Source organism: Pantherophis guttatus, chromosome 1, assembly GCF_059756535.1.
Source record: "Pantherophis guttatus breed Tessera chromosome 1, ASM5975653v1, whole genome shotgun sequence".
In the NCBI taxonomy this organism is placed as follows: domain Eukaryota; kingdom Metazoa; phylum Chordata; class Lepidosauria; order Squamata; family Colubridae; genus Pantherophis; species Pantherophis guttatus.
Window position 1 is genome coordinate 58,542,386 of NC_142063.1, and position 72,089 is coordinate 58,614,474.

The following is a 72,089-nucleotide window of genomic DNA, read 5'->3' on the forward strand; positions in this document are numbered from 1 at the left end:
AACAGCAGAATTTTCTGAAGTGCAGAAATGATGTCTTTCTTCCAAGCTAGGAATTTTGGCCATATCACAGAGAACTAACTATTATGTGAGAGCATCAGACTTTTCATTAAGTAGATTCAATGCTGCTTAATTTCAAAACCAACACTTTTGTCATTTGAACCCAGTGAATTCCTTTTATGTGATTAGTAAGGTTAGCTGCTCATATTAACAACCATTAGTATCCATATTGATACCCATTTACAATAGATGGGGGGAAATGTAACAGCCTAATGTGCAGGCAACTGTCTGAAATCTGGTCTCCATCTATCAGAATGAAGGGATTGCATGCTGAGGTAGGAAAATAGACCGCATTGCTTCAACCAGTATGCCCATGCATTTGATTGGTAATGTTCTCTTGGGTTTAAAAAAATGCATGAATAAAATTGGCCAATAAATCAGGCAATAAGAAATGAGTAAGCAAAAGACTACTTTTGAACTTCTATTCTTGATTTGGCAGTTTTCTGTTTGTAGAGAGCTTTTTATTTATTTATTTATTTAATTTATTTAATTTATTTAATTTATTTATTTATTTAATGCAATTTATATGCTGCCCTATCTCCAAGGACTCAGGGCGGCTCACAACAGTAAAATGCATAATTCCTATTAAAACGATATAGAGCTAAAACCCAGTTTAAAACAGTTTAAAATTCATTAACCCAACCCCCCCATCAGTCCAGGCTATGGAACAACTAGGTCTTCAACTTGCAGCGGAACGAGCGAAGGTCAGGGGCCATCCGGAGCTCCAACGATAGTTGGTTCCAGAGGGTGGATGTGCCCACAGAGAAAGCTCTCCCCCTGGGGGTCACCAGCCGACACTGTCTGGCCGACGGCACCCTGAGGAGGCCCTGTCTGTGGGAACACACCGGGCGATTGGGGATTGTTGCTGGCTGCAGGGGGTACGACAGGTATCCCAGGCCTAGGCCATGAAGGGCTTTATAGGTGATAACCAGCACCTTGAACCTCACCCGAAGGGCAACCGGTAACCAATGCAAGCCGTGCAGGAGGGGTGTAACATGGGAGTGTCGGGACGCTCCTATCACAACCTGCGCAGACGCATTTTGCACCAGCTGAAGCCTTCGAGTGGTCTTCAAGGGCAGCCCTAGGTAGAGAGCATTGCAGTAGTCAAGACGGGAGGTGACCAGCGCATGAGTAATGGTGCGTAGGGCATCTTGGTCCAAGTAAGGGCGCAACTGTCGCACAAGGCGAACCTGGGCAAATGCCCCCTGGGTCACGGTCGTCACATGGTCTTCCAGAGACAACCATGAATCCAGGAGGACTCCCAGGTTGCAGGCCTTATCCACAGGGGGTAACACCTCACCCTCAATGGTCAACAATGGAACATCTCGATCGGAACAAGATGCCAGTACCCACAGGCACTCAGTCTTGGCAGGGTTGAGTCGAAGCCTGTTCCTCCCCATCCAGGTCCATACCGCTTCCAGGCAATGGGACATCACATCGAGGGCATCACTGGGCTGGTTTGGGGTGGATATAAAAAGCTGGGTATCATCAGCGTACTGATGATACCGCACCCCAAAACCACAGATGATCTTCCCAAGCGGCTTCATATAGATGTTGAACAGGAGAGGCGACAGAACTGACCCCTGGGGCACCCTACAAGTGAGGGGCCTCATAGCCGACCTCTGCCCCCCTGCCAACACCGCTTACATATGGCCCGAGAGATAGGAGAACCACCATAGAATGGTGCCTCCCACTCCCAACCCCTCGAGACGTCGTAGCAAGATATCATGGTCGATGGTATCAAACGCCGCCGAAAGATCCAAGAGGACCAGAACAGAGGAGTATCCCCTGTCACGAGCCCTCCAAAGATCATCCACTAGTGCGACCAATGCCGCCTCCGTGCTATACCCCGGCCTGAAACCCGATTGGTACGGATCCAGGTAGTCTGTATCCTCCAGGGCCACACACATTTATATGTGTGTAGGTATTCTCAGATGCCCTTTTATTTTTCTGTCGCCCACTTATATTTATTTCCACCACTGTTTTAATTTTAAATTAAAATTAAATAGCTCCCAACGACCGGTAAGAGCCCACAGAGTTGGCCTCCTCTGGGTCCCGTCAGCTAAACAATGTTGGTTGGCGGGTCCACGGGGGAGAGCCTTCTCTGTGGCTGCCCCGGCTCTCTGGAATCAGCTACCTCCTGAGGCCCGGACCGCTCCCACCCTACTGGCCTTCCGGAAAATGGTGAAAACCTGGCTTTTCCGGCAGGCTTGGGGCCGTTGATCTCACCACTGTGATCTTGCGAGTTCCGGCCATGAGCAGGGTGTATGGGGTTTTTTTTAATGTTTTTTATTGTATATTGTTCACATTGTTCTTGTTGTAAGCCGCCCAGAGTCCTCGGAGAGTTGGGTGGCATAGAAATATGAATAATAAATAAATAAATAAATAAATAAATAAATAAATAAATAAATAAATAAATAAATAAATTCTGCACCCCACCCAGAACTGTTTGGGCAAGACAAACAGCCATGCAACTTGAAAGAAAGAAATTGAAGTATTCAGAATTAAATAGTATCCCCCTATCTCTCTCTGTTTACATCTTTTTTAACACCTTAAGTGGCAATCCTATAAATGTATCTGAGGCTATATGACTAGATATTTACAGAATTGTTTTATTAATTGGTTTCACAAATATAAATTCATCTTGAAGACAACCTAGTTCTTTGCTGAAAAGGATACATGATTAAATATCAGCCATGATAGTACACCAACTTCATATGATTTGAATTTCTACTGCCATCAGCTCCAGTAATTATAGGACCGAAGGATGGGAGATACAGTTAATATATCTAGAGGACACCTAATTGGCTTACAATGTTAATTTAGGACTGGGAGATCTCAGTTCAGATCAGCACTCAGCATCAAACCCCAGATGACTTTGGGTTACTAATCAGTATCTTTAATCTTACTTACATACTTGTTAGGAGAGTAAAATGCGGAGGGAATAATCATGAATACAAAAATAAAGGTAGGATTTTAATGTAAATGATAAACCATATCTTTACGGGTGTTTAGATCTATCCACAAAAATATTTACATCGCTTAAAAGATAACAATATATTCTGTCCAATATCACAACAATCCTGTGATAATAAATTTCACCCTGTCTAAAAGAATATTTTACGAGCTCTGCAATTGTCCCAAGAGAAAAGGAGAAGCTCTTAACTTTTTATGACCTTTTTGCTAGCAGTTCTGACTCCATTCTTGAAAAAAAAAGTGAAGAAACCACAGAATTTTTTTAACCAACGGTGGAGGAAGTATTTACGACACATTTTTCCCTTTCTCAGAACTTTATGTGTGCAGAGAAGCACGTATTCGAATGGTCACACCGTGCCGTTAATTATTATGATAAAACATGTAGCAGATCCATTGGGCACACTGGGGTTACAAGGCCAACTGCAGGCCACTGCAGAATCTGTCATAGCAGGGCTTCACCAAATTTCTCTCAGAATAAAATTTGGATAAAATTACTGTCAGAGTTAGTTCTTATAAAAGAACTAACTGTTTGGGTTAATTCTTATAAAAGTATTTACTATGGATTTGGGAAATTGTTTTTTTCCTCCTGAAATACAGAGCTACGTAATTTTTTGAAAAAGAAATGGAGAGAGACACTGCCATTTGGCCAGACTCAAAACTCTTTGTTGCATTGCGGGTTGGTTTCTGCATCTAACATGCCCTCGCCAGTGCTGCAAAGCAGTGACCAACATCTCCAAAAAATACTGACCTGTAATTTATATTCTGAATTTTTGAGTCAAACAAATGGTTGTTGAATTCAGGACTATCTGTACAATTAATTGGGGCTTGCCAAATCCTATTGTTACAGGCTCTTTAAAAAGTCCCAAAGGGTAATTTTCCATTTTAAATAAAGTAAATATTGGGTTATTGGCAACTGCTTATAGAAATGGAAGTAAAGAAAGGATGTTTAAAGTTTCTCTATACCATTTTCCTTATTGTTATCATCCCCACAGTTGAAATTTATTTGGGGAAGTGGGATTCAGGAATGATGTAGGCATTTTAAGGAAGAAACAACAGTGATAAAGGCAATCAGGGTGTGAGATCGGCAGAGGATTTACTTAATTTAATCAATAAAAACTCTATTTAGTTAACAAAGAAAAAAAAGGGAATTTACTATGGATTTCCCAGAGGAACATATAGATTTTTCTTTATATTTATATTATTACAATGTGACACCTAATTAATGATTATAATCCTGCATCTTTTAGTATTATTATTATTATTGCCTTATTTCTTGCTTGGAGAATTTCAAATGCACTTCTGGACTTAGCATCCTCTCTATGTGTGAAAAATAAACAGAGTCACACAATTCTTATAATCTTCAGGGAGGCTAGGATTCATTCCTTGCCTCAGAAGCTGAAAAATTGATGGTTAACAATGCATACTTACTTACTTTTCACCATACTCCTTTTTCAACGGCCAAAGGAATGGTTTATTTATATTTATATTATTTATTTATCATATATAGGAATTACCCATCTCCCTCATAGAGCAACTCTGCACAGTATCTTTCCTATAGCGTCCAATTATCTGTGTCCTGCATCACCACCACTATCACTACCTCCTGCTCCACCTCCTTTTTTTTGGGGGGGGAGGCACATTCCTCTTGAAATGGGGGGTGAGCAGTGGTGGGTTTCCAATATTCTTACGACCGATTCACTGTGCACGCTCGCTTCGTGCGCGCCTTCGGTGCATGCGCTTTGCTTGCTCATGCGCCTTCTGTGCATGCATCCGGCCTCGAAAATGTGCCTAAATAGGACGGAATAGAGCCGGGGCAGGGGGGCAGGCCCACCCGTGATTTCTGCTATAGGTTCACCCGGACTGGTACGAACTCGCTGAATACCACCCTGGGGATGGGATATCTCCAGGTTTGGTTTCAATTGGAGTTGACAAAACAACTTCTTCTTCTTCTTCTTCTTCTTCTTCTTCTTCTTCTTCTTCTTCTTCTTCTTCTTCTTCTTCTTCTTCTTCTTCTTCTTCTTCTTCTTCTTCTTCTCCTCCTCCTCCTCCTCCTCCTCCTTCTCCTCCTCTTCCTCCTCCTCCTCCTCCTCCTCCTCACTGTATCCTTTTCAGGTAAATATTTCTCCAATACTGAGATGGATTTACATTTGCAGCCTTCCCACTGCAGTCACTCCAAGTGCGAAAACAGACCAATGTTCTACGTATAGAGGAAGTGGTTTCAACATACATTCTTTTCAGTGGGGGAAAAAAGGCACTGGAATGTAGGGAACATGTTTTAAAACAACATCTATTGCCTTCCTTATACGACTGCACCATGAGCACCCCAATACATTTGTACGATACTTGCTGATCTTGGAATGTTGCTTTAATTATCAAGATAGTACCTGAGTTAGTAGTACTAAAGTACATTAATATACCAGTAGTCAGGAGGCCCATATAAATTTAGCTTGTTTACGCTTTTAAAAAGTAACTGGAGAATCTCTCTCATACATAAGTTACCTGATTTAGACATGGAATTTTAATGAAAAAAGAAAAAAGAAACCTAAGGTACCCAATAATGATATGAAACAACCTTTATTTTTAGTAAGTTTTGACTTCAATATGCTATCTAAGAGGTTTACCTAGATTTCATTGGCGAGGTAGGAGTATCTCACAGCAAAGTGTTTATATGCTATGCTATACATCTAACAGTATTCAGTTCAATTCCTAAAAAATGAACAATGGGGTGGGGAATAGCACTGAACAATAACATATTTAAAAAGATACTTCAATCTTAACACAATCAAAAGTGATTTATAGCAAATTTCTATCTCTTTTCTCAAATTTAAGTGCCATTGCTGGGAGCTGTTCTTCAAGTTGCTACTATAAATTCAAAAGGACAGCAAGCTCCTTTAAAGACAAGGAAATATACTTACTGTGCTACAGTTGCTCAGATTCCAAATTGACACAATTTACATAAAAGACATGAGTTATTAATTGTAGAGCTTTCTTATTAAATGCTGATACTTTTTATGTTTGGAATATACTACTGTATTATACATAAGAACTGCTATTTAATCAAAGTGTTTTGAGATATGCCTGTCACATGCTGGACATTAGTTTAAGCAACATTTAGAATAACAGGATCCTGTAATATAAGCAGGACAGATAATCTAAAAGGTATTTGAAAAGTAACGCTGTTAAAGAAATAGTCTTTCTAAATATTTCAGCCTTGTGGCTCGATGTACAATAAAAACAAGATTTACCTTTAACAGATTTTAGACTAAAAATTATGGAACTACAGTGCTACAGCAAAATCTATAGAGAAGGTGGTAGAACTTTACAGCTGTACTCCCAGGTATACTGTAAATTGTGTAGTTAAGAAAATGAGTATGTAATTTGTTCCACATTAGGTTTTAATTTGAATAAAGATTTGCACTCCAGCTATTCAATAATCAAAGCACTTTGATTATTCCTTTAGCTACAACAGGTGGGCTGTTGTTGTTTATATTGCTTAGGTGCTCTGTAATCAGTGTTGACTCCTAGTGACTACCTGGGTAAGTCCCTGCAATTTTCTTGGCAAGATTTCAGAAGTGCTTTGCAGATGCCTCCTTCCCAGGATGAGAGAGAGTGACTGGTCCAAAATCACCTAGCTGGCTTTATGTTTAAGGTGGGAGTAGAACTCATGGTCTCTTGGGTTCTAGCCTGGTGCTTGTACCAAAGTAGCTTTCATATATAACGGTGCTTTTAACTTCCATAGCTTCTGAAGATGGGCAGGAATGTGCAAAGAAGAGGAAACAACCGTAGTTCCTCCTTTTTGTTTCTGGTTCACAAACCATGGATATCATAGAAAAGGGGATTGGGCCCCTAATGCAGCTATCCAGAAAGTGCAATTTATACTCATTAACTTCCTGGGCAGTGAAGAATGCTTGGAAATGAAAAACAATAGCCCCTTGTGTTAGCTACTTTTTTCCCCTCCAATTGAATGGTGTGTTGGTGAAGACTAATTCTCCACATTCCAAGAGTGAGCAATCAAAAGCAATAGTTTCCTCTTTCTAAGGAAAGGGCAGCTCCATCTCACTAGCTTCTCCTATATGATTAAGGGAGAGATTATACAAATAGATAGAATAATCCAGACAGGAAACAAGTGATCAGTTGATGTAATCAGAGGTGATGTGATCAGAGGCCATCACTTGAGTCTTAAGCCTGCCCTTGAACCTCAAGGCCAAACATTCATTGCAGGAATCATAGGAACCAGCTTTCCTTTGTTTTGGCTATTCTCCATATTCTACTCCCCATCTTTTATCCTTTTACTTAGACTAACTAAAATAACATCTTAAAGTATGACTATTTCCATAGAAAATTATGACAACAGACAGGGATATTAAAAGTCCTACCCCTTGCAGGCATGCTTCCAACACTGGGATCCAAACTAAAGCTTCTGCAGAACTTGGCCGTCCAGCCTCTGCTTAAAGATATCCAGTTGATTTAAGTTCCATAAAAGCAGATTCATCTGGTTTATCTGGCTTCCTGCAAGCTAATTTAATTACTCTGTCTCCTGACTTCTGGGACGACAGAAAGCAGTTCTTCGCCTTCTTTGGTCTGCTATATTTTCTGCAATGCTATCAATGAGGAAGACTCTTTAGGAAATACTTTTGTACCTCTCTTGTACCCACATCAATGATTGGAAATAGTTATTTATGCTATTAGTCCAGTGCAAAAATTAAAATTAAGGTATCCCAATAAATGGTTGTTTTGCCTCTGCCTGAACATCCAAAAGGTAATATATTTGGACCCAGGTTGTTGGGGGGGCAATATGCTGACTCTGTAAACCACTTAGAGAGGGCTGTAAAGCAACGTGAAGCGGTATATAAGTATAAGTGCTATTGCTATTGCTATTAATTTTTAAAAAGCAAAATGGCATAAGAGTGAGGTCTGCTGTTGAGGCTCATTTCAAAACTGGCATTTGTAAGTTTCACCAACTATTATTAGACAAAGAAATAACTTATTTTCTGAAGTACATGTATTAGCCCGTTCTTTGTTCTTGAACACTAGATAAATGCTAAAGATACTTAAAAAGCTAGCAAATAAATATGGGCTCACCAGGAAACCAGAACCAACCCCTGAGCACCCAGAGCACCTTCAAGCTTCACATTCACAAAACCATCTCCATGTATTTTCAAGTTCATTGTTAAGCAGACAGCTGAACCAGCACTTAGGAATTGTACACAATGGATATTCATTAGGGCTTAAAACATCCTAATTGAGCCGCCTTAGCATAAAGTGTTGAAAGTGGCAGTGACCTTTGGATCAAAAAAAAAATCTTGCTAAAAGATCAAGCCAAGATAACTTGGATGAAAAAGAATAGACTGCTGATGTCTGAAATAATTCTGAGGTTGAACTTGACATTTAATTCAGAGTGGTGTGCAGTCAGGTTTCTGAAAATGAGTATGAAGAATATGATAGAGTTAGGTTCAGAAGGAACTGCTGATACACTATCAGAACCAGAACCAGAGTTAGTATTAAGATCTCAAAGATCTAATACCGGAATCCCACCTGCTTTTAATCCCGTTTTCCCAGTTCAATTTTTAATGCTTGCCAATATTTCCAAAAGAAACTCCAAGCTGTATTTTTTTGGCTAGGTGAACTCAATGGCATGCGTACTTGCTCTGATCTGGATACAGGGACTGACTGGGAGTGTACAAACTAAACTTGGTGGTTTTGTGTGTGTGTGTCTTCAATATAGTGTTGACTCCTGATGACTGCCTGGACAAGTCTCTGTAGTTTTTCAAGTTTTTCCAAACTGGTTTGCCATTGTCTGCTTCCTAGGGCTGAGATGGAATGACTGGTCCAAGATCACCCAGCTAGTTTCACCCTAAACCAGGACTAGAACTCAGTCTTCCTATTTCTAGCTTGCTGTTTTAAACCATTACACCAAACCTGATCTCTCAAACTGGGCACCATCCACAGGAATTTATCTATCCTGGTAAACTAGACTGTAATAGAACCCAGTTATGGGAATATGCACGCTCCTATTATCTCCTAAGGCCTTCCTGGGACTGCAAATTCTTGGTTTCAGCAGTTTTCTTCAAGAGGGGATTATGAAAAATATTTACTGCCTGAAATGTTTGCGCCCGCTCTAGTCCAGGCATTATTGCTCCATCCACCAAGCAGATGGAACTACTCGCGGGCAGCCACCATTTTCACGATCTCCGGCTTGGGACAAAATGAAAGAAGTGAGGGTCTGGGGGAATATATATATATATATATTTCGGAGAGAGACCGGGGCCATCCAGGTGAACGGAAAAAGATAGCTCCAGCGCGTTTTCCAGTTTTTTTTGGGGGGGTGTCTCACGTCGGCCGTTCCCAACTAGAGAGGGCACGTACCAATCCCAGACTCCCTCCTCTCCCTTGCACGTCCAGCACTGCCCGGGAGTTTTTCGTGCGCTTCGTTGGATCTCGCGTGTTCCCAGCCCGTGTCCCCGAGGGATGGCGGGGGAGGAGGAGGCGGCACGAGAAGGAGGCGGGATCGAGGGAGGCGGGGGGCGGGAGGGCAATGTGCCGCTCGCTCCCATTGGTACGTGTGCACGCTCCCGAGCGGCTTGTCCTCTGGTATCCGGTAGTGTGCGGCGAACATGGCATTTCCCGCACGGGGCCGGCTCGGGCAGGGCCACACGCAACAGCAGCGGCATGCCGTCGCCCTAGTAAGGCGATGCCGGCCGCCAGGCGGATCTGACTTGCCTGCAGATGGCCTCGGGCAGGGAAGCAGCCGTGCGGCCTCCGACCGAACTCAGTGGCGACTCAGTAGAAAGCATGAGGAAGATTTTCATCGGTCACCCCGAAAGCAGCGAGGATGGGGACCGAGCCGGGCGAAAGGAGCAGCCGGACGGGCCGGCGAGGGGCTCCCTGGGAGCTCTCCTCTCCCCCGGCAACTCGGGCGAAGTGCGAGTGGTCGAGGGCGCCTTGCCCTCCGGCCCTTCGCCGCCTAAGCGGGCGCCGGTCCGAGAGCACCGCCGAGATGCTCAGAGGCTAGTCTTACACTATATAGTGCCTTGCATGAACGCCTATGGCTTGTGCGTTGTAGACCATTTCCTGGGATCCCGGATAGCCGAGAAAATCTTCCAAGAAGTCCTGGCTTTGCACCTGAGTGACAAATTCCAGGACGGAGCCCTGGCGAGTCAGAAACTGGGCAGCAACAAAGCCATCCGCGGGGACAAGATCTTGTGGGTAGAGGGCAGTGAACCAGGATGTGAGAACATAGGCTACCTCCTGAAAAAAATGGATAAGCTCATCATGTACGCAGATGGGAAGCTGGGGCATTACAAAATTAGAGGAAGACACAAGGTTAGTAGTTTCAGTATCCAGGACTTTGTTCTTCACTTACTACCAACAACTTTCCCAAAGTTTCTAATCTCGCTGTCACTTGGGAGTCTGAACTCTTAGCTGTGCCGTTCTGGTCACTCTTGTATGTTTGTTTGTCTTGGCATTATTTTTCTCTTTTAAATACCCTAATCCGTTCGTTTAGTAAAATACAAGTTTAAGGGTCGAATTCCCACAAGATAATACGAGTTATACGTGATTGATTTCCGAACCAGACAAGAAGGGGGTATTATCGCAACATCAAGAGCAATTTTCTCTCTTTTTCTTTCATTTCACTTTTCCGGAAACATGAAAATACACTTCATCGGAAGTACATCTCGAAGATTTTTATTCAAAAGTTTTCTTCTTGTTGATTTTTTATATTGTTACGCAGCAAGAATCGGGAGGGGTGTTTTGATTTTTTTTTTAGATGGCATATATGAGATGCGGTATCCATTCGGTTAAAATCGTAGGAGCCTTTTGGATGCAGCCTCTGCAACGAGGGCACTTAAAACGTTAAAATACGACTAACGTCGCTTATAAAATAATTGTTGTGAGCAGAAAGTCAGGTGTGGGGGGGAAAAAAGGGGAAGACGCCTTCCGGGGCAAAAATGCTGAGCGCTTGTAAACTCAACCCCTTTCGGTTAGGTTCATTTGCCAGAAGAAACTCCCCTGTCACTTGAGCGCTTACACCCTTTCCCTCCCGTTTGTTTACATTGGCCTGTAGTATGTGACCCGCGTACATGCTGGGGTAGAATTCCTCAATGGCGGAGGCCACGCCCCCCTCGGAGTGTGGTCTTCAGGCCTGGCAAGCCCCAAGCCACGCCCCCTACAGCCACGCGGCTCTTCGACTCCCCTCTCCCCCCCCCCACGCGGCAATTCCAGCCGTGAATTGGGGGAGGGTGTGTGGCGCGGAGTGGGGGGGGAGGGAAGGGTGGCTGGAAGCACCGTCCGGAGCCACACCTCGTCTCTTCGTTGATTGGCTGCGTCCACGCTCCCTTTGGTTGATGTGTGGGCGCGCGCGGCAGAGATTGTTTCTGGGCCGGGGCTCCACCCACGTGCCGCTGGCTGTAGAAGTTGGGAACACATTCTGCACGTAGCAGACGTATTAAATCAGAGAGGGGGCCCATCTGCTTGCCTTGGTAATTAAATTGGAAAGGAGTTTGCCGGACGTGGCTCCCCAAAAGGGGGAGTGATCCTATCAGCCAAAAGAAAAAAAAAGGGGGGGGGTCGTTCACTTTTCTCACTGATCTACACCAATAGCAAAGAACTTCAGCAATTGTCTGTCAACCAAGGTGTTACCCTTAACAGTAGGTGGAAGGCAGCCCCGAGGGTGGGGGGAGTGGTGGTAATTTTCATTCCATTCTCCAGCCTTGCTTGGGTCGCCAGGAGTGGCGAGGAGCGGAGACGGTGACCACTGGCTGCACGGAAGACCGAGTATTACTTCAGCAAAACTTTTTGAGCGCCCCGCTTCGTTGCTTCCCTGACACAGATTGCGGTTCTCCATCCCGACATCTTCAAGGGTTAGATATCCTTTAAGCGAGCGGCCGATTCGTTTTGTTAAAAATAACCGATACCCGAGCAGCCTCTGGGACCAATCCAATACTCGATTGCTCTTTCGGACATTATTTAGAGGTGAGAAATCAATCGCGTTACTGAAATGCTATTGGGCGATATTATGAGATTGGATTTAGAGAAAATCGCCCTGGACTATATTGTACCTTGTTTGCGTGATATTGGCTTTTGCTACTTGGACAATTTCTTGGGCGAGATAATAGGGGACTGCGTTTTGGAATGTGTGAAACAGATGCATTATAGAGGGGAGTTGCAGGACGGTCAACTGGCCGGCCAGCGCCAGGGCATCTCCAAGAGACACTTGCGAGGAGACCAGATAAAATGGATCGCAGGCACCGAGGAAGGATGCGAGGCCATCAACTTTCTCTTGTCGCTGGTAGATAGGCTGGTGATGTTTTGTGGCAGTAGATTGGGTAAATACTATGTCAAGGAAAGGTCCAAGGTAAGAGCTTTAAAAATAAGATGTTGGATGTTTGACTTACTGGTTTTATTTCATTCATTCCACTATTGTCCCTGGAATTAATTGGTGATCTTAAAGTGCCACATTTCAGTCTTTCTCTCATTTTTTAAAAATCTTGAACTTTTTTTTTTAAATTTGATTTATATGCTGCACTTCTCCGGAGACTCAGGGCGGCTTACAATGTGCTAAGCAATAGCCTTTATCCTTTTGTATATTTATACAAAGTCAGCTTATTGCCCCCACAACTGGGTCCTCAATTTACCTACCTTAGAAAGGATGGAAGGCTTGAGCCTGGTGAGATTCGAACCTGCAGTAATTGCAGGCAGCTGGTCTTAATAACAGGGTGCTTTAGACCACTGTACTACCAACTTAACTATCATATGAATAAGATCCATTGTGATGTCGAAGTCAGTTTAACAACTTTGTATATTTAAGTACTGCATAAGCTAATGAATGAATGTACAATTTGTGAAGTTAAGTTTAGTAAGATTGTATTAATCTGAATGACAAATCTGCCTATATGCAGAGTATTTCTTTTGTTTGGGATTTTTAAAAGTAGTTCTTGAACAACAATGGTAATACCAGCCCTCTAATAAAACTGTAAAAGTTTTCTAGTGCTGCTTTAGACAACACCCTTACTTTGTTAAAGTTTGCAAAAGTCTGCTTCAACTAAACTTGAGTTTGCTCATTGTGCTCAGATATCAAGTGTTTATCAAGCTACTTTAGCTTGTCTTGAGGGATTAACTTTATTACCTTTCTAATTTATGCATATATATTCCAATAGAGTCCATTGGACAACTGAATACATAAACAAAATCCATAGTAATTAATAAATTAATTGATACTGCAGAATGTTTGTGCACAAGAGTTAATTCTTTCTGATGTTTGAAGTTTGCTTTAATGTAACTCTTATACCACTTCAAATTTTTATTAACCTGAACCAATGAGTGTTTACACAGAATAAATACCACTTAGTAAATGTGTGTAGGGTTACTGACATAGAACACTCAAGAGGTGCTTAGAAAGGTTAATAATAATTTATTAAATTTATTACAATGATCACACTGGTGTAACAGAAAGGCCTGCCGTAGTAGTCATACTAGTATTTTCCCCCTTGTATCAAACTTTATTCATAAAGAATTTTTCAAAGCAAAGAAGTAGAAAAGTGAATTGTGTTACTTAAATGCTTGAACAAAATGCTATTCAAAAGCCTGTCTGTCTCTTTCTGCTAGTGACTGAATGAACCAGAATTTCTAAAGCTCTTTTTCTGTTAGTGTTTTAGTATACATAATATAAAATGTAACTTTTCTCAAGCTTCATTATTTAGGGTCACAGGTGGAACTCTTGATCAGAATTTTATCTAGCCTTTTTTTTCCTTCTTCTTGACAATTAACGTTCCAAAGCGACAGGTGTAAGCACACTTATTGTGAACTAGATCCCATTGAATTCAGTATGAAAGGTGCTTAGAAGTATTGTGGACAGTATGTGCCTGGTTACCCAACCTATTATTTACAGTGTGAAGGTTTCCTAACCAGCCAACCAACAACAACAATAAAAAGTCTGCTTGCATACAGTTGATTCCCGCAGGGAACCTTGAGAAAACTACTTGCCTTGAAAAAATGGTTGACTGAATGTCTGGAAAGCCAAGTTCTTGTCATTTGGTTTTCAGTTTAATTGATTTGGTTATTTGCAACAATTCACCCATCTGTCACAACACTTTGCTGATGAGATATTTCAGTAAATCTCCATTATTTTAAAAGGTGCTGTGTCATGCACACACACACACACACACATATACATATCCTCCTCAGATCACAGTGTTTAAATTGGTGAAACATGGATAAATATAATAATTCCAAATCCATTCTAAACATCTGGCTGGCTGTGGGACAAACCAGTAAAAATAATATATTAAACTTGTAGACTGCCCAAATGACAACGTGCAAATAATTAAAAATGTAAAAAGCTTATCCTCCTGCCATAATATTATAATACCTAATACAGAAAAGACCCTCAATTTCATGTTCCTCCAAACACTTTCAAAATTAAATATAGCTGTCATATAGCTGATCTTTGCCTTGTAGGAACTAAACTTTAATGTTCCATGATAGTAAATTCAAACTTCATCTATCCAATTGACCTAATTATAGCCTAAGGACAGTGCAGAGCCTATCATGCTGACCGGCCCTAAAAATGGAAGGGAAGAGAATGCCATCCATGATGTAAATAATGCACATTACCATAGGGTGTTCCTGATTTCCTTAGCATGTTGAAGAAATGGCCTAGTCATATCCTCTGGTCACAGTGGTGCAGTTTCTATCATCTAGTGCCTTCTTGTGTTGGAATGACAACTAGAAGTCTCAGACAGGATGAAAAAATATTAAATAGAATCTCAACTATAAAATATCCGGGGGTTTGACTTTATTTTAATCCAAGAACATTTGAAAGACATATCTAAGTTTTGCTTAAAGCTATTCCCCAGGGATTGGAATTTTAAGAAGAATCAAATGTACATTGCAACCAAAGGTTTTATATTTATATTATTTTATAATTAATAAACTAAATTATTTAAAATAAAATAATTATTTTAAATCAGCTATGATCTTGGGAACAAGTGTCTTTGTATGCGGTAAGATTTAGTTCTGTCTAGGTACGCCTGACATTACATAGTTATAAAACCAACCTGGAGTGTTTACATAAAACCAGTACTAGCAAGTAGTAATTACAATAATGTTTTCCAGTTCAAAAAACCAAGTATAAGCATGTATAATATCTGTTACTAAGAAGCATAGTTGAAAGCATAAGCGTCACATTGTTCTTAGTCTTAAACAGACTAAGAAAACATTTTATACAGGCACAGAAGTCAACATTTGCTATTAAAGTAACTAATTAAAAACAAAATAATTGTGTCCTGATTGCCTAATCTTAAATTTATAATTTATCAATTTTACATACTGCTATACACTAGCTTAAAAAATGCTGGGCAGGTATATTTTATTTCTTTATTGCATTTATATCCCATCATAATCAAAAGTGAAAGTTGGTGGATCAGATGCTTTTGGTTAGTTCTCCCTTAGCATTAACTGAAATAATGTTGGCATATTAACAAATCCTAGGAGAACATTAAGGCCTGCTTGCATGAGTTTCTAAAGAAATTTAATTCTATTTTAGAAAGTTAGAAAGAAAGAAAACAATGTTTTCAAAACAATGCTTGGAATGTACAAGGGTGCAAATGCAGCACCTTTTTACTTCTCATCTAAAGAATTGCCAAATTCTAATGTCTCACATAATAGTTAATAGTTTATCTTGCATTGATATAATTCCACTTCTTTTGCCAGGTCAGAGGAAAAGTACAGTAGCCCTCAACTTATGACCACAATTGAGCCCATATTTCAGTTGCTAAGTGAGACAGTTTTGCCCCATTTTACGACCTTTCTTGCCAGTTGTTAAATAAATCCCTGCAGTTAAGTTAGTAACATGGTTGTTAAATGAATCTGGCTTCCCCATTGACTGTATTTGTCAGAAAGTTGCAAAAGGTGATCCTGAGACTCATAAATATGAATCATTTACCAAGCATCCAAATTTCGATCATGTGGCCATAGGATGCTGCCACAGTCGTATGTGAAAAATGGTCATAAGTCACTTTTTTCAGTACCGTTGTAACTTTGAACATTACTAAACAAATGGTTGTAAATTGAGGACCACCTGTAGTAAGTATAGGTAAGGTCTAATGTGAGCAAGATTTTAAGACAACTAAATTGCACTGAATCAAATGAATGTAAGATTGTCATAATTCTCATCTCAACTTCAGTATATCAATTTGCGGAAACCTTGTTTTGGATCCAACTCATAATGACTGTTTCTCCCCATTGGTAGCTATGTGTATCTTGAAGAATCACTGTAACTCTTAAATCCCAAAGATCTGTAAGCTTCAGAAGTGTGAATGTGTTTCTCTTCTGGGCTTAAAATTTAACAGCAATGTGAACAAGATTCAGTATTGGACGGCTGAAGACTTAACACCTTTGAAACTACTGTTGTTTATTATAAGTCCCAAAAGGGTTTCATATTTGGAAAGCAGCATTGCAAGTAGTTTACAGTAGATGATCCTAGAAAAATATTCACAGTTTGTCTTTCTTTTTCTAACTAAGGACACGTGTTATTGCCCCGTGTTCATCAAACTGGACCAAAATTACTAGAATTGTAAATAGAACACAAAAATCATTTTATAATATCAGATGAATTCAGCTTTGGCAGAGATCCCGGAGCAGTTGCTGTGGCTTTGTATCAAAACTAATGTTTATATTGTATTTGTCAAGCAAGATTAGTTGATATTATTTTCAGATATAGGTTTTTGAGTGGTTTTATTTCTTCTTGTTTTGCCTTTTTCCCCCCCAAAAAACAAGGTGTTATAATTTTCCAGTTTGATGTACTTTTGTTTTCCTGCTTCTATGTTGTTGTTTTTTTATGGAAAACATGCTTTTCACATTATCTTTCTAACAGCATTTTTAAAAAGTGAAATACAGCATAGATGATTTATTTAGTTCATTGTGTCTGTGTATCATGCATTGTCCGTATATTGCCAGTGGTTATAGTTTAAATATCACAGTGCTATTATATTTAAAATTAGGGCATCAGTTTTATCACAGGGAGATATTCAAAAGAAATAGATTATGAAAAATATTCTCTCATCTTAATCAACAATCTAATTTAACTTGATTTAAGCAGTGTGAACAAGGAGACCTAGCTCTAGAATTCTGTGGAAAAATAAGAACGCTGTTTTGAAAATGCTTGCATTCAGCTGTGTGGCAAAAGCAACATCCCATTCTGTTAAAAACTTCATGCAAAAGTTAGATATTTAATTTGGATTCAGGAAGATCTATATAATGGTATAATTTTTCAACTGCTCTTTGTTATATTTTGGTCATAATGTTCTTGCGAAAGGCAGAGTTTAAAATGTAATGTTACTGTAGAGTGACATTTGCTATGGAAATTATTGATCAAATAGATGGCAGCCGTGGTGGGTTCCTCCTAGATCGGCCCAGTTCTGCCGAGCCAGTAACGGTGACGATATGATGTCACCGAACCGGTTCTGCCCCCGCCCTGCATTATTCTTGCCTTTTATTTGGCCTCACCCCCAATCTATTGCTGCCTCCTGAGTCCCAGCTGATCGGCTAGAAGGAAAAAAACTGTTTAAACTCTTGCTGCAGGGCTTCAAAGGGCCACCCTACAGCTGATCAGTGTTAAAAGGCAGTGTGGTGGTAGACCGGTGCCTCCAAAAACAAATGAGTAGACCGGTGCCTGCAAAAATAAATGGGTAGACTGGTGCCTCCAAAAATAAATGGATAGACCAGTGCCTCCCAAAACAAATGGATAGACTGGTTCCTGCAAAAACAAATGGGTAGACCGGTGCCTCCAAAAACAAATGAGTAGACCGGTACAGCTCTGCAAGCAGTTAAAAGTCTGGTAGACCAGTACCTCTGCTAAATCCTAAAGAATAGTCACATGACCATCAAGCCACACCCACAAAATAAGCCATGCCCACAGAACCGGTAGTAAAAAATTTTAGAACCCACCCCTGATGGGCAGTCTATATAGAAGTCTTGACCTGAGCACACATTTCTGAGAGGGTGAATAGAAGAATCTCTTATGAAGACTAATAATCCAGTTTTGTGGATATCATTTGAGGAGAACTAATTGTCTAACAGGCCCCACATTCTACATGTTTCTGCTCCATAAATGATTCTTTATCTGTCATGCCACTTTAAATGCCCTATGGTTTTATCTTGACTCTTGGTATACTAGGCCTTTTATTTTGTTTTCTTGGAATCAAAATATAGCAGCAGATTAGTTTTAATCAGATTGTAAATCAGTATTGCCACTGGTTATTACTCTGCCCTTATTCCTATAAAATAGAGCCAACGTTTTTGACTCTGTAAGCAACCTTTCCTGTGAATTCAGTAGAAGCAAATTAACCTACTGTAGAGACAAAAACAGTGACATTTATCGTCAAATACTTTTAGAAGAAAAGGAGGAAATAGTTAGGAAACATTAAAAGAACTTTGAAATATGTTTTTGAAATTTTGATGAACCATTCTTAATTTTTATATTTTATATTTATTTTACTGCATTCTTCTGAGCCTTAAATTCTGTAACCCAAACAAAGTATTTTATGGTTTAGTGTTGTATGAACCATGGTGCATAGAATAATCCTTATTTGTCTTCTGGTGTCTGACACTCCAGCGCCTAGAATTCCTCATTAATGTACTGTACTATTGCTATCAGGGAACTCTGGGAAATATAGTCCCGAAGCATCTGGAGGACATGGACTTCTAACATATATATTGTTAACAATATATATATATAGAAATGGCTTACTGATTTCACTCAGGAAATTAATAATGTAATTAACAGTTTAAAATGTATTAATTCTCAAAAGTTAACCAATTAGTTTGGAAATAACCCTACGCATATGCGATTAGTGTATTTAAACGGAATATTATTTGGTATTACAAAGCGGAAGAAAACTGCCCAGTCTTCAAAATATTTTCTAGCAGTTGTGATTTTTTAAAATTTTACATTATCAATAATAAAATGTTATAACATGGAGTGTTTATGTAGCGTTCTCCTCCATAAGACTCTGTATCACTCCAGATTTTCCCTGGATAGATTTGAAGTTTTCCTTCTCCAATTTTTGGGTTTCCAGTGATTTTTTGCACCTTGATAGAAATGGGTTCATCTCGTATGGCATCTTTTTCATACTGTGCTTATCTCTTATCTTTTGTCTTTGCAATGCTTAGATGTTTGCTTCCCAGATAGGTGTTTGCTTCCTGTCTCTGATTAGTCTGTCTGCCATCTTCAGCATACAGAATTTGCATCCAGTACCTTTTGGCTCATGAGGATGTCTGCATTAAAATAAAAAAAATAAAGATTATTTGGAAAAAGTACTACTGTATTCAGAAGAACTTACATCCAACTAAATATGCGTAAGATTAGAGTCATTTTTGACACAATGGATTCATGAAAAGGATCCATATAATTAGGTTTACAGTATTTACATTAAACTGGAATGAAATGGATGAAATTCTGTCTGGGCGTCATTTCCTTCTGAAGTAATTTCTCTCCATTCCATAAAGGAAACTATGTAGGATATACCATAGTTGAAGTGTAGTCATATTGAGCATAGTGAACGTTTCATAATAACCCACATTTTGCTTAACTATGGTTACTGGATAAATTGTTAGGCATGCATAATATGCAAAAAGAAGCAAATGATACAGACATAACCAAGCATGGTTTGTGTTCATATAACGTATTTCTTTAAGTCTTAAAATTCTCCAAACCCAGACAAATCATTTTACGGTTTAATTTTGTGTGAACCAGGAGAGTCTTTTCTTGCCCAATGCCTTGTGGTGCCTGATGCTCTGGTGCCTAGAATTCCTCATCAATGTGCTGCACGCTTACTGCCTGGGAATTCTGGGAGTTACAGTCTCCATACATCTGGAGAATATTAGGGTAGATGGACATTGGTTCTCTAAGTATGGGATAATCTACTTCTGTTTACATGTTTTATTATAATTCTTTTCACCCCCAGAAATGCTTTCAAAATGAATAATGCATGAAAAATATCCCTAATGAATGGAAAGACATGGATGTTCATTATGCTGATTGATGTGAACAAGTGTATCTGCTGAAAGGCAAACCTGTTTGGTTGGAAAAGGAATTCCAGGTGTCTAATTGAGTTTACAAATTTCGTTGGTATCTTTATTTCCTTCTTGAATCAGCTGCTTCAGTAAATGTCATCCTTCTTTCATAAGCTTATGGGCATAAGTAAATGAAAAAATCTGGAATGTGCTAAGGGGAAACAGTTTATGCAGAGATCTTTCATCTTAGGTCAGACAGCAGTTAATTGTGTCTTAGTGGCAAGTGAAAATTAATAGTTCTGTTGTTTTTACATTCTGGTTGTTTTAGGCATGTGTTATATCCTGAATAAAAGATGGAATAACTTTCCATCTCTTTACATAGATGTCACTGTGTATTTTTTTCCCTACCACATGTCTTTGTTGGACATCTTAATAAAATGTGAACTGTTCTGCCTGTGATATTTGGGTGGTGAAAATAGTTAGCTGACTATCATTTGGTTACAATCTAGCAAGTAATCCCTGGTTTTCATGAATTTGAGATTTCAATTTACAATCCAAGATAACCATACAGTTAAATAGTATATGAAAAAATTATCCCAGCATAGGTTTCATAGGTTTCATATGAGATGTTCATCTTGAAGTCACTGAGCATATGTGGCAGACGTACTAGCGATTGAGTAGTTTTCTGTCATCTCATTTTTATGTGGGGGTTTGTATGAAATGAAAGATTTTCTGAATATGGTAAACATAAAACAACTAAAAAGCTATTTTATTGCATGCTGTCTATGCTACGTAAATATAGTAAAATAAAAATCTATTCGTTCTTTACTTTTATATTTTTGGGATAAAACAATAAATTTTAATATAAAGCTTCTAGGCCTGACACTAAGGAAAGTCACTGTCTTTTTCATAATAGCATAATAGCAATAGCACTTAGACTTACATACCGCTTCACAGTGCTTTACAGCTCTCTCTGAGTGGTTTACATACAGTCAGCATATTGCCCCCAAAAATCTGGGTCCACATTTTACCGATCTCAGAAGGATGGAAGGCTGAGTCAACCTTGCAGTGGACAGAGTTCTCCTGCAATACTGCCTTCTAACGACTGCACCAGTGCACCAATATGGCTTTTGTATGATAATCATAAGATCATAATAATTTTTAAGTCAATGCTGAAAATTAAAAGAAAAAGTCCAGTTGGACTGAATGGACATTATGCAAATTGTTTAAAAGTATGATATTTTCTTTGACTATTTACTTGAGATAGTATATAAAAATGAATATTTTGTTTTAGCCTATCTCTTTCATTGTCATAAAAATTATAGCAGAGAGGTTATCAGTAAAATACATGATAAAACCAGTAAAGCCTCATTTTACTAGATTTAATGCTGTATGAATTTATTACATTTAATATTATTTTTTAAAAAAACTCTTTAAGAAGTAAATATCTGAGGATTTGTAAAAAATATTCTGAATTGTAAATCTTGGCTTATAATATTTTATATATGTATAGCAAAATAAGACCTCCAGATACATTGGAACGGCTGTATTCTAACTGCACACATGTGTTTTCAGTTGCTCAGGAAAATATCTTCCAGGTAGACCAGGTCAAGAAACAGATTCTTCAAGAGTGGTTGAAAGTATACTTTATTGAGATAAGCTTTAGTAATGGGCTCTTGAAAGTTGTCTCTGTTTTTCTTTCTCTCCCTCTTATATCCTAGGGAGTTAAGGCAAAGCCAGTTTAAGTGTCTTTTGAATATATTTATTTCTGGGGCTGAAAACCTGCTTTTGTAACTGTTGCTGTGCAATTTCTCCAAGGTCATCTCTGAGAAACTCCACACTACCAGATTAAGGAGGCTATCATAGGAAAAGTGAGGTGCTCACCTCAATCACCTGACTGTAGGGGTTAAGGAAAGTGGCTTTGTCATTATTTAATTAGTGTTAGGGATTGACCATTATGGGAATTCTGCTTCAAGTGCCAAATCTTAGCTACTTTGTACCTTGGTTTATGGGGAGTTTGCTATTTGCTTTTCATCTTTAGAGATTGAAATGTCTTGGGTCAACCCTGTGATAACACTACAAATATGGTAGGTTGACTTTTCACATGAAAAGGCAAAGGAAAATTTGTGAAGACACCCCTCACTATGTTTAATAATCTGTGGTATTGAGGTACATTAGTCATCATCCAGTCAATCCATTGTGCTGGTGTATGTAAGCTCATTTTGTTTTTCATTTCTGAAGAATATATGTAGACTATCCCAAGTAACATAGCATGTGCTTGTTTCCCCCTCTCTGGAGCTGGAGATTAGGGCTGTGATCTTGGAGAGGGAGATTCTAAGAGCCAGCTCTTTCTAACATCTGGAAGAAATCCTAACCTCAGAAAGCCCACAAAGGGAAGGTCAGGGTTGACTCAAGTTCCAAAGAATGCTAAGCCTCCATTCCAGCCTTTTTTGTGTTTGTTTGTGTAGGACACTTATTCCATATTCTGCTGTCTGAGAGACAATCCCCATTCAGAGAGGCAGAGCAATGCTTTCTTCTATTTCATTCCTCCCTTACCAACAGCCAACCAGAAAGGGTCTGTTCTTCTTTATTTTTAATCAATCATTTACTTTGACATCAACACACTCTGCTTCAGCTTTTATAATTTTTTCCCCCTAGGCTAACCTTCCTCAGAATAGTGAGTTCCAAATAACAGCCAGCTTTTGCTGCTGCTTGTCTCCCTTACACCATTAAGGGTTATTTCTTCTCTAGTTTATAGCAATTTAAGGTTTAACTCGTGTTGCTATTTTTCCCGTTAATCTTCACTGGACCAGCATATTAACTTATGTTTCTATCTCATATAAGATATTTATTGCCAACAATCTTATCTTTATGATATTATATTAAGTATAGGCAACAGATGCTGAATTCTTGAATTTTTGGCAATCTAAATTAGAAACTTTTGCCAAAGGTCACATTCATTGCCCAGGACAGCTGTCTGTCGCCTTTGCACAAATTTCTGCCCCATCTATTTTAATAATTGAATGCAGCAATGATCTTAACTGGTTGACTGATCCAGAAAATCATGACATTTGAATTCCACATTACTTTTACCTTTTGTTTTCTCAAAAGCATCAGCATGCAGAAGTTAATGGGCAATGAGAGCAAAGTTGCTGTAGTTTAGAGATCCAAGTCGATATCCCCTTTGGAGTTGGCCATCCTTCCTTTTAGCTGTCACAGGCATTGTTCCATAATAGGTTTCGCTGAGAAAAATTACCACTTGCTTCTGTACGAGTGGGAGTAAATTCCTGCAAACCTATACAGAATCAGAGTAATAATGTGTTGCAACAAAAGTAATTTTTTGACAATAAAAACCAATTGCATTTACAGCAGTTAATACGGTCATTGAAATACTGTGGTTGTTTCACTAATTACGATGTTTAGCTACAACAGGGTGTTTGGCAGCATTAAGTTTAGATTAGGGACAATTTTATAGCCCCAAACAGAGGCTTGGTTTGGTTTTCGGGAATACTGTTTCTAGGAGGCAGTATAGATTGGGGGCTATATTGCAGAAAGCACAGCACAAAGAGACATAGAAATGCCTTGTGTTTGCTGACTGATTCTGGAAGCATATCAACAATTGTCAGATTCTTATATTACAGAGTAAGGCCTTGATGTGGTAAGCACTTCTGCCCTTGGGAAAACTTCTGCCTGTCAAAAATTGGAGCTTTTTGAAAAGTTCCCTTTAGGCTTTCAAGGAGCTATTCTGTGAAGTGAGGGCTCAAGTAACTCTGGGAAACAAGGAGAACATCTTAAACGTATGCTTTGTCCTTCTCTAAATGGTGACAGACTGTGGATAGCTCGGATGCTTTTGTGCCTTCAGTGCAATTATGAAAATCTGGTTGAAAAACAAAGTTTTTGTTTTAAAACAAAGAAGCAGTCAATACAGTACAATTACACTACAATACACCCAGTTGTTTATTTTCTGTAAAGTTTGGCCCCTATATGTAGTCAGAAGCCAGGAGGAATCATTTGTGTTATCTTATTATGTATTCACAGGAATATTTTCAACATTGAGGGTTGAATTGGTGTTTTTTTCTTTGTTTTCTTTTTCTTTTTTTTTGCTATAGTGTCACCTTGATATTTAAACAGAATGTAGGAAAGTCTTCATAGACAGTTTAATATAAAAATGCTGTGGTTGACTGCCTCTTCTAATGCATCCTGTTTTTAACCTAACGGAGGGTAACTGTAGCTTAAATATCTAAAACACAATTCTTATTGTCAGATGGTGGCAGCATCCCTCTAGGTTCCATATCCAAAGGACAAACCATATATATTTATATATCTCCATTTGAGGAAAAAAGCTGTATCTGTTGAAGAGAAAAAGAAGGTGTGGGGAGGGGGGTCATTGCTTCTTGGGTTAGGAGATTAATACTCTTGCTTTCTTCGTGTAGCAGTTTCCAGCATGATCGATGAACTAGGAAATAATCAGGGTTCCTCCATGGTAGGTTATACATCTTAAGGCATTTATTTCTCATTGATTACTTGGGTAACACCAATGAGCCATTGATATAAATCTCATTGCATTAGCAACAGACCTGACTCCCTATCTGGTCTGTCTGCTGGTCTAGAGTCTGCTTTTATAGCACAGGTTTAGTACAGTTTGTAATTGAAGTAGAAGTTGATTATTAGCTATCAATGTGCCCATCGTTATGATGTGTGTGTGTGTGTGTATGTGTGTGTGTAGTGGAAAATCTTATATAGCTCTGAGAAATGCTTTTTTCTGATCCCATTAGGAAGGGCCAAGCCACTTAATATCAGGGTGAAGATCTGAAGTGCAATACTTTAATTTTTATCCTATGAATGAATGACAATAATTCATTTACATAGAGGGAGATAAAGGGTTGTCACTGCAAGAATTGAAATGTGTAGACATTGTTCCCAGCCTGCCTATGTTTATCCTGGATTTTTTTTTCTGGGCCACAATAAATCAAAAGGGTGCCTTATGACTAAATTTGACAAAGTAGACCACGCTGTCAAACTTCACACACACTCTTTACTTCTTGGTAAGATAGAAAAATGTGGAGCAGTAGACAGCATCACCATCAGATGGATTTATAATTGGCTGACCAACCGTCTTCAACCTGTAGTCCTCAATGGAACTACATTGACATGGAGGGAAGCAAGCAGTGGGGTACCTCAAGGTTCTATTTTAGGTCCGGTACTTTTCAACATCTTCATAAATGATTTAGATGAAGGCATAAAAGGGGATGCAAATAAAACCAAGCTGCAGGGAATAGCCAACACTTCTTAAACTCAGGAACCAAAACGATCTTGCCAGAGTTGAACACTGGGTCCAATCCAACAAATTGTAATTTAGTGGTGAGAAAAGTAGGGTTTTACATTCAGGCAAAAAAAAAAACCAAACCCAAATGCACAGATATAGAATAGGTATATTCTGGCTCAACAGTAGTAACTGTAAAAGGGACCTAGGAATCCTAGTGGACAATAGCACTTAGACTTATATACTGCGTCACAGTGCTTTACAGCCCTCTCTAAGCAATTTACAGAGTCAGATTATTGTCTCCAACAGTCTGGATCCTCATTTACCAACCTCAGAAGGATGGAAAGCTCAGTCAACCTTGAGCCGGTGAGATCTGAACTGCCAAACTGCTGGCAACCAGTGATCAGCAGAAGTAGTCTGCAGTACTGCATTCTAACCACTGTGCCACCATGACAATCACTTAAGGATGAGCCAGCAGTGTGCTGCAGACCAATGCAGTTCAAGGCTGCATTAACAGAATCAATATCACATGAAGTGTTAGTACTGGTTTATACTACACTGGTAAGACCACACTTGGAATACTGAATCCAATTTTAGTCACCACGATACAAAAAGTTGTTGAGATTCCAGAAAGCATGCAGAGAAGAAGAATAAAGATAATTGAGGATGGAGGCTAAACCATATGATGAATGGGAAGTGGGAAGTGTGGTCTAACAAATAGAAGGACTGGGGGTGACATGATAGCAGTCTTCCAATATTTGAGTGGCTGTTACAGAAAGGAAGGGGTCAGTCTATTCTCCAGAGCACCTGAGGGCAAGACAAGAAGTAACGGAAGGAAGCTTAACAAGGAGATTCAATCTAGAATTAAGAAGAAATTTCCTGTCAGTGAGAACAATTAATCAGTGGAACATCTTATCTCCAGAAATTGTGTCCACAATGTTGGATATTTTAAAGAAGAGATTGGACAATCATTTGTCTGGAATGGTATAGGGTCTCCTGCTTGAGCAGGGGGTTGGACTAGAAGACCTACAAGGTCCCTTCTAACTCTGTTATTCTGTATTCTTTTTATCTTTTGATATTTAATCTCACTAAGCACCAGCAACATGTGTATAATACAGGTCAGATGAAATTGGTCCCTTCCTACGTACTCTTAAAAATGCTAAAACAAATCTATTTAAAATTTACTTTTTAATTGGGCTGTTGATCTTGGAAACCTGAATGGAATAAATATAAGAAACTGGGGGTGGGGGTAGCCCACATGAGCAAAATAATCAGCAGAAAATGTAAAATGGCTATTCTGAGTTTCAAAATGGAAAAGAAAAAAGTGAGGTGTAAGAAACAATAAGACTCCAGAAATATATGCGCTTTTACCATTAATATAAAAAAAGATGTAAATAGTGAAGTGTTTTTGGGTTAAGCAAGGGAAGGACAATCCACAGTTCCTTCCTGATATATCGTTTCATATGTGTTACAGTTGTAACTTCCAGTATTGTATATATACAGAATCTCATTTAGATGTTGCATCCAATTTTCAAAATGCTAATGAATTAGGGTGTGCATGCACTCTGCATTTCTTTGGATAGAGTCTGTCGGCAGAATATTTGTATACATTGCAAACATAAAAGTTTTACAATTTCTTACAGGTGTATTATAGTGTGTAATTCAGTATCAGGCTTCGATAGATTCAGTAATCTTGGCAATGGCTCAAGTACTCTTTCCAGAATCCATTTCTGCTTTACTTTTAGACTCTTGTTACCTGCTTATTGAAAAACCACTTGGTTCTCACCTTTGAAGTGATTATATTGAGGAAACCTATGAATCACGTTTTGCATTGATTTTGTAGCCTTATCTTGAAGATTTCTGGTTTGAGCTTCTAGGATTTGTCATTTTGTTACACTTTCATATTTGGGTGCTCTGTTTCTCTGTGCATCTGAATTGTGAAGTCTGTGGCCATGATCCTTTAGCATATCTGTATAATGAGACTCACTTCAGTGTAGCAATCAATGAAGTCCTTTCTTCCTTTCTCACCATTTGACTGAGTTTTTGTTGTTCAAGTTGAGATTACTGTTGATTCCCCCTTGTGTGAACCACTGCATCCATCGATCATGCTCATGTTACTTTTTAAAGTAACATTGACATTGACATTAACATAACATGATCAATAAGTAAAAAAATATTCTTATTGGCTAGGTGCATTCATACCAGCTATTATTGTCCCATGCATGGTTAGTGTAATCTGTACTTAAGACTTTCATACTAATTTCATACGAGGAATTACCAAGTTGAAAGTATTTCAGAAATGTTCTCTGTCAGCAGCTCGCAACCTTCTCATACGTTGGAAATCATTGTTTCCATGAGACTTCTGTTCATGAACTTCTTGTTTCTAATATTACTCAGAAGAACAAAGGTTGCAGGTTGCAGTATCAAACTGTGATGTCTGCAGGATTTGCATGTACCACTGGCCAGATGATGGATGATGTGATGCTCTTTAAGCCCCACCCTCTATGAATCTTTGACACTTATGCATGTACAAAAAGAGCAGTGTTTAACACTCCATCCACCATCTTGCTGAGTTTAATGATCTCCATAGGTATCATTGATCAGAGTGGAAATGAAAATCTGCCTGTAACAAGCAGGTTACCTTTTTCTACTGACTAGAAATTGTATGAGGAAGACACAACATCTAGCCATCACAAAATGTATTTCTATTTCTGAGTAAACCTGCTGAGAAAATTGGGCCCAACTACAGACTGCCAGAGCAAGCAGAGTTCTCACCCACTAGCAGATTGAGTTAGAAAGAAGGACTTGATCTGAAATTCTTCTGATATGGTAATACTTAATCATTTCTCTGCTGATTTTTTGGGAGCAGAGGGGGAAGAGGTGATGACAAATAATTTTTTAAAAATTACAATATAGTAGCAACCAAAATAAGTAAATAAAAGAAAGGGCAGTGCAAACATATCCTCACTTTCTGAAAACAAGTAGTACAGAGAAAGAGGAATAGAATAGAATGTAATTTTAGATTCCTTCAAGGCTGAGTATCCCATGTGTCTTATGACAGAACATTTTCTCTGTTCATGCTGAGTATTAACACTGACTACATTGGGCACTCTTTGATGGATCTTGTCCTAGGTTTAGATCTGGTCATGGTTTCCACCTGCTAATGCAGCAGGAGCTGCAAGTCCAGAGAACCTTCGGGTCACAATATATGCAAACACAACTGTTCCAAACTACATGTTTGGAGCTTGCTATTGGCGGTTGCTTATAAACTGCAGCATTATTTGTCAGTTTACAATGATGTCCTTGGATAAATGTTGCTTTTTTTGTCAAGACAGTACTGGTCCCCACATGTTCCTGTTGCTATAACCTGCTAGTGTTGTCACTAACTGTCCCTTACTGCTTATATCACAGTATATATCACAGCTAATTACATTCTGACATCTGTAATTTTATGGATATTCTTGTTAGCCTAAAGTTTGGCCCCAGAATGAGAAGTAGTTGGAAGACTAGGATGTCCCATTACTCATAATGTATATTGCTTTAAAACCGCAATGCATGCAGGATCCAATCTGAGTCGGTCACTGAGACCAGAGCAGGGATGGGTTCTACTTACCTTTATTACTGGTTTGCAGTGGGGCCGCACGCGCTCGCTTCGCTCATGCGCGCACCCTTCTGCGCATGCAGAGAAGCATTTTGATGATGTCGGAGTCGGGGGTGGAGTCTCCCACTGGTTTTACCACTGGTTCTATAGAACCGGTGCGAACCAGGGGCAACCCACCACTGGACCAGAGGTTTAGTCTTCTGAGCTTTCAGAAGTGAGCTTCCACTTGTGCTGGAGCCCATCCTCAGGGCAGACACCCCTACAATGGCTTAAGCTCCCTAACCCAATCCTCGAACAGCATGGTCACATCATCACACACTCTGAGGTGACCGACCCATATTGGATCCTGTAACATTATCCCGGGACACATATATTTACCTTCATTAGTAATGTATAGCAATAGCAATAGCACTTAGACTTATATACCACTTTATAGTCCTCTCTAAGCAGTTTACAGAGTCGGCATATTGCCCCCAACAATCTGGGTCCTCATTTTACCAACCTCAGAAGGATAGAAGACTGAGTCAACCTTGAGCCTGGTGAGATTTGAACTGCCAAATCGCAGGCAGCCGGCAGTCAGCAGAAGTAGCCTGCAGTACTGCACTCTAACCACTGCGCCACTGTGGCTCATATGCATTTAAACCAAAAGAAGTACACAATGCACCCCACCCTGTTGTCTTTGGGTTTTTTTTTTCCAATTATCTTTTGAGTATTTGTTTGTTTTGTGTTGAGCCCTTCTGTTATTCATTGTCTTTCATAGTTTTTTCATCAGTGTTTTGGGTAATCTTTTGCTGATTACTGAAGTATCTGACAGTTTATTTTTTCCAAGAAGGACCTTACCAAACTAGAGTATATCCAAAGGAGGGCAGACAGGATGTGGAGATGTCTGGAAACCACATCTTAGAAGGAATGATTGAAAGAGCTGAATATCTTTAGCCTGAGGAGAAAAGATTAAGAAGAAACATAACAGCCTCTCAGATATCTGAGGCTGCCTAGTGGAAGATGAACAGATTTATTTGTTGATTTAGAGAAAAAGGTAGAACCTTTGCGTGGAAATCGCTGAGGAATAGATTTCTGCTAAACATTAGAGAAACTGACAATGGAACAGATTGTCTCAGAAGATAGTTGGCTCTCTTATGCTAGAAATATTTAAACAGCACCTATATGGCTGTCTGACAGGAATTCTAGAATCTTATCCTATGTAGCAGATCCTGAATTGACACTGTAGGAAGAATTATATAAGATGATCTTTAAATTCCCTTTACATTTGCTCCTTAATTCTAGGATGCATAGAAATAAATTCTGCCATAAATCCTTCTCTATTTGTTATCTACCAGGAGTGCAGGACCTTATCTTCAGTGGCCACTGTGCCTTTATCAGATCAGAGGCATGCCTTCCCTTGTGAAACAGATGGACTCATTTTTTAAAATTCCACTCACTTTTTAAATTCAATTTTCAGTTACCCATGTGTTTTAATTCTATTGACTTACGTTAAAAATATGAAATGATCCTAAGATCAGTAACATTAAAAGGACATTGGAAAAACATAAATAAAACAACTCATCTTCAACTTGGCTGCTTTCTCCTTGATGGGAGAAGTAGTGTTTTATGTTCAACTAAATAGTTTCCACCTACTGTCTTTCAAAATTTCTTTTAGTTCCTTCTCAAGGAAGACATTCAGGAGGAGCTGGTGTTTCTCTCCACCCCCTTGCTGGGAACCCCAGCAATAGTGAATGTGGTCTGTTTTACAAAATTTATCTCACAGCCTTTAATGCACAAGAGAAATAAAAACTGGCAGCAATTTTTTGAAGGCATAAAAGAACATTAAAGTTAGAAATTGTCAAAACAGGGCTTTAGAATTTTGACTTTTTTTCAAAGAAAAAGAGAAAAACAATAGCAAATTGCTATGCTTTTCCCTCTTGGCCCACTCTCCTGAGCTGAGGTTTCAAAGAATGTATGAGAGACAAACAACAACAACAAAAACAACAAGTAGCAAAGTTCTGAATATGCGTCTGTCATAAAAAGGAGAGGGAAGACAAACAATCCCCATCCTCGTTCCCCCCTGATTTCTGAAAGAATTCAGCAAGAATCAATTCTGTATGTTTTGTATATGCTTTTCCTTTCTTCAGCCGTTTCTCTGTGAAGTGTACTCAGGAGCGAAGTTAGTGTTTGATTGCTGATAGCCTCACGCACTGCACGTAGCACTGTCATTAAGCCATCATATGGCTGGCCAGGAGCCAGATCACACAGCAGTTCTGAGGAAGTCTTCCTAAACCGAAAGAGTTGATATATGTGTGTGTACATCAATGCAAGAAGAATGTTTATTTCTGCTAATTGGAAGCTAACTTGGATTGTCCTGACTAAAAAAAAAAACCCAGCCTTTTGCATTTGAAGTAGCGTTGGCATGGCTGCTCTCAGCAGGCAGTGCTTTGGTCTAGATGGTTCTTGAAATTACATGCGCTTCTGTAGACATAAAAGAGAACATCCGCTGGCAGCAATTTTAACTTTATAAAAGGAAAGAAAAAAGTGTAAGAGCCAGGACTGCAGGAAAGCTAAAATGAAAGCATATGAGCAATACGATGCTTACAGATAAATATTCATCACGGTGTATACTGAAGTATGTGGGGCTAAAGAGCAAGGCAACACCCTCCTTATAAAAGAAAGATTAATTGTTTTGATAATGGGAAGAGACGAGGGTGTTCATTGCAAGCAGAATTATGATTCTCTATCTAGCAAATTCCCTTCAGCCTCAGTGTTGTCATAGCCTTTAGCGTTTTGCTTTGTCCTAAAAATGCATTGTGACAAAATGCAGCCTGTTTTGACAGAATGTTTTACAATGGGGATTGCAGGCTTTTATTTATGTATTTCATTAATTTATACCTTCAAAATTAACCCTCAGTCTTGCAATATAATTCTGTCAGACCAAGAGGATAGAGTGGTTGATACGCAAATTTTGCATGTGACTTCCTCCCTCCTTTTTCATAATGTAAAATTTAATTTGATTTTGATCTAGCCCTTGTGATCAAGGGTACCTTTGCTTCCAAACTGGTGTGATCAATGTCCTCCCCATTCATTACCCCCATCCCAAATCATGAGTTAATCTGGTACACCTTGTGGGGTATTAGAAAATTCCTGTAGAGATTTATATACTGTGATCAGCGTTAATAATTCACCAGTTGTAAATGTGTCTTTCTCTTGTATTTTGTATTTCCTGGAGGCCACCTGGAATAACCATTACAATATCTGATCCCATGACTGGTGAACCAAATAAAATATTGAGCCAGTTCATTCTGAATCAGATTACTGATCTTACCTAGTATATATGAGAAGAATCAGAATGAAAAATACACAGTGATGATATCTTTATTTAGGCCAATTTAAATTTTAGAATAGTTGCATGCTTAAGAGTTTATTAAAATTCCTGTTTGAGCAATATGGTTGAAGACAGAAAAAGCATGAACAGCTATAACCATTTGTTATATAGCTGTTATGGAGTAATGTTAAGTAATATAGAATTACAAGTAGATTGTTTTTCTTAGGGGTGCTAAGCCTTTTATTTCAAAGGCTCCTGTTTTTTAAAATATAAATTCCATCAGCCGAAATCCACTGTTTTCAGTCTAATGAATTTTCCACACACTTCAACTGCTGGACTCCTACAAGTAAATCAACTGGAAATGAAGCTGGTTTTCAAAAATACTTTCTGTATTTCAGTAGCTTCCTACACTTTGGCCAGGTGATGACCCATAGTTTTCTTTGAACTAGGTTCAACATGGTCCCTGACATTCTTCTTTACCCTTCCTGAATCAGTAAAAAAAAAGAAAAAGAAAAAAATATGCAGCACAGTTTTGTTCTTTATTTTATGATAAAAGAGGAAAATGGCAGAACTCTATCAATTTCAGTGTGCTCTTTGACTTATGACCACAAATGGGACCAGAATTTCTGTTGCTAAGCACAGTGATTGTTAAATGCGTCACATCCTATTTTATGACCTTTTTTGCTACAGTTGTTAAGCAAATCACTAAAATTTGCTTAACATTTTAAAATTAAAATTACATTTCAATTAGAATTTTAAATGATTTTAAAATGATTTTAAAATTAAAATCATTAAATGAATTGTGCAGTCATTAAATGATCTGGCTTTCCTTGTGGACTTTGCTTGTCGAAAGCTAGCTGGGTAGGTCGCAGATGGCGATCACGTGACCCTGGGATGCAGCAACCATTTTAAACGCATGTCTGTTGCTAAGCATCTGAATTTTGATCACATGACCCTGGTGATGCTGCCACAGTCATAAGTGTGAGTACTGGTTGTAAGTCAACTTTTTTTAGTCAACTTTCAATGGTAACTAAATTAATGGTTGTAAATTGAGGACTACCTGTATATCATTTGTTAGTTCTGGATAACCGAATATATTATATTGTTTGAAAAGTCTAAAAATCACTATTAAGATGTAAGCCAAGAATGAATACCAAGAACCAGGGTCAACATAGTATAAATAGCTGCTACTAATTTAAAATATTAGGCAGGTGGCAGTCGAGAAGTCTTTAAGTCATCTGGCTTGGAGATGCTAAATCAGGAGAGGCTTTCTGGGCAACTACATAGGTGAGAATAAGAAGCTATAACATAAACTGTTAGCCAGTATTAAGAGCACATCTGGGACATTACGCTACAATTGGCTGACACTTATTACATGGAAAAAATACATTTGTCAGACACATTGAAATGGAATTAATATTTTGCACACCTCTAGTCTTCCTCAGAGGAGGCAAGACTCACAAGGTGTACTCAAAACTGTCCTCCTGCTTTGGAGATAAACACCTTAATTCTGTTGATCTGAATCCAGAATGAGATGTATTGATACTGGTAACTTCCAATTCATTTGGAAATAAGTTTCTCTTGTGCAAGCTGGCAAGTGACAAAAAAAATTGTTTCTCAAGCCCAGAATCAGGAAATAAATATTTCCTACTTTGCCATCCACTCTAGGCTCATAAAAAAGGCATGTTTGAGAAAAAGTGCTATGAAAAGAAATCCCTCACTAAGCCACTTAAGATCATAGGTAACATGCACTTGGCTTGAAGAATTCTGCTACTTGTTTTGGAGACTGACTTGACTTTGTGTTCAGCTGTTAAGATCCCAGGATTTCATTTCCAAGCCTGTTTCAAACAGACTTCCAACATGCTTCTAATTTACAGAGACCTATTGTAACAAAACACAGTTCAAGTGCACTCCTTCCCCTTTTTAAAAAAATAAACAACACTGTTTAGAATAACTTATCTTCTTTCTCTTATATGCTTGTTTCCAATATGTTTGTATCATTTGTCACCATTGAAAGTGGATTCCAAGATGCGTTTCAGTAATAGAGTTAAGCAATTTTTAAAAAGCAGCATGAAGCATAGAAACAAGGACTTCAAATAAGCTGGGTGTTTATGTATCAACATCACAGCTATGAAAATGCAAAGTGTATAATGTTATTTGTGGCACTGGTAGAGGAAGATGTGATCTGTATTGATTTGGCCACTTTCAGTTATTTTAAACTACCTTCTACAATTATTGATAGGACCCTTGGCTCCTTCTTCTGGTCTTTTTCCTTTTCTGCTTTTAAATTTATGCAAAAGAAGCCGTCAACAGCCAGTTTTCTACATGGAAGCCAGCCTCATCTGTGCTGGAATTATTCCAGCTGTAACTTTGATAATCTTCTTTCAATAAGTCCTAGGAGATTCAGAAAAATTCTCTTCTTTAAACCTCCATCCAAATTGTTTGCTGGTTTAAGGAAATTAATAATATTCCAGTACTCCTTTTTGCTCTCATTTTTAAACCGAACTATACTTGGTGAAAGTATATCTTTCATGTTCAGAACATTTTTCTGTTCGGATGGCAAGTTTTTCTCAAAGATGAGGAAACAGAGCATGAGTAAAGTCTTTAAGTAGCTCTTCAGGCTTTCAGATGCCTCAAATTTTCCCACTTCATAATGCCTGGGACTAAATTTCAGACTTAGAAGTGGGAGCCTCGTTCAGTCTAGATGCAACTAGCAAGAAGGAGATTCTAATCATCCCTGGAGGATTTTAGATTTCTTATTCGTGCTTTAACAATTATACTACACCAGCTCCATTCAGCCCTCTAATCTTCAGATGGATTGCATGCATCGTTTTCAGAAAGAACAAAAGTTTACATATTCTAGCAGGACCAATCCCTGCCTTAAAACAGGTACAGTAGCTCTTATTTATAGGTTACCTTTCTGATTTAACCTTTACCCAAGGTGCATGTTGCATCCAAATCTAACCCACATGCATGTTTACAGTTGGTTGTGAGGTTAGAAGAAAAATGACTTGAAGCCTTGTCCTTCAATAAATATTTGGATCAGTAAAAATTTACAGAGCCAAGTATTTATTAATTTGGGGAAATGCACAAGGGCATGTGGTAAATGGTAGGTTGAAGGTCTTGTGAGGAAAAAAGATGTGAAGCAGATGATGAACAATTGGATTTGTAATCTTTCTTTCCATTTTTAATTTCTAAGAGCTGGTAAATCTGTCTTCCTTTCCATGAAAAGGGGGCACTCTTTTTTTTAAAAAAGAAAAGTTATATTAAGTCTAGGTTTCTGAAATGGATATGACAGATGATTTGTTGAAGTAAGATTTTGTTTCGTCTTTCTTTTTGCAATGTAAAATGGTCTTTGGTGGTAACTTAGGAAATATTTTTAAAAATGCCTAACTAGTACTCTCTTGGGATTTTCTTTAAAAGGGGGAAGAAAGAATCGGGATCTTTCCTAGTTTGTTGTCCTACAGAGATGTAGCAGTTCAGTTCTAGTAATTCCGAGCCATTGTGAGTGATGATTGCTTTGCTGTCCCACCAAATATAACTTTTTTCACAGCCTTGTCATCAGACTGTGGTTTTATGCTGTAATGTCATTTGTCTCTAAAAGAAAAATGAGTTGAGGAATATGCTGCTGTGACTACTAAAATCTGCCTCCTCAGGCCATAGAGCTTTGGGTTCCATTAAATGGTAATGGGTGGTGATTACTATAATCAGGAATGGCAGCCTTAGGCCTCTGACATGGTTCTAGTTGTGTTTAAAAAAAAAACCAGAATAAATGAGTGAAGAGCCCATTTCCTCCATAACCAGCACTAAATATGCTTTTGCTCATATCCTCTGTAGCAGTCCCTTATGATTCTTAAGCAGGGTAGCTTCATCTTTGGTCTTCTGCTTAATTCCACGAAATGAGGATGGTTATATGAGCAGGCATGAAAGTATTAAAACAAGAAATTACTTCTGAAACACAGTTGGCTAATTCTGGGGTTTAAGCCTTGACAGGGAGGTCCTTACAGTCCCATATAGACAAGAAATTAAACATCTGTGCACAGTATCTAAGTTTTACTTGATGAAAGGCATTAGATATAAACGTTCTAAGGGGTGGAAAATGGATTTTATTATATTTATTTAATGGGAATATTGGGGGGGGGATCCTGAATTATGGTACCTGAAAAAAGTGGTATTCACACTTTTCTACAGATTTAAAGATACTTCTTTAAAGCACATGTTCTGTACAAGTTCAGTGAAATGAAAACTATACTGCTTGCTGTTTACCATTCATTTTACCAAATGTTGCTCAGCAAACTTTCCTAGTACTTGCTTCCAAATGTTCAACTAATTTCCCAAAGTGTAGGAACTGATTAGGGTTACAATTACAGGATTTGAAATACCAACACATTTTAAAGGTACCCAGTTGAGGTAGGGCGCTTTAGTGAGATACAATTTTTTCTGCAAAATAATTTAAATCTGAAATAAATGTAAAAATGCCCAAGAGAGATAACTAGTATAGCGAAGGCTATTCCATTCAGATTCAAAACCATATTTGTAAAGATGCTCATGTTTTGTGGTAGAAGGAAGACATTTGAAGATATACTACATATATTTCTCAGTTATATCCAGTAGGAATGGAATGAACCTTAAGATCATGTTCCAACCATTTGCCCTGATGGTATGCACACTCATATCTTAATTGTTTCATTTCAGACTTGTGGTGGACAACTATTCTTAAATAGAGTTGCTAAGCTGCAAGATGAGCAGCCATGCAAATTGATCAAATAAGTTAGTAAAATAAAGCAAAACCATGCTGCATTTTAAAAATTATTCATATCTGCCACAATTCCTTTACTGACTGTTAATATTGGCTTCTAACTTCCAGCCTGCATTTGCTAAGGAATCAGGTCAAAGAAGATTTAGTATCATCTTCGCTAGGAGCGTTCCTCCTTAAAAGCACTGTTCTGTAGGAGCAGAATTACTTTGAAGAATACAATATGTCTGACTAAACTTAACAGCATCTACAACTGTTCAGTTCTAAGACAGGTGGTTTAAAATTGTATTTTGATTTGCATCTGAAAAGCAAATAGAGAAATTTTAAAAGCTACCAAACTATAGGAAAAAATCCTGAGCATCTTTCTTTCTCTTTTTATATCATCTTCCAGGCTATGGTAGCTTGCTATCCTGGGAATGGAACTGGCTACGTGCGTCATGTGGACAATCCCAATGGAGATGGGCGATGTATCACCTGCATTTATTACCTGAACAAGAACTGGGATTCAAAGGTATGTAGCTTCTCACATGTTGTTGCGATGCAGACTCAAAAGGAACCTACTCCAGAAACAATACTTCTCCACATAGCTGTTTCCTTGCTCTTCCATTTTTTATGAAGTACCGTGAAATTTCTGAATACAACAACACCATTGCTTCTGGGTAGCTGAGATGTGAAGATAAATCCATTTCATGGTTGCATTATTTTTTAATTTCAATTGGATAGACAGCTTATTGAAGATGGGGGCAGCTTAGAATTTTTGAGCCATTGGTGTGTCTGTCACTATTTAAAGATACAGGTAAAGGATTTAGTTTGATGAAAACAAATGGGTGCCTGTAAAGGAATGAATGGATTCTGACAACTGAGGTAGTTTAACTCAAGATTGGCAGGTTCAGCTGTGGTCGTCTTGTTTTTGTCCCATATAAAGCCGCCTTTGAAAAAGAATACTTGTTTGATTTTGCCCTACATACAGTATAAGATCATGAAAACTTCTCCCTCTGTTTGCCATGCCTTGGCCTTATAAAAAGCATTGTATTTGCTAACGTGTGTGGGGGAGTTTAGAGGCTGTTTGCTGTGATATATTTAAAGAAAAGCAAGTTGACATTCTGCCTTTAGGTTTGCTAACTGTCAAAAGCATTGGTTTTCAGCTACTCAAAGCCCTAAAACTAGAAGATTGCCCACTTCAAACCATGTCCAATTCTTGTGGATGCCTAGGAACACTTGAACATTATTTTTTAATATGACATTGAGATCCCATAGACTTTTCTCAGAGTGGAAAATAAAAACAATCCTTCCCTTTTCTCTAAAAAAATACACCAAAATGCATAGACGACATAGGGACATTTCTTATCATTTGGAGGCATCCAAGAAGTTAAGGAAATTATTTATATGTTTTAAAACTCTGTGCATTAATGCCAATGTATTAAGCATGCTAGAAGAACTCTTTAACTGCAGTCCTCTGATGAATATACATTTGGTGGTAAGCCAGTGCTTACTTGTCATAAAAGACCACAGATGCCATCTGGATAAGAAAGATGTAAATTTGATTATAATAACAATCTTGCTGCAAACCTCACTGTCAACATGTTACAGTAGTGTTCTATTAAGTTTGGGCACATTCAGCTTCTGGGTGAAGACTATGGCAAACTAGGACATCTCTGAGGGAACGAAGAATCTGTTATAGTGCTTCCTGTGGACAGTTAACTAGTCCAGGCCAGTGGAGCCTCTCCAGATAAGGAGTGACCCACCTGCACTTCTCTGGAGAAGTCCACAGGATTTGTGGTTAGCTCATGAGTTGAGCGGCTGGGAAATGAGAGAAAGAAATCTAGCTCATAGCCACAGTGGAGCCTTTAAGGACCCTGGGTTTGACCAAAACCTCACTTTCTTAAATACATTTGGAACAGCAGGAAAGAAAAAGAAACACTCAGTGAGGTATCGTTCATTCTGGATTAAGAAAAAAAAAAAAAAGGAGAAAAATAATAATCCAGGAGTTTGAACATAGCAGCAAACATAATACCGGCAGCTCAAAATGTAACAAGATTTTGATCTGAGAAAGTTTTAAATAGAAAAAGGGGACAGTTAAATTTGAAATGTTAATATTTTGGCGAAAGTGCTTTTGGCATAATCTGAAATAAACATGGTAACAATACCAAATTTAAGTTTCCCCTCAACCACTGAAACTATGACTTGGAATGTGACATTCTCTCTCAATCAACATTACAGACAGGACGATGATGGGTTATAAATATAACAGATAGCAATAATGATTACTTTTGTTGATTGTGCAGCATCCTTGGATACCGCTTTCCACCAACACTAAAAGGGATCAAGAATCTTCCAGCTTTTTTTAAAAAAAGGAAAAGATAAATGGCTAACTAAAGCATTCTCTGAAGAATTGTCAAGGGATTCTGCACATTTTTAATTGCTGTAACAAATTAAATGTTTACATTTAAATAAATTGGAACAGACAGTTTTATATGAAGTCAGACTATGGTGCCTGCTTCTGAAAAGGCAGAACAAAATATTAATTCCCCCATCCCTCTCTGTGTTTTTACCATGCAATTAAGAAATCAGATAAGGGTTTGCAGTCCATCAGTTAAGGAAACTTGAGTCAGGATTTCCCAGCAGAAAATACAACTTTCTTTTTCTTTAAATATTTTGCTCATTATATATATATAAAACACTTAAGTTTAGGGATGGAAGTGATTCAAATTTTCCATCTGGATGTGATAGCGAGAAGTTTGTCAAAACAAAAAAAAAGAGTACATCAGGTCTGTTGTAGAAAACCAGACAAAATCAGGGTCAGAAAGCCTTGAGAAAAGCAGCATTGTTTTCCCCACCTACCTCATTAATACTTGATTCATTTTAAGATTTGTTCAATAAACACAAAGGACAAATTAATTTGGCTAAGTAAAAAAGCAGTTTTAAATAATAGTATCTGTATATTATTTTTACTTGCTTTATGTTTAACAACTATCATGTCCTTAGACATGATTTTCCTTTTTAAAAAAAAGTGCATTCATTTACTTATATTTATTGGCATTCCGATAAATATAAATACCAGGGAAAAGAAGTGATCAGTGCTTCAAACTGACCCATTTATTACCCATTAATATTCCCATTAATATTTCACAAATGATGCAACTGCCCCTTGCCGGAAGGGTGATTGATGAGTTATGAAGCTGTGCTTCTCAGCTGGCAGAGGTATAACTAAATTGGTGCTACATGTCTCCAGGCACATCAGTCAAAATGTCCACCATTATACTAGAGCAAAGAGAATGTGGCAGGAGTTTCAACTATATTATATCCAAAGACCCTTCAGGAACTGCAACACAAATGGTACATACTTAAGTCAGCCCTGGGATTATGAGTTAATTATGTTCTTCCATTGAAGTATGATGAGAGGAAGGTTCTACCTCTATGATTGGGGCAAATTTTTCATCATGAACCAGGGTGGTGCAGTGGTTGCAGATGAGCTCAGTGCTCATACCAGAAGTTTGATTCTGAGCGGCTCAAGGTTGACTCAGCTTTCCATCCTTCCGAGGTTGGTAAAATGAGGACTCAGATAGTTGGGGGCAATATGTTGAAAACCACTTAGAGAGGGCTGTAAAGCATTGTGAAGCGGTATATATAAGTGCTGTTGTTATTGCTATCAGCAGATGAGTTCTTCATCCTCCCCATTCATGTCCAGTGAGGTCCTCAGTAAATCTCCACATCTGGCTTTTTTTTTTTATGCATATATATACAAAATAAGCTGTTTTAAGATCTGCTTATCCTGTCTAATCAAAAACATTTTTCTTTTCTTTCTGTTTAAGCTGCATGGGGGGATCCTACGAATATTCCCAGAGGGCAGGTCCTATGTAGCCGATGTTGAGCCCATCTTTGACAGATTACTTTTTTTCTGGTCAGACCGAAGAAACCCACATGAAGTGCAGCCTTCCTATGCAACAAGGTAAAGACCTTAGGTGTGGGTTTTAAAGATAATTATACAGGACAGCAGTCCGTTGCTCAGTGAGAGATTGCATATATAGTTAGATGTACAATTCCAGTATTGTCAATAAAATGATTTCAGGTAGCAGATTCAGAAAGGATCCAGTAGACTTCTGAAATATAAATTCTTAAGCTTGCTGGATGAAAGGAACAATATTCCGGTTGTCGTATAATTTGGGAATTATACTGGAGAAAATGATCTATTACGTAGAAACAGTTTTGATATAGAAGTGTGTTCTTTTATTCTTGCATTTTTCTAATTACCTACTTTATTGAAAAGGAAATCATCACATTTTTCATTTTTAACTCTGTATTGAATATCTACTGATTGGTATTTACTATGTATATATACATAATATGCAGTTAAGAGCCAGTTTGATATAGTGATTAAGACTTTAGCCTAGAAACTGGGAGTCATTCTAATCCAGCCTTGGGCACAAGTTCTAACCCAGCCTTGGACACAAAGCCAATCGTGTGAATTTGAGCCAGGCACTTTCTCTCAGCCCTAGGAAGAAGGCAATGGCAACCCACTTCCAAAAAAACCTTGCCAGGAAAACTGCAGGGAATTGCCCAGGCAATGTCCAAGTATCAGACATAACTGAATAGAAAGAAAAAAAAGAATGCAGTTATGCAGATTAATGTTAACTTCCTGGCTCAATAGGCATTTCTGCCCTATAGTTTAGTGTGCCAGATATTCAGCCTCATTTAAAGGACCCAACTAAACACACATGCACACACAAACCATTTGAGAGATTTTTTCCTCCACCAATTCAGGTAAAATTGGTAAAATTTTGATAGGTGTGTTTTGATCCATATAGCAAATTGTGAGTAATGCCTTACTTGGAATTTAGACATTTTTTTCTTTGTCACAAGCACCCGTGACTTTCAGCGTTACTGCATCTGTAATGCTGATGCTTTTTCAGTAATTGTTCTTGCCCTGGCTAGAGAATGTATTAAGGCTTCTGCCTATGTGCTTCTTTCTGATGATGTCCTTTTTCATAGTAATATGTAAGCAAGACATGGCGTTTTAGGGGAACTTACAAATTTCACAACAGTTTTCCCCAAACTAGTGCCCTCTAGTTTGGTTGGGCTTGCATTACTGGTTAGGACTAATTGGAGTTGCAGTTCCAGCACAGCTGAACGTGCCAGAATGAAGAAAATAGTTTAGTAACTATCTGACTGTCTTCATATTTGAAACTATTGCCATGTAAAGTCACCAAGCAACAGAATAAATTGTATGCTCTGTGAGTTTCCAAAGATATAATGAAGCCTTAATGTAATGGATCATGGATTTTTTTTCCCCTCTGTAGGTATGCAATGACTGTGTGGTATTTCGATGCGGAGGAAAGAGCAGAAGCCAAAAAGAAATTCAGAAATTTAGTTGGTATGAGAATTTATTTTTAACTCCCATGTATTCCAAGAACACATTCTACTGTGTTCTGATGTCACAGAATTAATTACATAGAGAACACCTTGCCCAGTCCAGAAATACAGGCTACACATTGAAACAAGTTTCTGTAGGCTGTTCTATGCCTGTGTCATGCCTAAATGACTGGGACTCAAATATTTATTTCTTTTATTTAAGAAAATGTATATGGCTACCCAGCTCAGTGATTGCTGGTGGCTTGCAAAGATTAAAAAAAAAACAGTATAAAAATATTAAATAGCAATAAACCCCCCCCCGGTGACACCCCCCCCCCCAATTCAATATCTCAAAGAATGCCTTTCATACCATCCTTCCTTTACCAAGAACTTCACAGGAAATTCTTCTCTGCGTATCTTTGTTCAGAGAAATGCTACATGTGTACAAAAATAAATCCTTTCTGTGATGTCACTGAACTTAAAGGTATCTTCTCAAAGATGATAGGATTGACTCTTTTCAGTCTTAAATTAAAATTCTCTTTGCTCAAGCATTCTGAAGAAAATTTGGAAGTGGAATTAAACGCACAATCTATGCTTAATTTAGGGTTTTTTAAGATTTATTTTTCCTGATAGGGTTTTTTTTTTGTGGTGTGTGTGTGTTAAAAGTTTCACATTTTGATTATATTGTTTTTATAATTTTATATGTACTATTCTACAACAAAAAAAAAATAAGAAAAATGGTCAAACAGCATATGAAATGTTCATGCTGATTAACTTTGTGCAGGGGTTGTGCATGAATTTATTTATTTTTTTGTTGTGTGGCTATTTAACTATCTCTTCAATTATTCATTGCAGATGCAGGAAAGACAGAAGCAGTTCTCAGTGAAGACTGAATAACAAATGACTTGATACAATTTTTGTATGATGATAATTTTCGGACTATTTGCAAGCAATAAGATCCAAAGATTACATGGTCTGTTTTTTATGATTATCGGATATTCTTCAATGCACTATTTTTGACATTACCTAATGTTTGCATATTACCATGATGGTACTCATGACAGCTTCCAATCTCTTCTATTTGGCATAAAGCATCCCTCTTCTGTTCTTGCCTTTGAATTGAAGAATACCACAAGAATGAAGAATATCACCAAGTCTCATAATGATATCAAGGTGAAGATGGCAATACTAGTAATAAAAATACTAAACATTTGAAACAATTGGAGGAAACTGAGTATATTTGCACTTTAGTTACATTTTCTGGTTCGGTGTAAAGGAACTTTTACGAAGGATCCTCACTGGCAGGTTGCAGATGAGCAACACCAGCAAGCCAAGTTGCAAACCAGAACTGCACGCTTGTCAGGAGCCAAATTCATTGTGTCAGTGCAGAGCATTTGATGGTGTGCCTCATCATTTTGCTTACAGACTATTATTGGCTTCGTTGGCCTTGCTCATTGCCATATCGAAGCCTCCCACTTGCCATAAAATTGCCTGGATTTTATCCACATTGTTCAAGCCAAGCAAAAGCAGTTCTATCACTTTGCCTTTTAGAGCCCCCAAACAGAAGTGGTAGCTGTTGTGCACCTACCCGTAGTGTTCTTAAAAAAAAAAAAAGAGTTCCTTTGTGGGGTAGCTCTGGTAATTATTTTTATTATCATTTAAAACTGTTTTGCAAATAGCTAGCCAGCCTCACCAGCTCCTGCCCATTACAAACTTTGGGAAATGTTGATGGCAAGCTAAGAGCAAGTATGCCAAGAAATCATCTAATCGAATTTCATTTTCATTTTAATATTTTTCAACTGATCTTCCACTAGTCACATATTGTATGTGACAAAAACTGAACTCCAGCAATCGAGTGTATTGTTAAGATGGGCTTGATGACTAACTAGCTGTTGAAGAGACATAGAAAGCCATGTCCAGCTGGCTCTTAACTGTTATACTTGGGAGCATTTGCAGTGGCCACTGAAAATGGCATGTAAACTGGCATTTGGTTGTGTAAATTTTGCATCTGTTATATAAATGGGGCTAAGATTGTACAACTGAATTTTAGACCTAATCACTGTTGTTTTGGAACTCGTAAGAAAGTGCTTTGAACTGTAGACTTACAACTCAGTCTTAACATTTGAAATGCCAGCAAAATAAATAATGTGTTAGATGGGATATTCCAGTTGCTATACATATGCAGTGTCATATAGCATGAATCTTGGATGCACTATGAAAATATTTAAGATAAGATTCATAGATCTCTATTGTCAGCACGAGGTCAGGATATAGGTTGCTATCATGATGTATTGTATTGAGATTACAAATACAGATATAAAATGTGGTCCCAAATGTCACTTTGCTACAGATAAATTCCTGCATTGACGCCATGGGTTTTACAGAGAGAGATTATGAAGCACATACTTTCTTCTAATGTCAATTTTTCAAAGAAAAGAACCTCTGATGAATAAACTTAGCAGCAAATGCACTTAGACAAAAAAAACACAACAAATTGTTTTCATCAAAATATGCAATGAATGAATGCAATTGAATCCTTTGAAGATAATTGCTCATTTCTCTGGAGTCTCTAGCAATGTTTTGAATATTGTGATGGAGACTGTATTTGTTCTTCCACGTGTCCATATTTCCCTTTGGATTCCATTTTAATACTTCCTTTTCATTCCAATTAAACTTTTCGGTTCAGTTTTGGCTATTATGGCTTTAAAAAGGATGTCTGATACAATATCACCTTGTATTTTCTGGAGACATGGAAGTCACTTTCCCAAAACATGAGCCACAGAACAACGCTAATATATTTAGGAATTGTGCAGACTAAGCCCAAATCCAACTGAAAGTATTTTTTTCAGCAACACAGTATGTACAGTATAAAGCAATATAATTTCTAACAAAATGGCAATTGTTTATTTCAGGAAACAAGGCTCTCCTGCCTGCATTTGATGTCTGAATTTTACTCTATGATGATTCCTTTTCTTCTTAAATATTCCCTTGAATGTTCCCTTTGATCACATAGTTTTATACATGGAGACTTTATGATATGTTTTTCTTGTATAAAATATTTCAGGAAAGAACGGTCAGCTTAAATTTGACTTGTGGAAAATTTGACTTAAAAACTAATTGCTTTCATTTGTGCTAGTGAGTGATTTCTCCCCCTCCCCTTTCTTGTGTAAAGAGCTCATAATTGGAAAGAAAATTGTGGCAGGAGAATTTTATAGGCATCAAAGTGAGATTTTACAATTCAAGAGATGATAGTATTTATTTTAAAAAACATGAAAAGCATCTGGTAGCATCTTAAAGATTGATATGGATATAGCTTAACTCTCCTAAACTACAGTTGACTATAATAGATTTTTGTTTCTTTTTGACTGCCACAGACTGTGATAGCCAACCTTCAAGAAATCACTTGAAAGAGTAGATAGGCATCAGCCCAAGCATGCTTATTTCTATTCTGTGTCAGAATGTTCAAGTCTCAGGTATCAAGTCTCAAGAACAGAAACAGATGTCTGCTCCAAGGCTACTCAGTACATCTTATTGGGAAGGGAGCAGTTGGATCATGAAGTGGAAGCCAATCTGAGCAAATTGTAGAAGGTCAGGAAATGGGTGAGGCCTACTTTGCCAGCTGCCAAGTCTATTTAACCATAACCTTAAAGGAATCCATTATCATCTCAATGATGCATCCTTAAAGAGATATAGTAAAATATATAGGAATTACTAGGAATTTAGTACTTCATTACTAGGAATAAGTAGGAATCCAGGCTACTATGCCTGAGATACAAAGACCTGTTTGCCTAGGTCAGGAAACTTGCATAGCATCCTTCATTCTCCTTTCATTTGGAGAAAACTTTTTGATCCACAGAAGCTTCTTCAAAGGGAAAAAAACCACACACCTCATAACCCTACATTCTCTTTCAAGAAATAGGTTTTTACATGTGACAAAATAAACCCATTTATGATTTCCCCACAAGATTATGCAATCAGACCTATTTTTCCTCATTCACCTAAATTTTTAAAAAAATGTTATTTTTAGTATTGTTCCCACCTTGCTGTAGACACATATAATGGGGGAATTCCTTCATGGTGACTGCTTATGTCTTGAAAGAGAAGAAATTGGGTAACAATTTCTGTGTAACATCCTTTGTAAAAGGTATTAGCTTTTTTTTTTATAGTTGGGGGAAAAAAATCTATCAGTCGTAGCTGAACCCTTCAACTGCCTAAGCAATTTAGAACTTGAAAAGCTAGTGTGATCATCAATTGGCTGTGATTATAGTGTGATAGTGAAATGTTATTTACCTATTTTCATTGTGTTTTATTTATGCAGAATGATTAACTTCCAGATTATTGCAAAAACATTTCTTTTAATGGTTCTGAGTGCATTTTCAATAAGTAGTCTGTTAAGAAATTGTCATAGGGGAGCTCAAATGAAGTTATTGGATCAACAGGAAAAAATGTTGATTTGGATATTTATAGTTGAAGAGCCAAAGGTACTTTTATTGCCTTTTTCTTGTCATGACTCAAGGCACCTCTTGGCCATTGGGCTTGAAAAGTGTGCTTGGGCAAAAGTGAAGAGTGAAATAATTTAATTGCATTTATCAATAAATAAACTATGATGACTAAACAGTTTAGTGTCATATCTAGGGCTATGTTCAATTCTACATTTCATGGAGTGGCAAGATAATTCTTTTGAACTACAAAAAGTTGTCACATTGCACCGATCGTTAAATTATCAGGATTACAGCTTTCTAGGATTAGTTTAATAGTCAATTTAAATGCAATCAATAATTATCACACCAGACTGAAGTCCTGTACAAAGTCATTTTAAATAAAGTGTATTTACTACAGAAAAAAGCTGGGGGGGAAGGTCCAAAAAGGTCAATTTCATCACCTTAATATGAAGAGTCCATTTGTATTTTTAAACTTAACACACATTTTGGAAATAACACAATGAAAAATACTTTATCTCTTCTGTGTTCCCTGTGTTTCCAATAAGGTTGGAACTTGTGGAAAAACAAAATTCAGAAATGTCATTTTTGAAAAAATAATAATACTGAGTTCTATTCCTGCATGATTGCTTTTTGGTGTAACTATTTCTACTACTGCTTGCTTTGGAAAGTGCATTAATTTGCCGCCCATTTTTAATCTTATTTTGTGACTGGCTCCCCAACCGTCTCTCAGGAGGGCAAACCTTTTGCCAGGCTACATGCTGGTCATTGTTGCTGGCAGGTGGGCTGGATACTGAACTATACTGTGGAATGTTGCCATCCTATCCACGTTTGTGTTTGTGTTATTTAAAAAAAATGTAGAATGAAATAAAATCTTGCAGGATTCAATAAACCAAGCTGTGGATTTTATCATTGTCCAATTTTCTTCTATGCGGGACATAACAGTGTCAAGACTTCTAAAATTTCAGGAAAGATGGCTTTGAACTACTGTGACAGGCAATTTATATTTCTAAATAGCAATAGCACTTAGATTTATATACTGCTTTACAGTGCTTTACAGCCCTCTCTAAGTGGTTTACAGAATCAGCATATTGCCCCCAACAATTTGGATTCTCATTTTACCCACCTCGGAAGGATGAGTCAGCCTGGTGACCTGGCCTGGTGAGAGTTTAACTGCCAAATTGCAGGCAGCCGGCAGTCAGAAGAGGTAGCTTGCAGAACTGCACTGTAACCACTGCGCCATCGTGGCTCGCTTAAATATCGAGACCAACCACTCCCTTAAGTGTTCTAGGCATCTTACAAGCGGCAATAAAAATGCAATAGACTTATGTTACCGTGCAGCAACTGTTAGAAGTTATGACAGTCCTGAAAAATAATTTGGGCTACCAAGGCTCATGTTTGCAATCTTCACAGCATTCCCCCAGTCACATAATTGCCATTATGGTCAGTACATGTTATTCTGTGGCTGGCCCATTTCTCACCATCTTGAAGAGTAGAGAGTTTGGAGAATAAAGGATTACAGAGACTAAGTAGGCACACAATGGGGAACAATCAGTTGATTGCCAGTGGGCTTGGAACTGCCAGCACCACTGCATTCCTGTCAATATGTATTTCCCACTGTGCCGTCTTACTCTCTTGTAATCCCTTCCTTTCTGATGAATGAAAAAACATTTAATGAAAGGTGCTGAAGAGAACAGTGATGAGACCCCAGAAGAGTAGGATATTGGGTTAAAAAGGAGAACAAGATAGAGAGGTACTAACAGGCAGGATTATAAGAAAGGAGAGAAGAAAGAAGAATGAAAAGGTTTACGGGGAAGGGAAACCAGGAAAGCAGTTGCTGATAGAAAAAAATCATTCTAATCACTTAAAGGGAAAAGAATAGTTGAGGAACAAGCTAAAATACAAAGAACATAGAACAACCATTCCATTTTACTAGCCACTTTATTGGGATTGCTTAATGTGGGTTCTGATAGCTTATTTTATTTATAATGTTTATATGCCATATTTTCATTGTTTTAATCCCAAAATAAGGAACTATCAGTCTACCTGGAGAGCATCTGGTTGAGTAAATAAGATGTAAACACACAGCATTTTGATAGATATGGTTATAGTGTCCCCTGACTGAAGAATTACACACTACAGATCGTCTTCTATTTCTCACTGCTTAAAAACTCTGTTTCTGAAAGAAGACACAATAATGCTTCTCTTAGAGCAGAGCAGAAGCTGCAGACTATAAGAAATATTACACCCACTAAACTAAAGGATCTCAGTACAGCAATTCTCTCATGCTGACAACTCTAGTTAATGCCAATATCTTATTTGGTTCCTCTGCTGGGTTCCCACAGAGGTAAGTCTCCTCAATACAGCTATGAGATAAGAGATTTTGGTCCTTGATCCTAGCCAAGGGGCTTTTATACAGTAGATTCAGATTTCTCTGGAGGAAAATGAGAAATGAGAGTGACTAGTTCATCTGGGAGTTGTTGCATCCAGAGAAATTTATGTGCAGATTGGGATTAAGGGAGAGGAGCATCAACCCATGGAAGGGATTAGCTCAAATTGAAAAAGTAGCACAATGATCACTGCTATATTGCTCTTTCTAGTGCAATTCTTGATATTGTCAGCTCTGGAAGTTTTGCACTGGAATACAGTTAACAAAACTGGCATATAGAACGTACAATCCATAAACCACAGGAAGAATTAATTATCAGAAACAACAAAATAGATGAAAGAAATACATTTAGAAATTTTACATAACTAGAAATCCGAAAGCATAGCCAGATGTATTGGAAGATGAGGTCACATAGATACTGAGTAACAGAAAAACAAGCTAGAAGGGACCTTGGAGGTCTTCCAGTCCAAACCCCTGCTGCCCAAACAGAAAAGCCCCTGAAACTGATGGCATTTCCATCCAACTGCTTACATCAGGGGTGTCAAAACTCAAGGCTCAGAGCCCAGATCCAGCCCACGGTGTGCTTAGATCTGGCCCCTGTGGCTGCCCTGGAAACAGCTGTTGTGGCTCCGTTGCCTGAGCCTGGGCTATTGACAGATGCAGACTCTGAGAGTGAGGGGGAGGAGTTGGCAAGGCCTCCCTCTCCAGGACCCTCCTCTCTGGCAATGCCTCCGGAGGACACCGAAGGCTAAACGATAGGCTCAGAGCCAAGCACATCCCCGCAGCCACAGGTGGACAGTGACGAGGAAGATAAGTGCTGGCTGGACCCTCGCCAGAGGCGCAGGGAGAAGCGTGCACAGCAGAGGGGAAGGCGTGGCAGAGATTAGCTGAGTCATTGGACCACACCCCACAGGGTAAAAATGTGGGTGTGGTGGCCAGTTCAGTTTGTGACGAGCAAAAACTAGAACTAATCCATGATTTCTGCGTTACTGGACTTTGCCTGCTTTATCGGACTGCATTTGGATTAATTCTGGTATTGTTGAAAACTCTGCCTATTTTATCGGAATGCTGGCAGGCTAATCTTTGTTTTGAGTGAGTAAAGTCTGAATTGGCAGCTAGCCACTGGGTTGCTGCCAGCTTTATCATCAAAGAGTTTTGTCATGTGGTTTATTAACTCCGGGCCGTCTGTGGGGGTGTGTGCGTGGTATGGGGACAGAACAACAGCAAAGGAATGACCTGCGATGCCTCTGCCAGCAAAAATGGAGCCCTCGGCCCTCCCGAGCTCCATTTTTGCTGGCAGAGGGTTGCAGCAGGCCGTCGCAGCTGAAAGTGGAGCTCACAAGCCCGTTTTCGCTAGCAGAGGGCTCAGGACATCACAGGCACCCCTGACACAAGTGACATTGAGCTGGCCATGCCCACTCTGGCCTCCGAGGTCAAACACAACCCTGATGCAGCCCTCAATAAAATTGAGTTTGACACCCCTGGCTTACATCAACAATAGCAACTATGAAACAACTTTCGGAGACACAGAGTGGGACAAAGACAAAGATAAAATAAGAAATGTGAAGTTTTTAAATTGGGATTTATGGACAATGTATTACAAATGAACTATGGCAGACCAATTTTGTAGCAAGTTCAACAATGGAAGAACAATGAAATTCTCACAGTGGAGGAATGGATTGTAAAAATGTCAGAATCTGCTGAGAACAAAGTAACCTGTTTGATCAGAGAAAACAACCAAAAAAAATTCTGAAAGACTAGAAATCTTATATGGACTTTTTCTGGAAGAAGAAAAAAATGATACAGTGATTTATGAGTTTAAAGATTTAAAAAGATGTTGATTAAATGAGGTCCTGAAGCGATTTGTAAAACATCTAAGCGAGAGAAGGGATTATAAGATTGTAATTATCTGATGAAGAGAATGTCAGAAGTCATATTTCATAACTTTACTTTTTTCTTTTCTGCATTATTTTTTTACTTTCCTTTAAATTTGTCTTTTATGTTATATAAAATTCTCAATAACATAACATAAATAAAAAAAATAGGAAAAGTTAAGAGGCAGGGTTGTATTCTAGACAGTTTTCAGGAATCTTAACTTAGTACAAATCTGAATAAAATTTGGTGGCAAAAGTATTAACAATCTAAGATAAGCAGATGGCACCGTGTCACTCACAGAAAATGAAGAAGATGTAAAACAGATTAAAAAGTAATATCCTAAAAGTCAAGGCAGAAAGTGAAAAACTGAACTACATTTAAACATCAAGAATATTAAAGTAAAGATAATAGTTGGCTGTAGTGACATCAAGATAAAAGTTGAGAATCAAAACAAAGTAATTAGTTCAGGGCTTTATTTTCCTTGGTTCCAAAACCGACCAAACAGAAGACACTGTGCCCCTAAATTAAATGCAAAGTATCACTAGGGCATATTGCAATTATTAAATGGAGAAGATCTTGAAAACCAGGATGTCAGTTTAATACCAAGTGCAGAATAGTAAATGCTATTGGTTTTCCTTTAATCACCCATAGCTGTGAAAGTTGGATAATAAAAAACATTTTAAAAAACTAGATTCCTTCGAATTTTGGGTTTGAATGTGGCTACTGCATGTACCTCGGACAGCAAAAATAACTAGCAAAATTTAGACAACAAGCCTGAAATTACTGGAAGTTAAGTTTACCAAACTAAGGTGATCTTGTTTTGGTCATATCATGCAATAAAATTCCTTAGAAAAATCAGTTATGCTAGCAAATGAGGCTGGCAAAGAATGCATAGTATAGATACCATCAGGCTAATACAGGATTAATCCTGGAAACATTAAATAAAGTTATAAAACACTGAAAGAATGAAAAGAGTTGTAAAGTCTCTGAAAGTCAGAGACAAGTAGAGGGAGGGGGGAGGGAGGGAGAGAGAGAGGGGGAGGAGAGAGAGATATCTTCGCCTAGTTCTCCTTTGTCATCAAATGATGATTTATCAAATGGAATTATGTAAATAAGCAGTTCCGCACTGGGTGTTCTCCTGTCTCTCATATTAACCATTCAGAGGCACTGGATTTGCAATCTGCACACATCTGAAGAACAGGAGGTTGGAGAGGTCTATCTAGTATTTCCAGGAGGATCAACAAGTATTAAAGTAATTATAAGGTATCATGAGCAAACTTGCCAGGTGGCACATTTTGACTGGATGCTCAATCTTCCCTACTCCCTGTTATTCAGTCACAAAAGATTGAGAACTGCACAATCCCAACAGAATTTAACAATGGTTTTAAGCAAGTCTAGACTTGATCTCTTTGGAGACAGTGCCTGGGAGAGCCTCATGTTGCTACTTCTAATTTATAGCTTGAAATGACCAGATCTATTAAAACAATAGGTATTTTTAGTAGTATCAACTTCAAAGTGCTACCTTAGAGCAGTTAGTGCCCATTTTATCCTCCTTTTATTAAATTACCAAGCAATGTTCTGATGTGAAAAGAACAGTAACAGAATTTTAAATGTTGTTTACTATTATTATTTATTTTAAAAAGTAAAGTAATTATTTTAACATTTTAACATTATTTTGAAAATAACAGGTCACATGTTACACACCTATTATGTTTTTAAGGTGAAAGTTTAGTCCTATTAACAAGAATATACCATGAAAGCCACCTGGGTGACTTAAGGCCAGTCACTCTCTCACCTCACAGGGTTCATGTTGTGGGGAAAATAGGAGGAGGAAAGTGTGTTGAAGGTGTTTGCCACCTTGAGTTATTTGTAAAACCAATCAGTCAGTCAGTCAGTCAGTCAGTCAATCAATCAGTTAGTCAATCCTAAAATGGGACATAGTGCTTACTCTATGGAGTCTGTGCAGGACCCAGGGGAGGAAGGCACTCACCAAAACTCATATGACATGACCAAAAAGAATCTTTGTTCTACATCAGGGATGTCAAACTTGTGGCCCATGGGCCAGATGCGTCACATGCTGGCCACACCCACGCCCGGTTTAGCGAAGGGGGAAAAAGTCATAATATGTCACATGATGACGCCATGACAATGCGATTTTTACACCCCTGTTCTACATGATGACCCAGGCACATATGACTGAGAAGGGAAGTTAGTGCTGGACCAGAACTAATCCTTACTTATCAAGGATGCGGTTTATACATCTATGCCAGATAAGGCCACCTGGAAATCTAGGGTCACTCAAATCCCAGCACCTAATTTCATACAGTCCTTGCTTTATTTTCAAATCCATCCACATATGCTCAGTTTAAATTGCTGAGAATATTTTCTCCCTTCTCTGGCACTGTAAGCTTAGGAGAGAAAGAAGAGTGTCAGAAAGATGCACAGCATAAAAAGAAAAGGGAAATGTGTTATATTGAGATAGAATGTATAGCCACCATACTGATTTTCCTAAGAATACTTTTAGTGTCTATGTTGGGCCAAAGGTTTTATTAGAAATATGGATTATACTTAAAACCATTTCTTTGTTTTTCTTTTTTCTTTTGCTAAATTAAACAAAAACCTTTTTGAAAAGTTAAATCAGAGAATCTGGGAGATACCGAGGGAAGATTTATAGGCAGATGGATACCCACCAGTGTTACGTTGAGGATCCAGGTTTATGGTTACTAGATACCTGAACAGGCAAAGGAGGACACAGAAAGGAGTAGAAATGGATGGTGCGGGGGGGGGGGGAGGAGGACATACTGTTAAATTTCTTGGCATCTGTGACAAAAATTACAGTAAAACTACAAAAAAGTACTTAGACCACATGTATATGAAATTACTGTCTCCAGCGTCAGAAAGACTAGGTGTCCCCCCCACCCCCAAATCTCAGGAATGTGTTAGAGCTGGAAGCAAAAGTCTTTAAGGTATGACTGATTAAGGTCTTGTCAATTTCAGGCACAGGAAGGAGGATACCAATCAGCTAATTAAAGTCACAGAACTGAACTTATTAATGTTTAGTTTGCTGCTCAGAAAGAGATACTCAGAAAGTGGACAATATTTGTCTTTAAGGCTATGCCTCCCAGATGGGCACATGAGGACATGTCATTTTGCCAAATGTGTGGTAACGCTATTCAGACTATATGAGCCCAGGATGTGTCTGGTTCTTGATGCAACCTTCTCCATTTGGCCTCAGGCCTTCAACAAATTAACCCTGAAAAAAACTAAGACCCTCAAGAGAGAGAGAGAAAAATGTGACTTTCCTGTGGGCTACAGTAATACATTGGTAAAATCACCTTCCATTTTTTTCTGAACACATGAACGAAAGTGGTTGAAACCAGCATTTGGACAAGAAAGTGAACCATCCCTTCAAATTTAGAATCGGCTCTGAATGCAGTTATGCAAAACATATCCACATCATATATATCTTGATGTTGTTAGTTGTGAAGTCATGTCCAACCCATCGCGACCCCATGGACAATATTCCTCCAAGCCTTCCTGTCCTCTACCATCCTCTGGAGTCCATTTAAGCTCACGTCGACTGCTTCAGTGACTCCATCCAGCCACCTCATTCTCTGTCGTCCCCTTTTTCTTTTGCCCTCAATCGTTCCCAGCATTAGGCTCTTCTCCAGTGAGTCCTTCCTTCTCATTAGGTGGCCAAAGTATTTGAGTTTCACCTTCAGGATCTAGCCTTCTAAAGAGCAGCCAGGGTTGATCTCCCCTAGGACTGATCGGTTTGATCGCCTTGCAGTCCAAGGGGCTCGCAGGAGTCTTCTCCAGCACCATAGTTCAAAGGCCTCAATTCTTTGGTGCTCAGCCTTTCTTATGGTCCAATTTTCACAGCCATACATTGCAACTGGGAAAACCATAGCCTCGACTATATGCATTTTTGTCGTATATCTATATTCCTATGTCATCAATATCTATATCATATCATATATCTTGCCACATATCCATCCTTCCATACTGCTAGAAGCAAGAAAAAGCCCCTGTTTGCCATGAGCCGCCATGCAGCCTAGAAATAATAAAAGGATCCAAGGTTGAAACAATTTCAGAAAAAGAGGTTTTGATAGAGGAGAACTGATGATGGCAAAAATAATAGGAAAGTCTAACCCTTTCTGCAGGGATTGCAGCAATAATACAGAATTTTCCTGTATAAATGATTTGCAGCAGTGGTGAAATGTAAAATTTGTTACTACCAGTTCGGTGGGTGTGGCTTGGTGGGGGGGTTAATGTGACTGGGTGGGCATGGCCAACTTTTTTTTTTTACTTTTAAAAGCATTTTTTCTATAACCTTAAGAGGTTGCAGAAAAAAATGCTTTTAAAAGCCTCTGAAGATCAGGCAACTGAGCTGGGATCGTCAGAGGCTTTTAAAGGCATTCTTTTTCCTACAACCTCTTCGGCCAAAGAGTTTGCAGAAAAAAAATGCTTTTAAAAGCCTCTGAAGATCAGGCAACTCAGCTGGGATCGCCAGAGGCTTTTAAAGGCATTTTTTTCTGCAACCTCGGCCGAAGAGGTTGTAGAAAAAATGCTTTTAAAAGCCTCTGACGATCCCAGCTGAGCTGCACGATCATCAGAGGCTTTTTTTTTTTACTTTTAAAAACATTTTTTTGGCCGAAGAGGTTGTAGATAAAATGCTTTTAAAAGTTAAAAGAAAGACTCTGTTGATTGTGTGGCATAGCTAGGCATGGGGTGGGGGTGGGGGTACAGGGATTTTTGCTACCGGTTCTCCAAACCACCTGCTGCCTTCACTACCAGATCAGGTGATCCAGTCCGAACCGGGAGCATTTCACCCCTGATTTGCAGTCAAATAATTAGGGCAAACACCACCTTTGTTCATTTTTTATTTTAAATTTGTTTTATGTATTTCCTGTTCTTTTTTTCCATGGAAGAACAATGTTAAGTAGGGAATTAGCTCCATCCACTGCCTTTAGTTGAAACATGTTGAGGGCTGTATTGCAATCCTGATGAGGATCAGATATGGTTGGTGTTGTGGATATGACTTTGTTCATTTCCAGCCTGTTTCCCAGCCTGTTTTCCCCTAATTGATCTAGGGTTCCTGCCAGCAGTTTGAAGTAATATCCATAACCAGGAGTTAGACTACCAAGAAAGCTTGGGAGTTAATGAGAAGTAATTTATCTAGGAAAATTTGAAGATGCAAATGGAGAACCCAAAGGAGATACATATTTGACTAACCAGCCAGGTGTTCATCACTTTTTAAAAATAACAATTATGACTTCTTATCTGGCCAACACTATCATCTTCTGTGTTGCTTTGGAAGCTTTGAAGGAAGAAGAAATATATTTATTGTCCACATTGCAACACATTATGGATTTGTGGTGTACAAGTATAGAAGCTTAATGCAGACTTGTCCTCTTGACATTCCAGTCAGGTCCTGAAATGAATTCTACCCTCACCTATATTTCTCATTTCAGCACTAACACTTGTTGAATATTTTGGAATCCTAAAATAGTGCCTTCAGATATTTATATCTATTTAAATTATCTCAACATATCCTGATTTTTGTCTTGAGAAACAAAAATAAACAGAAGACCTTTTTATTACCTTTCTTCCCACACAACAAAAGCCAAATTGTACGAGGTGCAATGACAAAAAAGTAAACTAAACTAAAAAAAAAAACTAAAAAAAAGATGATGAGGGCAAAAAGCTATAGCAATACTGCTCACTCAGAGGTAGCAGGCAGCCATTCTATATCCTAATTAGAGGTAGCAATAGCAAACTATTCACATAAAAGCAAGATGCAAACAGTGGCAGCTAGTAATTTATGAGATCACTTTTCATTGTTAACACAAAGGGAGTGTTAATGTTTTGTTCTTTGTGAATTCTAATTAAAATACTCGGCCATGTTTTTATTCCATCCTCATTGATATCTATACTAAAATTACTTCCTTAGTATTATTAGGATTATTCTACAGCATACCTTTTTCTGGCACTGAGGAAGTTGTTCCCATTCAGTTTCCTTAATTTTAACATTTTTATATGGCTAACTTTGAAAATGCTGTAATTTCATCCCATCAAATCTAGTAATACTTCTCTAAGTCTCAGGATAGAGTTAAATATTTACTGCTATGGTTAATTTTAATTTTATAAACAGAAAATAATTTTTTTTCTCCACAGCTGTCCTCAGTGTTGCAGGGGAATGATAACCAAAAAAATAATAGAAGAAAATATCCAAGGACTGGAGGTGGGGGGTGGGGCTGCCTACATTGATTTGAAGTTGGAAACAAGGGCTGGTCATTTAGGCAGATGCAGGCACCAATGAAGTCTTTTATTGCATCACTAAATCATGACAGACAGCCCTCCAAGGCTGTTGGTAAACTTCCACTCCACTTTTCCCCACAAAACAACCACTGCAACCCAGTCCCACCAGCTAAATCCACTACTCACCAGAACCAAGACCACCAGAACCAAGAGACCAGAACCAAGACCCCTTAGAAAGAAAGTCTAAGCCCACAAACCAGGTACAGAGTTTGCAAAACAAGGTCCATAATCCACAACCCAGAGTCAGAGTCTGCAAAGCTATGTATGCAAATCCAAAGGATGAAACACAATTAAAGTCCATGAATGAAGATTTCAAAAAGTCAGGGGAGAGTGTGCCAAGACAAATGGTCATTCCCTACAAACTCACCCTCCCCTGGCTTCTGGCTAAATTTCCCTGAACCAGGTGTGCCTTGTGAGTGGGGCAGGGCAGTCTCCTCATGAGCAGCCTCGCAGACCTCCTCTGAGCTTCTCTTCACTCCATTCTCTATGCGTGCAGCTCAGGTGGGGGAGGCAGCTATTGCTTGTCAGAGGGGATCTGTTGTCTCTCATCACTGCTGCCCATCTGCAGCCGATCCTCTGCATTCATGAAGGCAGGCAGCTCTCCATCCGGTCGACCATTTCCCCCAATGCTGGACTGTCTTGGGACAGCATTGTCCTCAGCCTGTGGACACTCCTGACGTTCCAGAGAAGACATGTCATTCTTATCCGATGATCCCAGTTCCTCTCCCTCCTCTTCCTCCAAACCAGGATCCAACAGGGCTATGACACTTGGGCTTTTCTCACCTCCCATAATTCACTGGGCTGCATTTCTGTCAGATACCTCTAGATGTGGAAGCTAGCTAGCTACCACCTTGGTTGGCTTCAAAAAAGTTTGAACCAATTAGTGGAAGCCATGGGAAACAGTGTGTTGATGGTAAGGTGGCTGTCTCCGAAGGCCATCCGCTAGGAGACTAGTGGGCTTCATATGCAACTGGTCAGTTGTTGCAAGAACAAACTCCTGGACAAAATGGGTCAGGGTTCCATCAGGGCAGTATTTATGTTTTTATGATTTGAATCTCCTTGAAACTGCTGCTTGTTGCTGTTACTTAATGGGAAAACACAAAGGCTGTAGAATTGAGGTCAATTTAAAATGACACATGGGCTACCGTATTTCCACAAAAATAAGACCCTGTCTTATATTTTTTTGAACCCTGAAATAAGCGATTGGCCTTATTTTCGTGGAGGTCTTATTATTTTGGGTCGCTTGGAGCAAGACAGGGCTCCTTTTGCTGTCTTACCTGATTTCCAACTCTGCCTCCCTAACCCTAACCAGAGGAAATGGTGGGGATTGGCTGGGCATGCGTTTAAATATTTTTGGGGAGAGGTTATTTTTGGGGAGGGGTTATTTTAGCGCATGTGCTCAAAAGCCCGATTGGGCTTATTATCGGGATGTTGTGTTTTCAGGGAAACAGGGTAAGAATGAATAGGCAGGAGATGCGTGTGGCATAGTAAAATAGTAAGGAAGGGCCCTTTGAGCGCTATCACACTGTGAGAGAAAGATGAGCTTCTGATCCTGGAAACATCTCTGGGTTCTATCATACCCTGCAGGATATCTGATCCCAGCTTGTTGCAAATAATCAAATATTATTTGATTATGTTTTTATCATTAGCTTATCATTGCAGGAGGAATATAATGCCTAAACTTGTCTCCCACCCTTTGTTTTCCTATTGGGGGAGGAAATCCTTCCTATTCAGATACTGATTCCCAGGCTGCCACCTAAACCCATGGATTTAGAAAGCCCAAAGTGGAAGGACATTCTGAGTCAGAAGGCTTGTTTTACCCTCATTTGCAGGGCAAAAGGGCCTATCTATAGCCCTGCCTGACCTACCTATTAGTTTCAGACCTAATAGCATTATGCTATGGTTTGTCACCGCCTGGAGATTAAGAAATAAATTGGTCACATTTCAGAAGCTCTGACAGCTTCTATCATACTTTCTCAAAAAAAAGTTCAAAAGCTGTTTAATTGGCAAAGGAAAAAAGCTTAACTGACTTAAGCCCATCCTTTAGAGAGTTTTCAAAAGCTCACTGCAAACACTTCTGCTTCAAAGCTTCTGCTTCTTTATCTATGAGAAGCTAAACATTGGGTAATTCTTTAATTAGTTCCCAACAAGATGCTTTCTCTGCAGCACCGGATCACAACAGGGTAATTATGTCCTTAGTTTTAAAACAAGTGTCAATACAAATGGTTTTCTGGCTTCCTCATTTTCCTCCCTCCACACTTCCCCCCTTCCCTTTGCCTGCATTTCCTTTAATTACCAAGCTGCCAGCCACAAAGAGGAAATCACCAACTTACTCTGGGTAGGGACCAAGCATGGGCAAAGAAGACAATTGCAAGAGACTTCTTTGATGGAAAATATCTAAAGAGGCTGATTTAGGGTGCAGAGAAGTGGAAAGGGAGGGTTATTCAGCATTTCCTTTCTCCCTTCGTCCCATGTCTCCTTTTTCTACAAGTCTTTTCAGCCTCCCCATTTATGTGAATGGCATGTTACACCCCCATTTCCCCCCCAAAAAAAACCTCCTTTGGGGAGTGTGGGGTTGTAGAGAAAAATGTGCATTATGACTGGCTAGAGTTAAGGTCTCCTCTGTTCCTGTCATCTTCAAATTCAAGTTTGTACTCGATAGATATGTATTTTCAAGTAACATGCTAGATACTTACCAAATCATTTAAATTGGTAAAATATGGTTTCCCACTATGAAATAATCCAAAATCTCAGTATTACACACTTCTCTCTTCCCTTGTTTTCCACCTATGAAGGGATCAAAAGTTTCCACCCTAAAATTAATTATAGTTTCCTATGATTGCTGAACCCAGGAAATGCTGGCTTGTTGAAAGTACAATTAATGAAAACACACTATGACCAGAGGTGGATTTCAGCAGGTTCTGACCAGTTCTGGAGAACCGGTAGCGAAAATTTTGAGTAGTTCGGAGAACTGGTGGTAAAAATTTTGACTGGCCCCATCCCCATCTATTCTTTGCCTCCCAAGTCCCAGCTGATCGGGAGGAAATGGGGATTTTCCAGTATTCTTGGTGCCACGCCCACCAAGCCATGCCATGCCCACCAAGCCATGCCATGCCCACAAAGCCTTGCCCACAGAACCGGTAGTAAAAATTTTTGAAACCCACCACTGACTATGACCATGTTCCAAAGCCTGATTTGTTTTCAAATTGAGATTATTTATTTATTTATTTATTTATTTATTTATTTATTTAGTTGCATTTCTATGCTGCCCCACTCCCAAGGGACTATTTCAAATAAAAACAAATGAATGTTTCAATCTTAATTTATGACTGAGATAAAACAAGTTAGTTTTTATAGTGGAAAACTACAGTTGTGCGTTTTAATTTATTTTTATTTATTTATTTGATTTGATTTCTATACCGCCCTACTCCTGAAGGACTCAGGGCGGTGCACAGCCAAACAATAAAATACATACATACAAAATTTAAAAGTGGAATTAAAATCAAATTAAATAGTTTTGGCCCAAACAAATTAAAACCCCAATCAATTTAAAACCAATTTTAAAATTTGAATATATAAAGTACTAAAAAATATTAAAAAATTAAAAATCTTTTATAAAAGAGGGAGAAAATTAGGCCAGGCCCGCCTGGTGAAATAAAAAGGTCTTTAAGGCGCGGCGGAAGATGCGCAGATCCGGGATCCTCTGTATCTCCGGGGGGAGCTCGTTCCAGATAGCAGGTGCCCCCACAGAGAAGGCTCTCCCCCTGGGGGTCGCCAGTTGGCATTGTTTGGCCGATGGCACCCGGAGGAGCCCCTCTCTGTGGGAGCGTACCGGCTGGTGGGAGGCTATTGGCGGTAGTAGGCGGTCCCGCAAGTACCCAGGTCCTGAGCCATGGAGCGCTTTAAAGTCTTTTCATTTCATATGAAAAGACTTTAACCAGACAGATTAGCTGTCTGAACTCGTATGATAAATGTGGCAACATTTTTACGATTTTACAAATAATGTAGTTTTATGTCACATGGATAGAATTCTGCAGTCATCTTTAATTATGGCAAACAGCAAAATAAATAAATAAGAAAAACTATAGATTTCATAAAATTTAAAATAGGTGAACATTTCAGATTATTTTCCAAAACCAGTTTAAAAGTAAGATCAGTAATGATGTGAATGTGAAAGCAAATGGACAGTCAATATATGTAATTTTGAACTGATACAACAATTTTCCATTTTGATAAATAGGCTATCATTTTGAGATGAATTCTGTTTCAAAAAATGTAAGGACATTTTTATAATATATAACAATCCAATTTATATTTCCATGTAAACTGACAACAAAAAATACAAAGGAGTTCCAAATCACATGGATTACAATAGTTTTTTAATGAGAATAATGAATCAAGAAGCATTCACAAGATACTAGTATATTCAACAAGAATACCCATTAACATCAGTTTTTCAGACTTGATAACATATTCATAATGCTCCTATGTTTTCAGAATTAAAAATTAAAACCTGGTACTGTCTTATTTCCTAGATTATTATTTTTTAAAAATCTCTGTGTAACTAACACAAGTATATTGACACAAGTATACACATGACTTTATAATGTGTTGACACAGAAAAAGGCATTCTCAACTCTTATTCCTGAAACCCCAAGTGTCACTGATGACATTTTTTTTTCACCTGGACCTGTGGAAAAGAATGTCTCATCAAATTCCATCATGACCTCATCAATTCCCATCACACCATCAATCTCAGACTTGATCTATATACAGAGGTCACAGTGAAACAACACAATATACACAAATAAATCTACATTACACTGGAAACTCACAAACCACCTTGCATATCTACATGATTAAAGCTTCTGTCCAAAACATACCTCCAAATCTATTACTGATAACTAGGTTTTATGTCCCAATGACATTTTTTCCTGATCCCCTTGACAGAGATGCTCAACTGATGGAATTAAGGTAGCCATCCAAGAGACTTAACTGAGATCAAATAGACACACTAATAGGACCTTTTAAATGAATATGCACAAAAGCAGAATAACAGAAGACCATGGTTGCCACCCATTGTTCACACCTCAGCTCAAATGTATCATCAATATGCTACAATCCATACTGAACAACTGTACTTTCTCAGGCCTGGGAAGGCAGGTCCATATTTGCATACAGACAACCCCACAACCTGAAGCAGATGCTTACAAGCAACAATAAACAAGATAATAATATTGAAATGAGAACCAAACCCTGCTAAGAGCCTAGGTTTTGATTTTGCCCTCACATTTGCATCAACAGTACCTTATAGGCCCCAACAAATATGAACATAAGATTAAAAGTGGCTTCACAATTCTTCTTTACTTTACTACCTATCATCATCTGCCAGGAATGCCCGTCTGGATTCCACATAGGATAAAGGGGACAGATGTTGTATGCAAAAATTAAAGGATACGGGTTTGACATCAGGACTCAAAAGTATAAAGTATTATCAAAGCATTTCAATCTCGCTGGACACTATATGGCAGGTTTCAAAGTAATCCCCCGGGAAAACAAAACATTATCTTTAAATGAAAGATTGCTGAACTCACGTACATCGCAAGATTTCAGGCAATCTCAAAAGATCTCAATAAACACAATGGGTTTTTAACTGATAAGGTTATATCAGTTGTAACTGTCTCTCACGTAACCGGTATCAACATTTATTTATTATTTATTTATAAAATTTATTGGATGCCCATCTTACCATAAGGTAACTCTGGGTAGCTTACAGTCATAAAAATACATCTACATTAAAACATAAATAAATTAAACCCAAAGATTAAAATCTAAGGACATGTGGGGAGCGCAGAGCCAGAATGTGGGGAGGTGAGATCTGTTGTTATTTGATCAACCACCTCCACTGTGCTGTTCCCCCATTGGGGACTCAGGCCAACTGGCAGAGCCAGACCCTTACAAAAGGATAGGAGGGTTGGGGCCAACCTCACATGGGGGGGGGAGATGCTGCAGAGGGCAGGCAGGAACAACAGCAGAGAAGGCCCTCCTCCTGGACCCCATCAGTTGGAATAATCGGGATGATAGGACCAGTGGTAGGATTCAAGTAATTTAACCGGTTCTCTGCCCTAATGATTTCTTCCAACAACCAGTTCATCAAACTGCTCAGAAAGTTAACAACCGGTTCTCCCGAAGTGGTGCGAACTGGCTGAATCCCACCACTGGATAGGACCCACAGAAGGCCTCCTCTGCCAGCACAAGTGCAGTATACCACCTCTGCATAGCCCTCTTGTCTTTCTCTTTTTCCCCCATCTCACTTTAAATGCTGCATCAGTTTGACCACTCCATACATCTGATGAAAAAAACTGTAGCTCACAAAAATGTTTGCCTTTTAATAGCGTTTACTACAGGGGTGGGTTCTACTTACCTTTACTACCGGTTCGCAACAGGATCGCGCGCGCAATGTGCAGATCGCTTCTGATGACGTCAGGGTCAGTGGGTGGAGCCTCCTGCCAGTTTTACTACCGGTTTTATAGAACTAGTCCGAACCGGGGGCTACCCACCACTGATTTACTAGTCTGAAAAGGCGATGGCAGTCTCCTGATTTTTAACTATCATCGACTAACATGCCTTTCTTCCTACAATGCCTGGAAGTGAGACCTTATACAATGAAAATGTCATGAAAATGTTGGACAGCAGTCTTTCCTCCATTGCTCTGCAAAAAATTCTGTATGAAGTTAAGGCATTAAAAGAAAAGCAAAAAACTAGTCTCACCAAATTTATTAATCATTTTGCCTTGGCTGCAGCATAAAAAGAAGGAATTAAATACCTTGAAAATATTTGAAGTCCCTATTTCTGATGTGTTGATGAACTAACAAACCTTTTAATGATGCTTCTGTGGGAAGCAAAAGATCTTATTAAAATATTCCAGGCAGCATAAGACATTATTTATTTCTCTTGGTGAATCGAAGGGTGGGGGAAGACTGATGGTTAAGTGGAAGACTAATCATCATGATGGGATTGACATCTTTGAAATCTGCTGTAATTAGTGGTACAGCACTTCATTCTTGGGCTCACACTTCTTTTTTTTCAATTATCAGAACGGCAGCTATACTGACAAGATTCAATAAATCAAATATGGAAGTGTTGCCACCAAGTGGTGCGAGATGGGTTAGTCACCTTAATTTAGTGTTAAAAATACTCTTTAGAAATCTTAACATCTTCAGTTGCTAGCCATCTTTTCATGTATTGATAGTGATATCTCCATCTGCACACTGAAATGTTTATTTTAGTGTATCATTTCATCCGCAAGCAGAAAAAGACTGAAGCAGCTCAGCATATCCCAGATGGCTGTGATTGTCAAAATGGGTAAAAAGAGAAGGAAGAAGATGAATATTTCTGTTGAAAAATATAGATGCTGCAGCAGCACATAATATAAATGGAGTTGTACTCCATCTTGAGTGTTCATCTTGCCCTGAAAACACTATGTGTGTTATAGGATGAACAGGTCTGCAAAAAATCCATACAACTATAGGTTGCAATAAAAATACACTTCGCCCTCTAACTCCGGCTTTCATCTGGTGATATCTGGATTTTTATAGCCCAGATGTAGTGGCATAGTCTACTGTTTGATGGGAAGAGAAACAGACAGCTGCCCTTTCAGCTCAGCATTACTATACTATCTGGCAAGGTTCTCTCAGGGTTTCAGGCAAATATTTCAGGCAGATTTGTTTTCTCCTAGGCTTATTTGGAGGGATAGAAGTCTGCATAATATTTACCATGGAGTTCCACTGTAAGTAAACTCAATGTTGGAGATTACCATATCCCTCTTCACCAATGAGCAGTTTTGAACACAAGGGCAAATGGCAAGAGATTGATAAGGGACAGGATATGTGGTTCTCTCCCTCTCCCTCTCCCTCCCTCTCCCTCCCTCCCTCTCTCTCTTCTCTCTCTCTCTCTCCCTCCCTCCCTCTCTCTCTCTCTTTCCCCTTGTCTCTCTGTCTCTCCTCAAGATATAGTTTAGGTAGATGACATGCATTCCCAGCCTATATTTTTCTTTATAATTTGAACTTTTGATTTAAAAATAGTGAGTGTCTGCTGATATTCATTGATTGCTGAACTAAGCCCATACCATATACTTCCAGGACAACTATGTACAGCATTTGATTTTATCCTTTTAAAATTCAGAGTCATGCTATTTCATTACCCAGTTTCTTTTAGCACTAAGCATATGTTTAGAAGTACATCCTTTACTAATGACTTCTGTTGAATTCAGAATTGTAGCATGGTTTTTATGAAAAATCTAAGCTTGGGGAGGGGGATTTTTGATGGTTGGAGGCTGTACTCCCCCTGCAAGTTAAAGATTACAGTAACATAATGAACAACTATCTTGGGAAGTGCAGTTGAGACAAGAAATTATTCAGCTTTTTCTGAGGGTTATACATTTCTTCTGGTTTTTCAGCCACAGATGAGTAAGAGAAAGAATGTTTTTCCTGTGATTTAGCACTAAATTTCAGGATTTGATTTTAAGGGGACTCTGGAATTATGAAATGAATAGTTCTGAGGTAGAAGGGTCCCACCTCAGCCGTAAAGGAAGTAAAGTAAGGAAATGCTCTATTTAGCATTTATATAGAATCTCTCTTCCTCGTCCATGTAAGAGGATTCTCCTTGTACAACACACAATCCCACTGCCTTGAAGCATCTTTGGAAAAGCAGGTGAAATGAACTGTCAGATGTAATCCCAGGCAACAAGAAAAAGGCAATCACCATCAGGGATAATGTTTATATAATAATTATAACTAGTCAGCTATTAATCTGAGATTAGTGTACATTGGAGGTTGCAGACAAGAGATTTTCTGTTGTGTATATTTGGTCAGTACTAGTCTGATTAGTCTAGGAGGAGGGGGGTCCATTTTAGTATGGTAGGAATACATGCACCTTCCCAGATCTTCAAAGCAGCATCTCCTTTTCAGACCTGTTACAATAAGTGCATAGGTTTACCTGACTTGTTTGTTACCTTGATTTAACTCCTTTTCCTCCCTCCAAATCAGCGATTACGAATTGTAATACAGTCCTGTTAAATCAGAATTGCACCTTGTTTCCCCCCTTTTGTAATATCATTGGAAATAAAACCATGGAGGTAGTTTTACCTTTTCTGATTGGCACCTTTTAAAACAATATTTTTCCTAACATTCCTAACAAATCCTTCAATCTTAAAAAAAAAAAATGTTCTTCTTGGTTCTGGAGAAATCTGATTTTTGGAGTTCTACTATGTTTAACACTTAGCAGAAGGAAGAAAGGGAGTGAGAGATGCTTACCAGATTATAATAGGGAAGAAGCTATATATCAACAATTTTTTGTCATTTGTGCTAAAATATAAATATAATCTATCAGATGTAACTCAATGACAATATTTACAACTACACCATTTGTTAACAACATTGCTTGGACCAGCAGCATTTTCCACAATAAACATTCCATTGTTTATTTTTATTTTTTGATACATTTTCCACTTATTTTTTACACACTTGTTATGTATTTTTTGATACTGTATATATTGTTGTGTTTTGTTCCTTTTGTTTTTTTTCTTTTCTCCATTATTATTTTAAAAGCAACAAAAATAAATGTAAAAAACAAGCAAATTGAAGGAACAGTGAAATGTTGATTTTTCTTTCTAGATATGTTCATTGATGCAACAAAGCAAAGATAAACCTAACTTGGTTGTGTTTTTTAAAACCAGGAAAAATTGACCAGAATTCTGCCTCTTTCATTTCTAGCCCTTCTATGGGGTAAATGGTGAAACTTTTCTTTCAGAAGGAGTAAAGAAGTAGGGGAATTCAACCAATCAGAGTCTCTGGTAAATGAACACCAGGCCATCAAAAATGACTAAAGCAAAGGAAGGCCCTGAAACAGGGGTGGGTTCTACTTACCTTTACAACCGGTTCGCATCCTGCCCGCGCGCATGCAGATCACTTCTGATGACATCTGGGTCAGTGGGTGGAGCCTCCCACCGGTTTTACTACTGGTTCTTGCGAACCAGTCCGAACCGGGGGTAACCTACTACTGTCTTAGGAAAAGTAGGAAAGGCATTTTTAAAGTCAGTTTCATTTTCAGCGGAGGAGGCAGTGAGCTGAAAGAAGCCATGTGGAAAAGCCCTCAGAGTAGAGGACAAGCCCTCAGCAGAAGGAATAGAACAACCACAAAGTGTTTTGTGTTTTCAGATGTTTCACTGCCTGAAAAACATCCAACCTTGCCAAGGAAATGGCCAGAAAGAGATGTTATCAAAACAGTTTTTTAAAAACGTACAGCTTGACCCCCCATTTAAAAAGAACAATAAAAAATATTGAAGTGAAAACATTATTTCAAGCTTCATTTAACTTTTAGAAATATTTCCTAAATAAACCCACACATCCAATTTGCTTCAAATTTTGCTTTAAACAAAATGTAAATTTTAATACCTTTACATTTATTTCTATTCAAGTCTTTTATGACTGCCTTACCCAACTTGGCACATTTCTGTTTCTACCTCTTTTGCCCCAGCATGACAAGATTTTTGTTCCTGTGTTGTAGCTTCATCAACTCAAACTTTTCATTCATTGATTGTAGGTACTGGATTAGGAAGTATATACCCTGACTTCATGTTTTGTGATGATTCTTACATAAAAGTTGGATGCAATAAAGAATATGTTGATGAAATGTTCCTATTGCTGAAAAAATCCTGGGGTCCTGGCTGATTTATGCTTACGTAAGTTAAATAAAAATTGTATTAGCCTACAGTACATCCTTGTGCAGCATCTGTATAAGATATTCAAGGGGATAATAAACTGCAGCGGTTGCCTTTGAGAGGTATTATCCATATTATCCATATATTTTATGTGTGCAAATCCCTGCTCTTCATCCAGTCTAAACAACTTTTCATTCTTTTTTCACCCAAAAATGTTTTTAATCTGCTTTAGATTTAAACAGGCGAAGGGGGGGGGAGTGTCATTTCTACATCATTAACTGGGTCTTGGGTCTAATACTAGAAAGTCTTATTTTCCACTCTGTAAATAATATAGTACCATATTTGAAATGAGTTTGAGGTTTAGTAATAATCAGCTTTGCAGATGATCTCGCTAACTCCATCACAAGAGCGCTGCTTGTAAGATGAGTTGTCCCAAGTACTACCTGACCTTGGCTGGAAAGTTTTGAGATTTTGCATTTTCTAATGTTATGCAGGGTGTGATAATAGAGTGAAGATATCTAGCCACAGATTCAGTGACCTCTCAGTATGGTTTAGAGACAGGATCTAAAGCTTACAGAACCTTCAAAATACAATATTTCTCCAACATTTGCAATCAAATAATCTATCCTAGAAGACATAGATGTCCATCTAATTTCTTAGTCAAAGGCATATCAAAAGGAGACTGTAGAACTCTTCATCTGCAGTGCTTCCCATTTCCACAATGTCCATTGTGGCAGTTGAAGAACAGATACCTGCATGGCACTGAGAATGGGGAAGGCTGGTATATGTTTTAGAGCAGGGGTCTCCAACCCCCCCCGACCATGACCCACTACTGGCCTATGGCCTATTTGGAATTTGGCTGCGTAAATGGCTGTCCAGAGCATGTGAGTGCACATGCGGGTCAACTTGTGCAAGAGACAGGCCATCGGGCATTCATGAGTGTGTGTGCAAGCCCACTGCTTGTGCAAGTTGATCTGCGTGCATGCGTACTGCAGTGGTGAGATTCAAATTTTTTTACTACCAGTTCTGTGGGCGTGGCTTGGTGGGCGTGGCATGGCTTGGTGGACATGGCAGGGGAAGGATACTGTAAAATCTCCATTCCCACCCCACTCCAGGGGAAGGTTACTGCAAAATCCCCATTTCCTCCCAATCAGCTGGGATTCGAGAGGGAGATAATAGATGGCCAGTCAGAGGTGGTATTTACTGGTTCTCTGAACTACTCAAAATTTCCACTACTGGTTCTCCAGAACTAGTCAGAACCTGCTGAATACCACCTCTGGCGCACTGGCCTGCCACTTGTCAAGGGCTCTGTGGTTGTGTGTGTGTGTGTGTGTATGTGTGCATGCTGGACTACCACTTGTGTGGCCCAATTCCCCTCTCCTCCCCGAGCCAGGCCACCAAACTGCAAAAGTGTGGGGACCACTGTTTTAGAGGATAATTTCTGCAATAGGATCAGACAAATCACCTGTCTGAGTTTTTTTTTGTTTTGTTATTCCATGTCTTATTGAAAGGACCCTAGTAAGATTTGAGAACTAGAAAATTCTTCAGCACTGTTTGAGTTACTGTTATAATATTGGAAGAAAATCACAAAACTCATATAAAAAGATAATAAGAAATATATCTTATTGGTTCTATTCAAGGTATCAATTGTTGGGAAGGATCCAAGACCAAGAAAGCGCTTTTATCACTGTTATGGGAAAAAAGTATGTATATTTTTCACTCAGTCTGTTGGAAAATACATTTTGGATGAACTTCTCATTGATGGGGCATTAACCTCTGGCCATTAGGTTAGTGTTAAAGAGGACAAAAATATGTGTTAGAGAATTTTAACCTCTGTATGCCATCAGATTTCTGCAATTTTTCTATTAGAGTGGATACCATGAATAAACATCATGAATATATATGGGAAACCATGGGGGAAAGAGAAAAACAGAACAACATGCAACAGGAAAAAAGTATTGATCCACTGATGATAAATTTCATCACAATATTAATAAACTCTGTTCTATAGTGAACAAGACACAGAAGAGCTGCAACATTTTTAAAAACCAGACAGTAGAAACAAGAGTGTTATAGTTTGTTCTAACTGGAGGTATGAATTCTTCCCCCAGTATCTGAAGAATAGTTCCAAAGTTTGGATGATTAACCATGAAGTATGGAATCCACACAAATTATATTATTTATTTATTTATTGGTTCGATTTATATGCCGCCCTTCTCCAGAGACTCAGGGCGGTTTACAGTGCGTTAACCAATAGCCTTCATACTTTTGAATATACCTGCTTAGTAGGGCTTTCGGCCCCCCTAAGCGGTGTTCTTTTTTATACAAAGTCAGCTTATTGCCCCCACAATCCAGGTCCTCATATGCTGGACAGTTGGGATTAGATTAAGTTCCTTAGTGGCAGTCCTCTTCAGAATGAATAAAAAGTCATGATTGGGCCTAGAAGGAATGGCTTGTTTCCTATAGGATTATTTTGTATTAGGTAAAATGGAAATCAATAAGTCAGTGCATTGAAAATAGAGCTGTGAGCTCTATCCATTATTCTCCTTTTCTATTTTTTTTTAAAGGAAGTCTCTGAAAATGACGGGGAGGAGATTGGGGATGGGCAAGGAAAAATCAAGAGAAGAAAATCAAGAGAAAGGGGTCAAGTCACTTACAGATTCAAATTTTAGAAATTTGGATTTCAAGATATTGTCTGGACAATAATTGTACTAGCAATAACCTAAATTTTATTTGCATATCCCCCCCCATCCCACTCCAAAACTCTATTGTAGAAATAATCGTGTAAAGCTGCACTGCGGGTGGTGTTCCTGGGAGGTTTTTGTTGGAAGGCTCACAATGGTAAATAAAAATGAATTAATACAGCATTTCCCTTTTGTCAGCAAAGTATGCAAATAGCAGCTTGACAGAGCCTTAGCTGTATTAAAGGCTTTCCTGTTGTATCCTCAAAGGCTTTGCTTCTGGAAGCAGAAGACTTTAGGCAACCTTTAGCTTCATTTAGGTGTAATGCACATTTCCCGGCTAATGTCCTCCTGGCTCAATTCCCTACAGCCCTGGTTCTGGCTTCACACTTCACGAATTTTATTTGCAATCAATAAATAAGCCCATTAACATCAGAGCTTTGTATTTTCATCATATATCATAATTTCTCATAAACCATTTCATTATACAGGTCAGGTTCATCAAGCATGTCTCGCTCATCTTTATTTCTCAGTAGATATCTGAGGAATACAGAAAAAGTAGGCATACAATGAATTGTCTGGAAAGAGATGCAGGATTAGAGTAATGACTAAATCATTAAATTGTCATCTTTGTCATTTTTCTTTTGGGTATCCTTACAACTGTGTCATTCCAGTGCCCAACATGTTGGTTTAGCACTAGCACTTAGACTTATATATCACTTCACAGTGCTTTATAGCAGGGTTGGGTTCTAAACGTTTTTACTACCGGTTCTGTGGGTGTGGCTTATTTTGTGGGCATGGCTTGATGGTCATGTGACAATTATTTAGGATTTAGCAGAGGTACTGGTCTACCAGGCTTTTTGGTTATCTGCATTCTGCCACCGATTGCCTCCCACTGACCAATACGCTCCCACAGAGAGGGCCTCCTCAGGGTGTCGTCAGCCAAACAATGTAGGCTGGCGACCCCCAGGGGGAGAGCCTTCTCTTTGTGGGCCCCGGCCCTATGGAACGAACTGCCCCCGGACATATGAAGGATCCCCGACCTCCGCGCCTTCCGTCGTGCTCTGAAGACTCTATTATTCCAGCAAGCTGGTCTGAAGGGATAAAGGATTTTAAATTGGGTTTTGATAGGGGTTTTAAAATGGTTTTACTTGGGTGTTTTAAATTTGGCCAATGATTGAATTATTTTAATTAAGTTTTTAAATTTTTGTTGTATATTGTTTTTACCATGGCTGTCCTTTGGGAGAAGGGCAGTATATAAATATAATAAACTAAACTTAACTAAAACTAAACTTTTAACTGCTTGTAGAGCTGTACTGATCTACCCATTTATTTT

The 72,089-nt window shown here is 38.6% G+C and overlaps 1 protein-coding gene across 1 annotated transcript; it reads left to right on the forward strand.

Moving 5' to 3' along the window:
- Window positions 1–9,588: 9,588 nt before the first annotated feature.
- On the forward strand, window positions 9,589–47,659 carry EGLN3 (egl-9 family hypoxia inducible factor 3). Its single transcript, XM_034418000.3, has 5 exons — window positions 9,589–10,356; window positions 37,371–37,490; window positions 40,792–40,928; window positions 42,277–42,350; window positions 43,184–47,659. The coding sequence occupies exons 1-5, from the start codon at window positions 9,760–9,762 to the stop codon at window positions 43,219–43,221; spliced, it is 966 nt and encodes a 321-aa protein (XP_034273891.2). The 5' UTR covers window positions 9,589–9,759; the 3' UTR covers window positions 43,222–47,659.
- Window positions 47,660–72,089: the final 24,430 nt, after the last annotated feature.

What these genes read in the sequence shown, in the direction of transcription:
- EGLN3 (XM_034418000.3), top strand. Translation starts at nt 9,760, where the DNA reads ATGGCCTCGGGCAGGGAAGCAGCCGTGCGGCCTCCGACCGAACTCAGT. An exon ending in ACAAGAACTGGGATTCAAAG is followed by an intron (nt 37,491 to 40,791) that starts GTATGTAGCTTC and finishes TTTCTGTTTAAG; the next exon opens with CTGCATGGGGGGATCCTACG. An exon ending in GAAATTCAGAAATTTAGTTG is followed by an intron (nt 42,351 to 43,183) that starts GTATGAGAATTT and finishes TATTCATTGCAG; the next exon opens with ATGCAGGAAAGACAGAAGCA.